We start from the raw sequence: 72089 nt of genomic DNA, 5'->3' as shown, positions 1-72089 counted from the left end.
TGCAAGTTGTTAAATTTTGAAGTGATTTGAGCAAGAGATTGAAGAGAGAGAAGGTGAAGAAATTCTGGTCTTGTTCTCCTTGTGAGGTTCGGTTGCTTGAGTGTATGTCAGGGAGGGAAATCTGATGTTATTGGCTTCTAAAGGAAGCTTAAAATATGTGGCCCAAAATTACTCCAAGTTCACTAAGAAAATAATGCGCGTGCTTTTCGTGCTCGTTTCCTCTCAGATTTGTTTTACTTGTGCCCTAAACCTTTAATGCACTTCCATTCATACTATTATTATTCACTCTTAATAGTTTAAAAATAAGGGTCTAATATCCCTCAAATAATTGCGCGCGTGAAACCGCGTATTTCCGATTTGTGCGCGATAACGCGAAATTTCTAAGGAATTCTTATAACGATGGTATAACTATCTAGTACTTGAGGACTTAAACATAAAAATAACTATTTTAAAACTAATGTATAAATTTTCAATTTCCAAGCTCGTTGTACCCTCGAATCGATTATTGCCTCCAAACGCGAATTCACTATTCTCACTAAACGAGCTTTCCAAAAATAATTTTTGTAACAAATCATTTTAAAAATACATGTAAGCCATAGTTTCATGTAATTGGGTCTAAAAGGTTGAAATAAATTATTTGGAGAAAATAGGTGAGTAAATATTTAAATAAACCAATAATATTCGATAAAAATAAGAAATTTTTTGGGTCCTCACATCCTTCCCTCCTTAAAAGAATTTCGCCCTCGAAATTCACTTACAGATCAATCCATTCATGGTTAAGCCTATCAGATCAATCACTAACTTATGTTTTCCAACTTATACTTCACAATTTCTATTCATTCAACTAGCAATCAAACCTTGATTTTTCCCAATAGGCATTTTAACTTCTGAGTCATAGGGCAACTTAATCGGCCTCATGTCTACCTCATATAGGTAATGTCTTCACTTCTTTAATGCAAATATTGTAGCCACTAACTCCCAATCATGAGTTGGCTACTTTCTCTCGTGGTATTTTAACTTCCTAGAGGCATATACAATCACCTTATCATGTATTATTAATATACATTCTAAACCATCCTTTGAAACATCTGTATAAATCACAAAGTTACCTCCTCTGCTCGGTAAGGCTAACACAGGTGTATCGGTTAAACATTTTTCACTTTCAAAATTTTTTCCTCACATTTAGAATCCCAAATAACTTGCCAAGTCTTGCATTCTTAGAAAAATCCTTAATCAAACCAACGGTAATATTCGGCTACCTCTAAGAACTCCAAATTTCGGTAGGACTTTCTAGTCGTTTCCTCTTAAACAGCTTCCACTTTAGTTGAGTCAGTAACAATTCCTTCCTTAGATATTGTACAACCTAGAAAGGCTATTTCTCCCAGTCGAACTCACAGTTATTGAACTTAACGAAAGCTGGCGCCCTCTCGAAGTTTGTGAAACTATCATCAGGTGTTTTTTCATGCTCTTCTCAAACATTAGAGTATACCGATATATCATCAATAAATGCCACAACAGATTAATCCAAATACGGTTTAAACTCCAATGCATTAGGTCCATAAATGCTACTAGTGTATTAGTCAACCCGAAGGGCGTACTGAAAAATGCAAAGTGTCCATGTCTTAAATTGAAAGCAGTCTTAACCACATCAGTTTCTAGGATCCTCATCTGATAATAGCTCTACTTTAAATCCAACTTGGATAGTATCCCGGTTCCTTACAGTTGATCGAATTCTTATCCATATAAAACAAAAGGTAGTTGTTCTTAATGGTCACATTGTTCCAGTCTCGATAGTCTATGTATAGCCTCAAACTCCCATCCCAATTATTAGATTTGGTCCCTTAATCGTTAGACTCATTAAATCTATTAAATGTTTCCTTTCACTAACCCAAATCTCAAAATTTTAATATATAAAATTGACAACCAAACATTGGATCCCAACTTCAACCCTAAGTTCTCGATTTTTGGCCCCGATCCCTGGTCACCTCCAAGGCCTCAGGGTTGCTTATATTCTCAAGTATGATCTCGATCACGTCTACTATCGTTCATGTTTCATTATAAATCTAAAAGTGTGGGGCAAGGTTTAAATATACATGTAAGTCATAAAATCAATTTTCATATGTCATAAAGATCATAATAATTACATCCAGCTGGAAGAGATTTATCAAATCATTCCAAAAGGAAAAGGGGAAACAACAAGATTATAGCAAAACGTGCCAAGTTGCCAAGATACAAAATAACAAAAGACTTTCCCTTATGCAAAAGATTGAGTCTCCAGAAGTGCCAGTCTAGTCTAAGGTAAAACTATAACCTCTATCCCTCGAGTGAAGTCAAACCATCTCGACTTGTGAAACCTCCACTACTTCGGTCCTCTTCACAGCCATTAGTATTAATTACTCTTATCTGGCATTCGATTGCTTTGAATTGAACCTAATTGGCTGCTGAGTATTTCTTCCATTTGTTAGGGGCACTGGGGCAACCTGAAATCTGATGTTCGGTGCCACCACAATACAAGCACTTTTCCGATTTCTTCCAACATTCATTCTCCGTGTGGTTGGGCTTACTACAGTATCCACTGTGACAGTCCCACCTTTCCTTAAGGCGAACCAAAGGGTTAGGCGGACCGCCTACCTAACTCTCGCCAGGACTCACTCAAACTCTTCAAATAAAATGTTGACCTTGGTCCCTATCTTTTGATGTTTACAAAATAATGGATAATACTAATATCTTTTCAAGAAATACTTTCACCTATGAAGCAAATCAGATTCAAAAATTAATCACATTTGAAAGGGACAAAATATGCTGAAACTGTCGGACGCTCAAGAAGTCATGATCGGACGTCCGACAATCATTGCGCAACTTCGGACGCAGAAAATCAGCCTACCGAACGTCCGAAAGAATTGAAGAAAAATTCCCAGTTTTACATCATACCTTCGGACGCAGAAAACCAACCTATCGGACGTCCGAAAGAATTGAAGAAAATCTCTTAAACTCACTGCCTGCTGTCGGACACAAAAAACAGGTCTATCGGACGTCCGACACTCCAACGGCTAGTTGACTCTTCAGCTACTTTCTATCCGTTGGAAGCATTATTGAGGCACTTTCTTAGTCCTATATAAATAGTGGTTGGTCAGATACATCAAACAACTTTGGTACACTGAAGATACAAAAGATTTAGAGTGAATTTAGTGAGAAAATACTCTTCAAAGAAGATTTGTAGTCTTAGTGGTGTGAGGTTCATTGTAAGCTTTTCATGTATGAGTGAATATTTCATGAGTGTAGCTCTGTGAGTGTTGTCCTGAGGGATAGTAAAACGTCCTAACTTGACCGAGTGGAGTTCGGGGTAAGGAGGAGGTGAACCTTCGTTTGTACACAAGAGTGATTGTAATTCATCAACTTAAAGAAGCTTGTTTGAATTAATCTACAAGCTCAAGAGGAGTTGGGTAGTTAATTGGTTTGTAATTCTTTCCCTTTTATTTATTTATTGTTATATTGTGATATTTTAATTGCTTATCGATTGGCTTTTCGATTGGTTGTTTTCGATCCTAACAATTGGTATCAGAGCTTGGTCTCCTAGATATTAAGCTCAATCGGCTTTGGAGTAAAAATGACAACCAATAATGCCATATTTTTTGAAGGACATTCTGTGATTAGACCACCTATGTTTAATGGATCAAATTATGTGAGTTGGGAAGAAAGAATGATTATATTTTTGTAATCAATTGATATTGAATTGTGGTTTATTATTAGTGAAGGTCCATATGATGCCTCTCTTATAGATGAAAATACTCATAGATCTAGACCAAAAATAAGAAGTGAACTGACTGTTATGGATAGAGCTCATCTCACCTTAAATGCAAAAGTCATGAATGTGTTATATTGTGCTTTAGACTCAAATGAATCTATTAGAGTCAAGGGTTGCATGTCAGCTAAAGAAATTTGGGACAAATTGAAAGAAATTCATGAAGGTAGTGAGAATGTTAGAGAACAAAAGAAATCTATTCTGGTTACCAAGTATGAATCGTTCAAGATGGAACCTCATGAAAATATTGATAAGATGTATTGTAGATTCAATGACCTCATTAAAGATTTGGAGGTGCTGGAAAAGGAATACTCTTTAGGTGAGATAAACAGAAAAATTCTGAATGCCTTATCCAATGATTGGGAAAATAAGTGACTGCTATTGAGGAGGCTAAAGATTTGAATACTATGCCTATTGAATCACTTATTAATTCTCTAACCTCTTATGAGCTGAAACTTAAGTCCAAAGTGCAAGAGGAAGAGGATGCAAAGGTAAGAAAGAGTATTGCTCTAAAAGCCTCACAAGATGAAGATGATTCAACCTCCTTAGATGAGGATGACATAGAAGGTGTGACAGTGATATTGCACTCATCACAAGAAGTTTGAAACGAATACTCAACAAGAGGAGATTCAGAAAAGGTGGACCTAGCAATTCATTCCCAAATCAGTTCAACAACTCGAGAAACAAAGGGAAGCTAGAGTTCAACAAAAAGTAAACTGATAAGTGTTTTGAATGCGGCCAATCTGGACACTACGCAAGTGAGTGCCCAATGAAGAAGAGGAAAAGTGAAAGAAAATCCAGATTCAATAACTTTCAGTTCACATGGAATGAATGCAACTCCGATGGTGAAATTGAAGAGGAAGAAAAATCTGCTCAATTGGCTTTCATGGCCATTGAAGGTGATGAGGTAACAACTTGTAACTCTCAATTTGATAGTGATGATGAAACTGATGATGATCTTGAATCTTTCATTAAAAAATTGTATGATAGTTTGAAAGAATCTTATGTTAGAAACAAGGAATTGAAACACAAAATTAGTTTTCTTCTTCAAGACAATGCAAATCTTTTTCAACAAAACAAAAGGTTGAAAGTTGAAAATGATTATTTCAAAAAGAGTGAGACTACTTTACACTTTGAACTTGATAGAAAAATAAAGTTTTGTGAATTGTTCAAAAAGGAACAAGGTGATTTGAAAAGAAGAATGGATGGTCTAAATGAGTTGCTTAAACACAAAAAATAAGTCTGTTTTCAAAAGAATAGGTTGAATTCTAATTTCAACAAATTTGCTATTTATAAGAGAAGACAAGTAAGATTTATTAAACCTGTTTATATAAATAATTCTTTGATTATGTTTAATTTCTGTTGTCAAAAAGGTCACATGAAAAGTGATTGCTATGTGAGAAAGAATATGAAAAAAGGGATGAAATGCATGTGGATAGTTAGACATGATACTAACTTTAACAAGTAGGAGATTTTGGTAAGATTGATGAGATTCTTGTTCATAATGTTCTTTTGTAATTCTCTTTTGATGTTTCTGATGCTGTGAACTAAGTTTTTCTTGATTTTTTATTGAATTTGTATGATGTCAAAAAGGGAGTAAAAAGAATAATGTCGATCTCATGATGATTTGTTGTGATATGTTGGTAATTGCTGTCATTTCTCTATTTTTATTTGGAATATTGGATTCTCTGTTATTGTTGCTGGATTTTGGTAGCTAATTTTTACTCTCATCTTATGATGACAAAAAGGGGGAGAAATAGATGCTATATGTAAGGGGGAGTTATGCTATTTGTGAGGGGGAGTTATTCTGAGATTATAAGTTTGGATGCTATGAGTGAGAGGGAGCTTATGCTCATATGCTCAATCTTTTTCCTTCTTCCATCCATTGTTTTGTCATCATCAAAAAGGGGGAGAATGTTGACCTTGTTCCTATCTTTTGATGTTTACAAAACAATAGATAATACTAATATCTTTTCAAGAAATACTTTCAGCTATGAAGCAAATCAGATTCAAAGATTAATCACATTTGAAAGGGACAAAGTATGCTGAAGCTGTCGGATCTCAAGAAGTCATGATCGGACGTCCGACAATCATTGCGCAACTTCGGACGCAGAAAATCAGCCTACCGAACGTCCGAAAGAATTGAAGAAAAATTTCCAGTTTTACATCATACCTTCGGAAGCAGAAAACCAACCACCCGGACGTCCGAAAGAATTGAAGAAAATCTCTTAAACTCACTGCCTGCTGTCGGACGCAAAAAATAGGTTTATCGGACGTTCGACACTCCAACGGCTAGTTGACTCTTCAGCTACTTTCTATCCGTTGGAAGCATTATTGAGGCACTTTCTTGGTCCTATATAAATAGTGGTTGGTCAGATACATCAAACAACTTTGGCACACTGAAGATACAAAAGATTTAGAGTGATTTTAGCAAGAAAATACTCTTCAAAGAAGATTTGTAGTCTTAGTGGTGTGAGGTTCATTGTAAGCTTTTCATTTATGAGTGAATACTTCATGAGTGTAGCTCTATGAGGGTTATCCTGAGTGATAGTAAAATGTCCTAACTTGACCGAGTGGAGTTCGGGGTAAGGAGGAGGTGAACCTCCGTTTGTACACAAGAGTGATTGTAATTCATCAACTTGAAGAAGATTGTTTGAATTAATCTACAAGCTCAAGAGGAGTTGGGTAGTTAATTGGTTTGCAATTCTTTCCCTTTTATTTATTTATTGTTATATTGTGATCTTTTAATTGCTTATCGATTGGCTTTTCGATTGGTTGTCTTCGATCCTAACACAAAATAAGATAAAACCTCGAGAATAAGTGAAATAACCAAACTCAAACTTGAAACGCATACTTACATTTATTACTATCTCAAAATAATATACAATACAATCCCAAATAAAACGAAAGTTCTCAGTTCTTAATACATCCAACTCTTCACAGCACTAGCGTGAGAAAATAAAAAAAAAACAAAATTCAAAAGAACTAGTCCAAGCTAGTCTGTACTGATCTCACGCTCTCGCTCGTATTCTCTGTAAGGAAAATAAAACTAACGGAATGAGTTAAAAACTCAGTGAGGTTCCAGACACACAATAAAAAAAATTAAGTCCAAGGCATGAATCATAGATAACAAATAATCCAAGAACATTTACAAGATAGAAGCACTTAAAAGGATATATGCTCACGTGGAGCCTCTCGTTCTTTCCTTCTCCTTTCATTTCCTTATTCGTCCAACATTTAAAATTTCATTTGTAATTGAAAATCTCCTTTCGTTCATTCCTTTCATTTCTCCCTCTTCTGGACATTGGCCAGACTCCACCCGACAACATGGTAATACTCGAGTATACCAAACTTTCACCCAGGGTCACCAAATCGCCCAACCGAGTTCGCTTCTGGCTCGAGTCGACCGGCAACGAAGGGCAAGGGCCTAGTTCAGCCAAAAAGGCTTACAGACATGCACAACTAACATTTAATCATTTAAATATTGAAAATTCACATTTCATTTAGGTCGAGTGCGATAAAGTACACACTCGCCTAGCAAAATTCATTTTAACAAATATTTATCATGTAATCAAATATTCACAACAAATCATATAGTTAATGAAAACATAACAAACAAAGAACACTCACCTATTTACGCAAAATAACGTCCAAATTGTTCTTCCAGGTATTACTCTCAATCACCAAGGAACCCTAATAATAACCAAGGAAAAATATTACGGTTAAACCATCCAAAATTTAGGTGAACCAAAGAAAATTCGAATAACTACTAGGATAAAGTATAAATATGGTTTTGGAAATGAAAAGAGTATATTTAAAGCAAAGGACATGAGTAAAATATTTGTAAAACTTATGCTCGCTCGTAAACCTTTAAAATCTCCGTTTGAATCGAAGTGACAAAGAAAATGTATTTCTATTAGTCGTAAATTTCATTTTTTCAAGGGTACAAGTTTCACTTATATACCTCGATAAAAGAAGACGCAAATATCCTACATGGTTCAAGCGGTATTCACTCTCAAGTCGCAAGTATATCTACCTAACCCTCGAGCATAAATTTGGGCAGCACGCCCTTTGTATTTACCTATTTTCTAGCCATTTATGACTTCATTCGTTTTCTCAATCTGTCCCAAAGTCACACACAAAATAATCTCATTTCAATAGCCGTTCAATAGGCTCAATGTCATACAAGTACAAAATCAAGCTAGGGACATGTCCGGAAATGAAGTTTAAGTGATAAAATAAAAGACAGATTTGACGTCGCTTAGCGTATCGGACACAACCGAAGCTACGCTTATCGGACTGGTGTGCAATTTATATACTGTTTCGAAGCTAAGATAAAAGGACTACACTTTGATGAAGGCCACTCAGTCCAGTTCGTAATGTATCCAAGTCAAAATTTCAAATTACAGAACCAGAATCTCACAATCAGGCTAGTTAACCGCACTATGCTTAAATGACAATAACTCAGGCTACCGAAGTTCGATTGAGGCGTTTTTAGGGCCGTTGGAAAGCTAAAACATAGCACTACAACTTTCATGTTTTGGTCACATGCTAATTCTGTACAGATCAGGGTGAACAGATGCAGTCAGATTGGTGAAATGTCAACACTGCCCACAGAGCTCTACCTATGGCAGTCAGTGGTATTTTTATCTTTTCACAAGTTACAGTACTCTGATTGAACTAAAATTTAACATGCAGCTATAAAACATCATTTTCTACAACTTTCATGTTTTAATCTAAAGCTGATTCAGTCTCTATCATGGTCGAACAGAACCAGGCAGAACAGGGTAAGATGAAAACCCTAAAACTGAAATTTCCATAATACTACTTCCAACTATGAAATATGCTCATAAACTCCCAAAACTATAACTTTAAACCACTAATTAGCAATTAATTGAGGTAAAGAGGAGGTTCTTGGTAAAATACCTTAAAAACTCAAGAAAAATGGTAGCTTAGTATCTTTTCTCCCACAATCACTTCACCAACTCCTTCAACATTCCTTAATAAGCACTTGTATGGTGTAGTTTCAATTTTGGTTGGCTACAACTCAAGATTCAAGCTAGCAAGTGAAGTAGAAATTGAAGTTTCTCTCCTTGTTTTTCTCCTCAAGAGGGTCGGCCAAGGGAAGCTCAAAATGAAGAAAATGTTGGTTAAATTTTGATTTTATTCAAAAGGTAAGAAAGTCCTTGGTCCAAGTCAAAAGTCCAAGGTCCACTAGTTTTGTGACAAATGGTTCTTTAGGATTTCAATCCTATCCTTTTGTCTACCAATGGTAATTTATCTAGTTAACTTCTAATTGTCTCCTAGCACCTTGTAAAATAATAATACTTAGCACAAAAATCACTTAATCACCAAAATTTTATCGCACTAGCGGGTCCCACGTCTATAATGCGTTTCAAATTTAACGTACACTAACTTATACTAGGAAAATGATTTCAAATTGTACTTGCTTATAAAAATGCATAGAAACTTTAATATTTTGAAGGCAAGTATAAAAATGTAGGCAAAAATAAAAATGCCTAGAAAATGTGCAAATTTTTCGGGTTCTCACATCCACAAGTCGCACGAGAAGTCATGGCTGACCAGCTTGAGAAGTGTCTTTGTATTTCGTTTCCAGTTCTACGTTCTTATATAGCAACTCAATTTTCTTAGTATATTTTTGTTTCCACCGTCCTTCCCAGTAGTCAGCCAATTTCTTTTGAAACTCTACCTCCTTTCGAAGAAGGTCCGCTTCCTTATGTATCTCTCCCAAATTTGTCATCTTACCGGTTGGTTCAAGTCAAATGCTAGCCTGCCAGGTAAATCAAAGGATCAAATAAGTAGCTATTCATAATGGAAGCTCGAGCCATAATACTCTTTCATTCTTTTGCTTATAGGTTATCTCGGAATACAAATCTTAACTATTCTCTACTTAATATGGGCGAGCTCTTAAGTCTCCACGAGATTACTATCAGTAATTACAAACGCAATAAGGTAAGGGTGTGACGCCCCCACCGTACCCAGAGGCATACCAAAGGGCTTAATGGGACGTCTGCCTAACTCGCGTCAGGACTCAATACTTAAAATGAGAAAATAGAGTTCACGCTAAAAGAAAGTTCTATTTACTCTATTATAGCTTCAAAAGTTGTGCAAACTATCACATCAAACCATACATACCATGAGTACCAGAAAGTAAACCCTAGAAAAGCTGATAACTATAACCACCACGACAAATATATACACCTTACTAGTCAACTTATAACAAGTACAAATTCAACTATTCTATAGCCTAAAATCTAAACACCTTCCCGACCCATCCCCGCGTCGGTCCCCTGCTAAGAAAAATAAATGGAACGGGGTAAGCTATATACTTAGTGAATAATCAGGGTAAAAATGTAAACTCACATCCAAATAAATAAGTAAATCAGGATATGTCACATCAATAACAGAAAGGTAACATCACAATGGTAGGATACGGGTGGCACCAAAACCAGTTCAATTCCCTGAGTTTGAACGCCTGTTGACACTCCGTCAACCAAAGTACTCATGGTCCGTAGACTCCACTTACTTTTCCCGTTCACCTTATCAATCCCCGCTGGCCAGTCAACAGCATACAGCAGATCGAGCGAAACAAAATCACTTAGTTTTAATCAAATCTTTAACAAAGAACGAAATCCCAAGGTTAGCATGGAACTAATTTCGACCAAGCCCCGGTTGGTCCGAATAGTTCGTCTACCCTTGGAATCGGGTTGGAACCAAGCCCTGAGATATCCAATCTCTCAATAGATGATATCTCTCAACAACGTACACAATAAAGTACTTACTCCAACAGCACACAGCAAAAAGGGCTTCAACTCAAGTCATGTAATCACCCCCATTAGCACACAGGAAAAGGGTGATATTCAACATAAAGCATGTATTCTCACATATGAAATCAAAACAAATGATGGGTTTAGGTCGAGTGAGATAAAGTACACCCTCGCCTAAGTATCCATTTAATATATACAAAGCACTTTGACAATTTCACATCAATAAACAACCCAATTACTCACTCAAAAAAATTACCTTGTAAATCAAGGCACTTTATACGGGTCCACCGACTCCGTCTGGTTCGTCACTGCCTGTGACAGAAGATTATACTCAACTATCAGTGAATCGACCATCACAAATGGAAATAAGGACTAAAACGATCAAAGCGGCAAAACGGCAAAGGAATGCATACGCGCGTGCGCGGAAATGAAAATGGTACAAAACGGGTTACACGATTTTAACCATAACTGAAACTATGGTTATCAGATCAAAATGTACTAGGTAGTGTCTCGAAACTTAGATAAAGGGTTACAACTTTCATGAAAACATCTCAACCAAGTTTTCAGTGTATCCAAGTCAAATTTACAGATTACCGAACCAGAACTCCAAAGACCGGTTTATACCTCTAGTGAAAATTTGGGCGGCATGTCCCTTGTGTTCACCTATTTTCCAACAATTTATGGCTTTATTCTTTTCCTCAATCAGTCCCAAAGTCACACACAAAATAATTTTATTTCAATAGCCGTTCAATAGGCTCAATGTCGTACAAGTACAAAATCAAGCTAGGAAAATCCGGAAATGAAGTTTCAGTCATAAAACAAAAGACAGATTTAACGTCGCTTAGCGTATCGGACACAACCGAAGCTACACTTATCATATTGGGGTACAATTTATATCGTTTCAAAGCTAAGATAAAGGGTTACAACTTTGATGAAGACCACTCAGTCCAGTTTGTAGTATATCCAGGTCAACTTTTCAAATTACAAAACCAGAATCTTACCAACAGGCTAGTTGACCGCACTATATTCAAATGACAATAACTCAGGCTACCAAAGTCCGATTGAGGCATTTTCAAGGGGGTGAGAAAGCTGAAATATAGCACTACAACATCCGTGTTTTGGTCAAATGCTAATTCAGTATGGATCTGGGTGAAAAAAAGCGGTCAGATTGGTGAAATGTCAAAACTGTCCACAGAGCTCTACCTATGGCAGTCAGGGGTATTTTTATCTTTTCATGTGCTACAGCCCTCGAATTGAGTTGAAATTTTGTAGGCAGCTATAGAACATCATTCCCTATAACTTTCATTTTTTGTGCTAAGCCTAATTCGGCCTCTATCATGGCCAAATAGAGTTGTCAGAACAGGGCAGTGAAGAGCTTCAAATCTGGAATTCAATGAATTTAAGGTGCAACTTCACATTTCTAGCTTAAAACCACTACTACTACCTCCTATACAAGCCTACCTACACCATATACCATCCAAACAACAAGAATTACAAGTGAACCATTCAAAACCCTAACTCAAAATTCATGACTACAATCATCAAGTCCATTTAGATTAGGTATCACCAAGCATGAATTCAAGTTACTATATAACTCAAACAAGAGTAAGGGAAAAGGAAAGGATGGTCAGCCATAATACCTCAATAAAAGGGCTTGCAAGAGTTATCCTTCACCTCTCCTTGTGAAATTTAGCTCCCTAAGCTTCCCAAATTCTCAATTTGCAAGTTAATCGGTTTAGTTTTCTTGTTTTCTCACTAAATCAAGCAAAACCCAAGATGAAATTGAAGTTCTCTTCTCCCTTTTTTTCTCTCCTAGGTTCGGCCAAGAGGAATGAAAAATGAAGGGAAAATGAAGTCCAAGAAGGTTATAAGGCTTAGTCCTAATTTGGGTCAAAGATGCATGGATTGATGCCACTTGCCACCACCAATTTCCATCTCAATTTTTTCTTTTGTCTTAGTTCTTGAAGTCAAAAATTTCGGCCACCTTGATCAGATTTAGGACTGATATTTAGGCTCTAATAACAATGAGATTAACTTGATAAAATGGTGGTCAAACGGTGTGTTCAATCGGTAGCCAATCGGTAGCGAATGATACCCGTCGGTTCGAGTCGATTTTCCTTAAATCGCGTATACTGAGGTTTTATTTTCTAATTCACTAACTTATTATTGTCACCTCTATTCACACACTTAATATCCTCTAAACTCACCCTTAATCACCGATTTAGTGCACTCATCTCACCAAGTGATCACACGGTCAAAATATGCAAAAAGCCCTAATTTATCCGAACTAAGAAGTTAAAGGGAAAACCCTTGATTCTATGGTTGATTGAAATTACTGAGGGTGTGAATGAGTAGTAAAGCTATTAGAAAGGAATAAATGCTAAATAAAAGGAATTTTAAAAAAATGTGAGGGATTTTACAATTCCATTGATTACAATTAGGGTTTCGATTAAAATATGAGAGATTTAAGAAAGTCGGTTAGTCACAAATAAACTAGGGTTTTTTATTAGAATTTAGGGTTTCTAGTCCCCTTAAAACAAATTAAGGTTTTAAATCAAACCCAAAGAAATAAATTTTAGTATCTTCTTTTAAAAACAATCTCCTAACATTCGGTGTATCACAAAGGGGACCTTATTCCTTAATATAAAAATTTCATGTCTTAGTCTACTCTTCAATACCTATTTACAAGGTCATTCGAGAAGAAATCATAATCTCTTGTTCTCACTAGTGCCTTATTGTATCCTCTCAAATCAATTTCACTATTTCGAGGTTAGATTTTCCGTGAGTTTAGATGGACGAACTTCAAGAATTGCTCAATTCCTTACACGTTTCTTGGTTCTTAGGTTGGTTGATTGGTATAAAGCTTTGGTGCTCAACCAACCGTGCTAGGACATCAATCGTATGATCAATAGCAGTAGCTACGCGATTGTTTTCCTTCATTTCTAGGGTTTCGGTTCGATCCAGTAGTCGCTCCCTAATCATCCCCTTGAGTTTGGGGTTGTTTAACCCCTCACGCTCAATCCTTTTTCACTTCTTCGGCCGCTCATGACTTTAACATTCACAAAGGCATGACATAAAATGAGTGTGTATAAATGAAACTTGAAAAGTGACACTTTGATCATGCAAAATGAAAATAAAAGGGAAGACATCGGAATAGTCGCAGATGTATACAACCCAATCATAGATTTGAAGTCATAAAGCAATAAAGTCAAGCATCTCATGAGTAACGTTTAATTGCTTCAAAGGGGTAGGAAACATAGCGAAACAAAATACAAAATGCAATGGCCTTTAAGCGAACACCACCCCATCTATCTTTGGTAAAACTATTAAAGTAGTTTAAATCACTAGCTTAGTGATTGGTGGAGCCAAAAGTCTCTACTACCTCCGTAGGATCAAATTTATTTCCAGCACTAGGAGTTTTAATCGCAAGTCCCTTATCGAGTATCTTGTCATTCTCCACTTGTTCAACCAAGGTAACACACCCAACCATCGACTTAGTCATCCGGTCTCTAATTTCGTATACTATCCTTGCAAGTCAGTTCTCAGCTTTTTGAAACAGCTCACTAGGAGCCTTTGTCTCTTCCTCGTTCCTTAAGTACCTCAGTTTCCACTTCAGAAATTCTAATAGTCTGGGCATCGACAATTGCTCTCGGTTCTCGATTATCCTCTTGAACTACTCTAGTTTCCTCGGATAGTGTCGCGCCCCACTTTTCGATAATGTGTGAATGTGTGTGAGTGATGTGTGTGTGAAGTGTAGTGTGAACGTGTGCAAAATGAAAAGTAAAAGGCCATGGGACTTTGGAAAGCGACGATTTGGCCAAATGAAATTTTAAAAAGGGTTTTTTAAATATGAAAACGGAGTCGCCACTTGGTATAGATTTGGGGTGTACCAAGTCACCCAAAAAGTGTTTTTTAAAGACAAAGTAGTAAAACCCTTTTTAAAACGACTCCTAGTCCACGTAAGCCAAAGAAAAAGGTTCGGGGGTCACGTTTGACAAAGGGGAAGGCAAGGATAGAATCCAAGGCACCCCTTTGACCTAGGCAAGGCTAGTTGCGCGACTTAACCAATTTTTTCTAATTTTTCTACCCAAGGTATGTATCGCGTATTGGATATGTCTATATGAATGCAAAAACCTAGACCTAGGGGGATTGGGGGAAATTTCTCTTCAAAGGTTGAGTGGTGCCAATCACATTAATTGTGAAGCCCAATAATGATCCTTTTGGAGAGGTCACACCTAAACCTAAATGACGTGAAAAATGAGTGGAATGCATGCCATGTGAAAGTGTGAGTTTGTGTGAAGTGAGAAAAATGATAAAAGTAATAAGATAAGAGTGAAGGTGTGCAAATGTAGATGAAAGTACTCGTGTGCGAGTGAAGATAAAATGCTCGTGTGCAAGTGAAGATAAAAGGGTTCGTGTGCAAGTGGAGACAAAAAAAGTGTTCGTGTGCAAGTGAAGGTGATAAAAAGGTGCATGTGTGCAAATGAGACGAAAGTGAAAGTGTAATGATAGAGTGGATTGAGAATGCATGAGCCTAGGGAATTCATGCATATTGGGTACGGGGAGACCTAAATCGTGACTTGATTTTCCCTTTGATTAGAAGGCGAAACTAGCGTGCTAAGGCTATCGAGTAGCCACACTCGCTCGTTTCCCTCATCAGAAGGGGACTCTCATGCAAATGTACACTATAACTATCATGATATGCAAAAATCCTAAAAAGAAGGGAAAGGGGGTTCAAGGAGCATGCCAAGTGATAAAAACTAAGAAAAATGCATGATATGTGGTGAACAAGCAAATGACATGCTAATGGGGGGAAATCCCTAAGGGTCTAGCGTTGGACTAGCCCATTCTATGAATTCCGACTAGCGTTGGACTAGCGGAAACGTACATTCATCCATTCCATTCATTCATGGCTATGAAAGCAAGTAGACATGCCAAAATACTCGTAAACACATAGCACATAACATTTAGCATGCTCGACTAGATGCAGGAGCCTAATAAAGCAATTAACATGTAGCAACAAAAACAAGCAAGCAAGGGGAAGGGGAAGTGGACCAGATGCTCTTCGAGCCCTATCTATTACAAGCCAAGAGGTGTACACATACCCCATAAAAGCATAAAGGGGAAGGGGAAATGGACAAGATGCTCTCCGAGCCCTATCTATTACAAGCCAAGAGGTGTACACATACCCCATAAAAGCATAAAGGGGAAGGGGAAATGGACAAGATGCTCTCCGAGCCCTATCTATTACAAGCCAAGAGGTGTACACATACCCCATAAAGCTTAAATAAACGTAAAAGCAATTAAATGCACGCAAGGAGGTAAGGAAAGCGGGGTAGGCATGCATATTCACATAACACGTAGGAGCACGTAAGGTCAAATGTAGTGCAAGTGAGGGATAGAGTGTACCTCCCTTGAATTGACGCCCCAATGAAGTGAAATTATTCAATTACCCTCCAAAATAATAAAAAGGTCAATGCACCACTTTATTTAAGAAAAATTAAAAGAAATGGGCAAAACAAGGCTCACTTAGTCATAAAGTCCCCAAGGTCATGACTTAAGTGCAATTGACAAAGCATGGTAATTAGTTGAAGCAAAGCAAGCAATGAAATTGCAAAAATTAAAACAGCCAAGGACCAAATTGAAGAAAACATTTAATTGGTTGGGTCATAGCGGCATTAGTTAGAAACCAAGGGGTCAAAGTGCAATTTTCAGAATTATTTTTGCATGCATGCAGACTAACGTAAGATAACATTCTACAACAAGAAACAAGCAATTACTGCACTTTCTGTTTGCAAATTCATGTCCCCAGGCAACTTTTGATCAAACTTTCTCAAACAAAACCAAAACTCTAAACTAAACCACCAAGTACATAACTTCAACATCTAAAAATAGACTAAAACAAAAAAACTTGGCAAGTGATTATATAAGTGCTGGAAAATTTTCATGCGCAAACCTCTTTCAATTTCGGCAAAAACAGATTCCATACAACAACTTTGAGATTGCTTCCATTTAAACATCACTTAACAAATCAATTAGATGGAAGAAATCCAAGCAAAGTGGTCATTCGAATGCTACAAAGAAAGAAAAACAAATCTGCAATTTGAAGCTATTATTATGAATTTGCAAACGAGACAAACATTCCTGGCCAGGATCCCAACGTATCTTCACCCATTCAACACAAAGTGCAGATATTTACGACAAAAGTAGATAGAAATCTAACAGACTTAAGGACAAAAATGCAATAAGATGAGCTAGAAAACATGCCAACATTTGAGAAGAGAAACTGCTGCAATTCTCTTTAGCAACTTATCGAGACAGGAAAACCAGTTTTATGGGAGTGTCTCGTGGAGATTCTGGGTTCTTACAACTTCAACAATATCTGGTGATTCACCTAGACGTGCTCGTGTGAAGTAATTCAAACAAAATCTGCTAATTCAACAATCAAAACCTGAAGCAAAGACTTCAAATTACTCTTATTAACACTACCTAACACGAATATCTATCCCAGGAGATTCAATCAAGGCAACTGGATAAAAAAAATTGCAGCAAAGAAAAAGTGGAAACTTGCTGTCAATCATGGAAAAACCATCGCAGTCAAGCAACATGAACATTTCAAGCAAGCAGAAACTTTGGCACTATAGCCTTTAGACACTTAGCTACTGAACTACATTAACATTTCTGCAGCAGATTTCTGATACTCTAAAGGTTCCAGCCATTGCACGCAACAAATTCTGGTACCAAGCCCAAGTCAAAAGCAAACATTCATCCTTACTTCCACAGCATCTAACATCGGACAAATCTTCATTAGCAAAAACCAAAGCTAACAGACTCATCAATCAATATGCAATCTGACCCAAACGAAAATGATATATTCAGTAAACATGCATCATGCAAAGACCATTAAATGCCGAACGAAGGAAAACCAGACAGCAAGGGAAAGGCTGTGGCAAAAAACAAAAAAACATCAAACGGATCTTGTTCTTCATGCAAAAGTACGTTAAATCAAACCAGGGAGGGAGACATGGTTACCTAAGGGTGTTCTAAACCCGGATGGAAGCAAAGAGTCGTGGGAAGGCTGTACAGAATCTGGGGAACGAAGCAAAGGAATATCGCCGCCGTAAAACATAGCGCTGATGAACCCGCCACTTGGAGCTTCCATTTAGCTGTCTTAGAGATGTTTTCAGTCGATTGTTGCTGAACGAAAGCTGCTCCCAGACATCCCAAGAAGGTGTAGGAAAAGAGATCTCTCAGAAATATAGACTATCTAGATCTGAAATGAGTGAGAACAGGGTGAATCGCCAGCCTGGTTCATCATCCGGGCAAATTTCTGAAAATGTTTCCTTCTTGTTTTCCTCTCACTTTCTTCTTGCTGGTCTCTTTTCTTTTCCTTTTACTCTCTGATTTCTCGAAACTCTCTCAATCCCTCGGCCCCTTTTTGTTGTTCTCTACCCCAGCCGCCAACCCAGAATCCTTCCTTTGTTTCCTTCTTTTGCCGTAAGCTTTTTCTTTTCCTCGATGCCCTCTCTCGATTTCTCTCTTTCGGCTGCTGCTCTCTCTCGTCCCCCCTTAGCTCTCCTTCCCTCTGATTTTTCCGTTCACTCCAGATTTGCAGCTATCACTTCCCTTAAACCCCAGCCGTTCACTCCTCAGATGAAGCCCTTCCCCTCAGTTTCTCTCTTTCCCTTTGCTGGTTTTCTCCCTTAGCTTTTTTTTTTGCTGTTTTCTGTCTTTCCCCCGATAAGGATCCCTTTGCGGCTGATGTTTTTTTCTTTTTGTACCATCTCCCAATCCCCTAAAACCCTTCCTTGAATGGCGAGGATGAAGGCTAGCCTCTGCCTTCATCCTGCCCCTTCATGGCACGCATGAAAATGCCCTTGGCAAGCTGCAAAAAGAATGCAGCCTGCCTGCCGCGAACCCTCTTTTTTTTTTTTTCACTTAACAACTAACCGATTTAATCAAATAATAATAATAACAAAAGTAACTTAATTAACATTGGATTGAATAAACAAAAATAAAACTAGAAATAACAAAATGCCACTTTCAATCTTCCATTTTTCATTTTTTTCCTTTTTCATTTTCCATTTTTCATTGTTTTTCCTTTTTTTCCTTTTTTTTCAAAATAACTTAACAAAAATAGGTAAGATGCTAAAAGATTGATTTTAAAAGACATAAAACACATTTTTTTTGGAACGCTTTTTCCTTTTTCCCTTTTTTCATTTTCAACAAATTCTATGATAAAACTTAAAAATAAAAATAAAACTGGAAACTAAAAACTAAAAATGAACACGACAAATAAAAACTAGAAAATGAAATTACACCAAAAATTTGGTGTCTACAGTTTGCCCCTCTTTGTCTGAGTTTTGAAAAAACTTGAGACAAAAAAGTAGACACCAAATACTTACCAGTGTTATTCGGTTGCAAAAATGATCTGAACGGACAGGAATTCTAAAATGGGACTGACCCGAACATGAATTTAAAATTGGGGATAGACCCACGGGATAGACCCGGACAGAAATGTAAAATTGGGATAGACCCACGGGATAGACCCGGACAGAAATTTAAAATTGGGATAGACCCACGGGATAGACCCGGACAGAAATGTAAAATTGGGATAGACCCACGGGATAGACCCGGACTGACCCACGGGATAGACCCGGACAGGAATTTAAATGGGATAGACCCACGGGATAGACCCGAACAGAAATTTAAAATTGGACTGACCCGAACAGAATTTAAAACGGGACTGACCCGAACAGAATTTAAACGGGACTGACCCGAACAGAAATTTAAACGGGACTGACCCGGAAATGCTTTTGATCGTGGGACTGACCCGGAAATGCTTTTGATCTTGGGACTGACCCGGAAATGCTTTTGATCGTGGGACTGACCCGAAAATGCTTTTGATCGTGGGACTGACCCGGAAATGCTTTTGATCGTGGGACTGACCCGAAAATGCTATTGATCTTGGGACTGACCCGGAAATGCTTTTGATCGTGGGACTGACCCGGAAATGCTTTTGATCTTGGGACTGACCCGAAAATGCTTTTGATCGTGGGACTGACCCGGAAATGCTTTTGATCGTGGGACTGACCCGGAAATGCTTTTGATCGTGGGACTGACCCGGAAATGCTGTTGATCGTGGGACTGACCCGGAAATGCTTTTGATCTTGGGACTGACCCGGAAATGCTTTTGATCTTGGGACTGACCCGAAAATGCTTTTGATCGTGGGACTGACCCGGAAATGCTTTAAAATTGGGATAGACCCACAGGATCTTTGGAATGTTGGCGGCACAAAACTCAGGCCCAACGTGACATTTGAACTGTTGGCGGCACGAAACTCAGGCCCAACATGACATTTGAACTGTTGGCGGCATGAAACTCAGGCCCAACTTGATATTTGGAATGTTGGCGGCACGAAACTCAGGCCCAACGTGATTTTGTGAAGTTGGCGGCACAAAGTCCAGGCCCAACGTGACATTTGAACTGTTGGCGGCACGAAACTCAGGCCCAACGTGACATTTGAACTGTTGGCGGCACGAAACTCAGGCCCAACGTGACATTTGAACTGTTGGCGGCACGAAACTCAGGCCCAACTTGATATCTGGAATGTTGGCGGCACGAAATCCAGGCCCAACGTGACATTTGAACTGTTGGCGGCACGAAACTCAGGCCCAACGTGGCATTTGAACTGTTGGCGGCACGAAACTCAGGCCCAACGTGACATTTGAACTGTTGGCGGCACGAAACTCAGGCCCAACTTGATATCTGGAATGTTGGCGGCACGAAACTCAGGCCCAACGTGATTTGAACTGTTGGCGGCACGAAACTCAGGCCCAACGTGGCATTTGAACTGTTGGCGGCACGAAACTCAGGCCCAACTTGATATCTGGAATGTTGGCGGCACGAAATCCAGGCCCAACGTGATTTGAACTGTTGGCGGCACGAAACTCAGGCCCAACGTGGCATTTGAACTGTTGGCGGCACGAAACTCAGGCCCAACGTGACATTTGAACTGTTGGCGGCACGAAACTCAGGCCCAACTTGATATCTGGAATGTTGGCGGCACGAAACTCAGGCCCAACGTGATTTGAACTGTTGGCGGCACGAAACTCAGGCCCAACTTGATATCTGGAATGTTGGCGGCACGAAACTCAGGCCCAACGTGATTTTTGTGATGTTGGTGGCACTAAATCCAAGCCCAACGTGATTTTTGGAATGGTCAGTGGGATAAGACCCAATCCTGCCATCCAATTGGTGAAGAATTTGATTCGTCAAAATTTTGAACTTGTTTTTTTTTTTTTTTTTTTTTTTGATTTTTTGAATTTTTCTGATTTTTCGAGAGAATCTTTTCCCAAAAATAATTTGCCCCAGTGTAGGGCCCTTTTCCCTTCTTTCTTCTCTTTCTTCGGCATCGGCCTTCCACATCGCCAGATGCTTTTCGTCGACTTCAGCTGTGAATACCTGCACAGGGCTTACGTGCACTCAAATGAGCGTGACTGATTTGAAAAATGCATTATTTTGATTCTTGGACGAAATCCTCAATTGGACTACAAAAATATTTGCCCCTGTGTGGGCTTATTTTACGAAATTTTGCAAATAAAAATTTTGCCCCAGTTTGGGCCCATTTGATTGCAAAAATTGGTTTAGATGATTTCCCATTTACTTGAACAAAGAAAAACCGCACTTTCTAAAATTTAGAAAAGAGTGCACATATACAACAATGTGAAGAAACTTAATCGTCAAGTTTGAACTCATGCAGAAATTTCATGATGAATTCCTCGAAATAACACCAAATTTAAGAAGACTTCTTCCTTACTTTTAGCATTGGTGCTTAGGGTAACGGGTCGCCACTTCTGGTTGACTCATCTTTTCAGGACCAATCAAGTGACTTTATTTTTTTGAAATGGCTAAGGAAATGGGAGATAAGAATCTGTCTTATTTTTGTGCCCCAGTTGTATGTAATCCATTCAATGTCACATCTTAGTGAAAGCAAAGAGTTTGTTACCCTTATTTTCAAGAAAACTTAGTCAACATACAAGCTTTCTAGGCTTGTAACGTATGGACAGAAGTGATAGCTAAACATGTGGAAACGGGTTGTGCCCTTATGATCACAAATGATTTGATAAATTTCTTATGAGCATGATCCTCACTTTGGATTGTCATGAATGAATAAGTCAACAATGGACTTTATTAGCTTGTAATTTGGCTTGAAAACGATAGTTAAAAGAAATAATTTTCAAAGGACATTGCACCGAAGATCGCATTTTTCAACATCGCCCTCATCTGGACTCCAGATTCTTGGACTTGGTTTGACTTTTTATCATCAGCCAACAGGGTCTTTCAACATCAAATCTTTTGCATCTTTCTTTTGCATTCATTTCGCTCATTTTTCTTTTTCCCTCTTTTCCAAAAAGACCCTCGCGGGATTTCACATGAAGAGCAGCGTCAACCTCACACCCAATCAATTCAGAAATACAACTAAAATTTCCGACATCAGAAATTTTCTTGACAGGGCCATTGCAAAGAACAGAAGTCAGGGCTTTCGGCTTTTGTACTGGGGTCAGGTGGGGTGCTAGGAAAGGTTAAGGCTTGAAAACGGATTTCAAAAGTGGTTTGAAGAATCTGAGATCGCATTGTTGCGCCAACCCTATTTTAGGGTAAAATCAGAATTTGCCTCAGTTTTTGATCAATTGAGGCTTTTTCTCCTTCATTTTCTTTCCCCTTTTGATTTTTCGGCCTTTTGCCGTTCTTTCGAACTTTTACAAAATTTGCCCCAGTTTATTTTTGAACTGAGGTTCTCTTTTCTTCCTTTGTTTTTGATCTTGTTGCTTTTCACTTTTCACTTCTTGAAATTTTCTTTTCAACTCAAACTCGCCCCCAGTGTGGGGTTTGCGATCCTCAGGGGTTGCCAAACGAAATAATTTATTCTGATGGCTCAAAAGGGATAACTAGGGATAAAATGTTCGATTGGAAAAGAAGATGGCCTGACTTGTATTCCGTTCCTTATAATAACTCTGAAAGGAAATTTTCGCTAATGCGAAATTTTTTGCGTGTATCTGAATTAACTGACTGAGGAAGACCCTTGTTCGTCCATATTTGGGAAACGTAGGCGATCCGTAAAAACCCTTCCTTTTCTTTTTTCAAACTTGGAACCCAAGTGGAATCAAATTTCCCCAATTTGCAGTTCCCTCCTTATTCTAGCATTTTGCTTTTTCCCTTTTTTCTCTTTTTTTGTTTTTTTGAAAATTCTCCAATCTTCCTCCCCAATGTGGGGTACGACCATGAGTGCATTGGAAAAGAATCACCAATTTTAGCTCAAAATGGGGATGCAAGGGGTGATCAGTGTTTAGGTTGTAGAAACGACGGCCAAAGCATCATTCTTACACCTCATGACAAACAAAGTAACGAAACGGTTATTGAAAATCCATTCCCCTATTTGATATTTGAAAATTTTCCAATATAGGGTAGTGATCATTAGGGCTCTTATTTGAAACGAAATTATTCTTTCATAGGCTCAAATGGGAGAGCAAATGATAAAAATCTGTATAGATAATGAAACGAATGCTTGAAGTATCATTCCAAATTTCCCAAACAAATAAGAACAATGCACATTTTTGCTTTCACTTAGATGTGATTGAACCAGATTAGACGCCTTGAACATTTTCAAGCAAAAGTTGCCCCAATTTACAATTTATCAATCAATGTGACTGATTTTATTTTAGAATTAAGTGAAGGAGAAAGGTATCTCATAGGGCCTTTTGAGTGACCGTTCACTCTCTTTCTTTCTGAGCACTCTTATTGTACAGGTTGGAACACCAATCGAGTGTAAGGATTTTAGGAAGCATACACTTGTGAAATTCAGGCTATAGGTTGAAAAATCTCAAATTGGGTCTTATTTCTCAAAAATCATCATGAAATCTCCAATGAATAAGAATAAAGAATGAAACGTACATAAATATACACAAAACAATGATTGTCCAAAAATTTTATTGCTGAAAAAGTTTGAAACAAAATTTCTCATTCAATTACGATACAAATGAGAAGTGAGAAACTTGTAAAGAGCTCCACATATACACTTTTTGTCTCCTTTTTCAAATATACAAAATTTTCCTTTGGAGAACAATTACAACATCTCTCAGAGGGTTTTTATCGTAGGATCCGCCCAAGAATCAAATAACACTTGTAATCTTCAAACTTTATTGGATTAAAATTATCATCAGATATAGAAGAATATTTTCGTCTTATTGAAACATTTTTATGAATGCAGGGGAGGGGGAAACAAAAGAAAAATACCCCGAGTTAGTAGGCAAAACTGCAAAATCGGTATGCATGTCCTATGGGGGGAACCCTTTTTATGCCAAGGGTAGGCCTAGCATGAAAATGCAATCCGTTAGAATAGGCACTATACAATACCTGATGGATCCGATCAACTCATGGAGTGAAAAATAATTTGAAAAATTTGGCCCATTGGAATGAAAAGAGACATTTGTCCTAAAATAAGGGAAAAGTCCGAATGGATTGCTACTTTGGTCGATGCATGAAATAATGTGTAAAAGAGATTGCAATGTCTCAATTAATTTATTCGGTGACCCTTAGACTTAAACCCTAAAAAAGGGAAAAAACGGGTCAAATGGATTGGATAACATTGATGATTTATTTAAAAATGACCAAATTACCCTAAAAATAGGTAAACTGGTCAAATGAATTAAATGAAATTTGATTTATTCAAAAATTGATCGAATCGCCCTAAAAAGGGTAGATTGGTCAAATGAATGAAACTTGATTTATTCAAAATCGATTCGATTGCCCTAAAAATGGGTGAACTGGCCAAATGAATGAAAGACAGATTGATGATTTATGCAAAAATCGACCAAGTCACCCTAAAAGGGTAAATTAGTCAAATGAATTGACGATTTATTCAAAATTGACCGGATGACCCAAAAAAGGGTAAATTGGTCAAATGACCCTAAAAAGGGTAAATTGGTCAAATGACCCTAAAAAAGGGTAAATTGATCAAATGACTTGACGATTTATTCAAAAACGACCGGATGACCCTAAAAAGGGTAAATTGATCAAATGACTTGACGATTTATTCAAAATCGACCGAATGACCCTAAAAAGGGTAAATTGGTCAAATGAATTGGATGAAATGAATTTATTCAAAAATGATTAAATTGTACTAAAAGTGAATGAATTGAAAAAAAATGGATTGGATAAGATGGATGATTTGTTCAAAAATCGATTGAATTATTCGCCCACTGGGTGGTTTCAAGAAATCATTACAATGCCTTGGTCTATGAGCCTCTAAAATCAAAATTTAGCCTCTATATTTATCGTCTCAACAATGAGGAATCATTTGTGAATATTCTTCGAATATGTCCTTTTACGCAAGGGAATTTTACCAATTTTGAGAAAATGGCCAAAAAGTGATTATTAGATGCTCATATTCCAAAAATTGCTTCATGAAAATGATCGGATCTTTACCTTACCTTGTGCACTACCCCTTCGGATGATACGAGAAAGGTAAACGTGCAAGTCTCATTTGGATTATACATCCGAGACATGGGGTGGCTTATTCCTAACACGGGATCCCCTAAATGGCATTCCCTTTCTAGGGTTTATGCGTGATGCCAGTTTATTAAAGCAATGTAAATATGCAACAAATATGGCCTAGAGGACAAAATAATGCAACGGGGGGAAAGGGTCTAAACATGAAATGTATTTACTGAAAGATAAATGCAAAGACTGAAATTTAGACATGTGAGCTATCTAGTGGGTGAGTCACTAAAAGAGTGCCAAAGAGGCCCCTTATTGCTAAGGCACATGAATGCAATCCAAGAAAACAAAAGAATGGTTAGTGCAATTGATAGTACACATAACACATTGGGAGCAATTAAGAAAAAAGAAATACAATAAAGCAAGTAAAAGGGGTGGAACCCCCTCCCTCGTGCCTAATGTGCTTAAGAAAAGGTGAGGCCGACTCTACCCTAGGTTATTCTAATATGGATGCATGCGGTTTGGTTCACTAATGCCTAGACTCGATAAAGCTTCGGCTCCCAAGCCTTCAGACCTAAAGGCAAAGGGTCATCACTCCCAAGGCCTTTGATCGGTGGCTCGAGTGATCCCTTAGGTAGCGCTATGGGCGCAGAGCACACCAGCCGCCTACCCAAGGCGATCGATCCTAATCCTACAAGGCGGTGTGGGAAACGCCCACGAAAAACAAAATAAAATGGGATAAAAGCAAGTAAACGTGCACGTATGAAGTGTTCCCCTATTTTGAGGGAAGGGGTGAGAACCACACGAGGCTCTAAAGGCGACACACCCCCCCAAATGCAATGCAAGCGCGAGATAAATAAGTAAACATACATCCAATCAACCAATCACACGTACGTGAGTGAGGGAATAGTTGGATACGCGCACGAGGCAAAAGGCCCTAAAAATGGAAAGTGCAACCCTAATATCCAAATGCAATGCATAAAAAAGGGTAGAAAAAGGAAAAGAATGGCCAAGTCAAATGCTCGGACCCACTTAGGAAGTCCCCAGTGGAGTCGCCAACTGTCGCGCCCCACTTTTCGATAATGTGTGAATGTGTGTGAGTGATGTGTGTGTGAAGTGTGGTGTGAACGTGTGCAAAATGAAAAGTAAAAGGCCATGGGACTTTGGAAAGCGACGATTTGGCCAAATGAAATTTTAAAAAGGGTTTTTTAAATATGAAAACGGAGTCGCCACTTGGTATAGATTTGGGGTGTACCAAGTCACCCAAAAAGTGTTTTTTAAAGACAAAGTAGTAAAACCCTTTTTAAAACGACTCCTAGTCCACGTAAGCCAAAGAAAAAGGTTCGGGGGTCACGTTTGACAAAGGGGAAGGCAAGGATAGAATCCAAGGCACCCCTTTGACCTAGCCAAGGCTAGTTGCGCGACTTAACCAATTTTTTCTAATTTTTCTACCCAAGGTATGTATCGCGTATTGGATATGTCTATATGAATGCAAAAACCTAGACCTAGGGGGATTGGGGGAAATTTCTCTTCAAAGGTTGAGTGGTGCCAATCACATTAATTGTGAAGCCCAATAATGATCCTTTTGGAGAGGTCACACCTAAACCTAAATGACGTGAAAAATGAGTGGAATGCATGCCATGTGAAAGTGTGAGTTTGTGTGAAGTGAGAAAAATGATAAAAGTAATAAGATAAGAGTGAAGGTGTGCAAATGTAGATGAAAGTACTCGTGTGCGAGTGAAGATAAAATGCTCGTGTGCAAGTGAAGATAAAAGGGTTCGTGTGCAAGTGGAGACAAAAAAAGTGTTCGTGTGCAAGTGAAGGTGATAAAAAGGTGCATGTGTGCAAATGAGACGAAAGTGAAAGTGTAATGATAGAGTGGATTGAGAATGCATGAGCCTAGGGAATTCATGCATATTGGGTACGGGGAGACCTAAATCGTGACTTGATTTTCCCTTTGATTAGAAGGCGAAACTAGCGTGCTAAGGCTATCGAGTAGCCACACTCGCTCGTTTCCCTCATCAGAAGGGGACTCTCATGCAAATGTACACTATAACTATCATGATATGCAAAAATCCTAAAAAGAAGGGAAAGGGGGTTCAAGGAGCATGCCAAGTGATAAAAACTAAGAAAAATGCATGATATGTGGTGAACAAGCAAATGACATGCTAATGGGGGGAAATCCCTAAGGGTCTAGCGTTGGACTAGCCCATTCTATGAATTCCGACTAGCGTTGGACTAGCGGAAACGTACATTCATCCATTCCATTCATTCATGGCTATGAAAGCAAGTAGACATGCCAAAATACTCGTAAACACATAGCACATAACATTTAGCATGCTCGACTAGATGCAGGAGCCTAATAAAGCAATTAACATGTAGCAACAAAAACAAGCAAGCAAGGGGAAGGGGAAGTGGACCAGATGCTCTTCGAGCCCTATCTATTACAAGCCAAGAGGTGTACACATACCCCATAAAAGCATAAAGGGGAAGGGGAAATGGACAAGATGCTCTCCGAGCCCTATCTATTACAAGCCAAGAGGTGTACACATACCCCATAAAAGCATAAAGGGGAAGGGGAAATGGACAAGATGCTCTCCGAGCCCTATCTATTACAAGCCAAGAGGTGTACACATACCCCATAAAGCTTAAATAAACGTAAAAGCAATTAAATGCACGCAAGGAGGTAAGGAAAGCGGGGTAGGCATGCATATTCACATAACACGTAGGAGCACGTAAGGTCAAATGTAGTGCAAGTGAGGGATAGAGTGTACCTCCCTTGAATTGACGCCCCAATGAAGTGAAATTATTCAATTACCCTCCAAAATAATAAAAAGGTCAATGCACCACTTTATTTAAGAAAAATTAAAAGAAATGGGCAAAACAAGGCTCACTTAGTCATAAAGTCCCCAAGGTCATGACTTAAGTGCAATTGACAAAGCATGGTAATTAGTTGAAGCAAAGCAAGCAATGAAATTGCAAAAATTAAAACAGCCAAGGACCAAATTGAAGAAAACATTTAATTGGTTGGGTCATAGCGGCATTAGTTAGAAACCAAGGGGTCAAAGTGCAATTTTCAGAATTATTTTTGCATGCATGCAGACTAACGTAAGATAACATTCTACAACAAGAAACAAGCAATTACTGCACTTTCTGTTTGCAAATTCATGTCCCCAGGCAACTTTTGATCAAACTTTCTCAAACAAAACCAAAACTCTAAACTAAACCACCAAGTACATAACTTCAACATCTAAAAATAGACTAAAACAAAAAAACTTGGCAAGTGATTATATAAGTGCTGGAAAATTTTCATGCGCAAACCTCTTTCAATTTCGGCAAAAACAGATTCCATACAACAACTTTGAGATTGCTTCCATTTAAACATCACTTAACAAATCAATTAGATGGAAGAAATCCAAGCAAAGTGGTCATTCGAATGCTACAAAGAAAGAAAAACAAATCTGCAATTTGAAGCTATTATTATGAATTTGCAAACGAGACAAACATTCCTGCCCAGGATCCCAACGTATCTTCACCCATTCAACACAAAGTGCAGATATTTACGACAAAAGTAGATAGAAATCTAACAGACTTAAGGACAAAAATGCAATAAGATGAGCTAGAAAACATGCCAACATTTGAGAAGAGAAACTGCTGCAATTCTCTTTAGCAACTTATCGAGACAGGAAAACCAGTTTTATGGGAGTGTCTCGTGGAGATTCTGGGTTCTTACAACTTCAACAATATCTGGTGATTCACCTAGACGTGCTCGTGTGAAGTAATTCAAACAAAATCTGCTAATTCAACAATCAAAACCTGAAGCAAAGACTTCAAATTACTCTTATTAACACTACCTAACACGAATATCTATCCCAGGAGATTCAATCAAGGCAACTGGATAAAAAAAATTGCAGCAAAGAAAAAGTGGAAACTTGCTGTCAATCATGGAAAAACCATCGCAGTCAAGCAACATGAACATTTCAAGCAAGCAGAAACTTTGGCACTATAGCCTTTAGACACTTAGCTACTGAACTACATTAACATTTCTGCAGCAGATTTCTGATACTCTAAAGGTTCCAGCCATTGCACGCAACAAATTCTGGTACCAAGCCCAAGTCAAAAGCAAACATTCATCCTTACTTCCACAGCATCTAACATCGGACAAATCTTCATTAGCAAAAACCAAAGCTAACAGACTCATCAATCAATATGCAATCTGACCCAAACGAAAATGATATATTCAGTAAACATGCATCATGCAAAGACCATTAAATGCCGAACGAAGGAAAACCAGACAGCAAGGGAAAGGCTGTGGCAAAAAACAAAAAAACATCAAACGGATCTTGTTCTTCATGCAAAAGTACGTTAAATCAAACCAGGGAGGGAGACATGGTTACCTAAGGGTGTTCTAAACCCGGATGGAAGCAAAGAGTCGTGGGAAGGCTGTACAGAATCTGGGGAACGAAGCAAAGGAATATCGCCGCCGTAAAACATAGCGCTGATGAACCCGCCACTTGGAGCTTCCATTTAGCTGTCTTAGAGATGTTTTCAGTCGATTGTTGCTGAACGAAAGCTGCTCCCAGACATCCCAAGAAGGTGTAGGAAAAGAGATCTCTCAGAAATATAGACTATCTAGATCTGAAATGAGTGAGAACAGGGTGAATCGCCAGCCTGGTTCATCATCCGGGCAAATTTCTGAAAATGTTTCCTTCTTGTTTTCCTCTCACTTTCTTCTTGCTGGTCTCTTTTCTTTTCCTTTTACTCTCTGATTTCTCGAAACTCTCTCAATCCCTCGGCCCCTTTTTGTTGTTCTCTACCCCAGCCGCCAACCCAGAATCCTTCCTTTGTTTCCTTCTTTTGCCGTAAGCTTTTTCTTTTCCTCGATGCCCTCTCTCGATTTCTCTCTTTCGGCTGCTGCTCTCTCTCGTCCCCCCTTAGCTCTCCTTCCCTCTGATTTTTCCGTTCACTCCAGATTTGCAGCTATCACTTCCCTTAAACCCCAGCCGTTCACTCCTCAGATGAAGCCCTTCCCCTCAGTTTCTCTCTTTCCCTTTGCTGGTTTTCTCCCTTAGCTTTTTTTTTTGCTGTTTTCTGTCTTTCCCCCGATAAGGATCCCTTTGCGGCTGATGTTTTTTTCTTTTTGTACCATCTCCCAATCCCCTAAAACCCTTCCTTGAATGGCGAGGATGAAGGCTAGCCTCTGCCTTCATCCTGCCCCTTCATGGCACGCATGAAAATGCCCTTGGCAAGCTGCAAAAAGAATGCAGCCTGCCTGCCGCGAACCCTCTTTTTTTTTTTTTTTTCACTTAACAACTAACCGATTTAATCAAATAATAATAATAACAAAAGTAACTTAATTAACATTGGATTGAATAAACAAAAATAAAACTAGAAATAACAAAATGCCACTTTCAATCTTCCATTTTTCATTTTTTTCCTTTTTCATTTTCCATTTTTCATTGTTTTTCCTTTTTTTCCTTTTTTTTCAAAATAACTTAACAAAAATAAGTAAGATGCTAAAAGATTGATTTTAAAAGACATAAAACACATTTTTTTTGGAACGCTTTTTCCTTTTTCCCTTTTTTCATTTTCAACAAATTCTATGATAAAACTTAAAAATAAAAATAAAACTGGAAACTAAAAACTAAAAATGAACACGACAAATAAAAACTAGAAAATGAAATTACACCAAAAATTTGGTGTCTACAGATAGCCACTTCCGATGATCGGCCACTATTAACACCCCATTATTTGGGCACGAGTAACTCCTTTGAAAATCACATAAAGTTCTAGTTCGGCGAGTTGGGTTATACCTCCAACGAGCCCTCCCAAGGCCCTTCACGGCCATGGTCACCGTAATACGTCCCCGAGACGGTTCAATGCCACTGTTACCTTCCATAAGTTACAATGTAACTCCTTTGAAAATCACATAAAGTTCTAGTTCGGCGAGTTGGGTTATACCTCCAACGAGCCCTCCCTAGGCCCTTCACGGCCATGGTCACCGTAATATGTCCCCGAGACGGTTCAATGCCACTGTTACCTTCCATAAGTTACAATTAAAATTAAAAGCTTAAATGGGACCAAATATACTAAATAAACTGGATTTGATCATTTCATACTATCCCACATATCCCTTACAAGATCGAGAACCCCAATCATCTATTAATTTAAACCTAGGTTCTAATTTCCATTCCCACAAGCAGTCACTTAACTTTCCAACCAGTTCTACAGTCCGGCATCCTAAACTTTTAAATCTAGGATACACTACAAAGATCTGAATCCTAAGCTCTGATACCAACTGTGACTGTGACGCCCCGAAAGAATGAGTGTGAGAACCCGACAATTGTATATATTTTCTAGACATTATTTTATTTCCTTGTCTATAATTTTATGCCTTTCTCCAATATATTAACTTTCTATACATTTTTATAAGGAAATATAGTTTTCAAATCATTTTCTTGATACAAGTTAGTCCACGTTAAGTTTGATGTGTATTATGGACGTGGGACTCGCTAGTGCGGTAAATGCAATATATTTTTTATAACTTGTTGGAGTTTTGTATTAAATGATATAATTTTACAAGGTGCTAAGAGATAATTAGAAGTTACCTATATGGATTAGTATTAGATAGACAAAAAGATAAGTTTTAAGCTAAAAGGTGACAAGTGTCACCATTCAATTTACCCTTGGACTTTTGACCAAGATATTTTTACCATCTTAAAGCTAATTTTGGCCAATTTATTTCTTCATTTTAAGTTCTCTTGGCCGAACTCCTTAGGGAGAAAAAAGAAAGAAACCTCCAACTTCTTTCTTCAATTTCTTGCCTTGATCTCACACAATCCAACAGCTAAAATTTTGATTTGCTCCATAAAAATCGTTCTTTTGGTAGGATTAAGGTGAGTGGTGAAGTGGTTTGAGAAGCAAAGGTGCTAAGTTGCTTGTTGTCTTGAGGTTACAAGGTGAGTTGTTAAGAATCTTTCCCTTTAGCTTTGATAATGTTCAATTGGTGGCTTTAGTGGTTTAATATGATGACATATGGTGTGATTATGGTTGGTTTATGGTTGGAAGTGAAGGTTTGATGAATTTTGATTTATTCTTGTTATTTTTCTGTTTTGTATGAGGATTATGGTTTGATCATGGTATGATGGCTGGTAATGGTGTAAAATGATGCTTGTATATATTAGTTGAAGTTGGTTGCGGAAATTTCTGGTTTGATACGAAATTCCAGGTTTAGGGTTTCAAATTGCCCTGTTCTGACCGGATTTATTTGGGCATATTAGAGGCAGAATCAAGATTAGGGTAAAACATGAAAGTTGTAGAAACTGGTGTTAACTAGCTGTCTACAAAATTTCACCTCGATCCGAGCGCTGTAACATATGAAATGACCAAAATACCCTTGACTGCCCATGAACCCTGTTCCGCGCCCAGATTTCCGTTTTCGTGGAATTTTCCATTTTTAACCATGAAAATGCATGATTTGGCTTTTGAGATCTGCATAAGAATTGTAGGTTTATGTCTTGACTTCGAAACGCCATAAGATTCGTTTCAATCCGATAAGGGTAGCTTCAGTTATGGATATTGTGCCAAAAGATGTTAAACGGAACTTTTATACGTTAATTGCGATCGTTGTGGAAAATTTACGCTTGAGGGAATGAATTCCTGTTTCTAGGGTTTAATTTGGGGTTTTTCTAATGGTGGCTCTTAAGTTTCTAATTAGCTTTGATTGAAGGGTTTTGTGGCCTAATTGGATGTGTTTTATTGTTTATGAGTTATATGTATGATTGTGGTTAAATTGCTATGAGAATGGGCTTTTATTTGTAGGTTGGAAATGAAGCATTTATGGGGAAATGCTATCCAAACTTTGAGAATGTATGATTGCTTTGAGTTTGTGATTTAGGGCTTGGATTCGAGCAAGGTAATAATATATGATGGATGGTTTCTGAGCCGTGGAGGTGAGTGACCTTAAACTATTTCCAAAGTACTTGTGAAATATTTCTTGCATTATGTACTCGATTGCATATCATGTGTGCTTGCATGTGGGTTCATGACATGATTTGGCTTCAATGAGTTCTTGGGGAGTTTTGAGCTGAACACCAACATCTCCACCCTGTTTATTGTTCATGACATGATCTGGAGCACCAACGTTGCTCCCCCTTATTGTTTAACATTAAGTGATCTATTTGAGCGTTGGGTGTTTAAGTGCAATGATTTCACTGGCTCACGAGAGCAAAAATACGTACATTTGATCTTGGAATCATGACATCATCGAAATGCATTATTGTGAAATATATTTGATTACTGATTTTATTGGTTACTCACTGAGCTTCTAGCTCACCCCAAAAATATTTTATTCCCCTCCACAGGGCTCGTGGCGAAGGAAGGCTTGTAGTACTTATTCACGTGACTGGATGGTATATATCTTGTACAGTTTGGATTTGGAATCATTTTATGTAAAGTTTGGAGAATTGTTTCCGCTTCGCTTATGACATGTAATTATTGGAAAATTTGATGTAATATTTGAGATTTATATTGTAATTTATTTGAGGACTGTAGTTTGACAGAGTCCCGGCGAGAGTTGGGCAGGCGGTCCGCCGAACCCTCTGGTTCGCCTTAGGGGGAGGTGGGGCTGTTACAGTTGGTATCAGAGCTTAGGTTTCAGATCTCTGTAGTGTATCCTAGGCTTGAAGTTTAGGATGCCGGACTGTGGGTTTGGTTTGAAATATCAGTGATTCTTGTAGGACTGAAAGGCGGACATGTAGATGTTGTTTGACTCTTAGTGTTTGCTTGGAATGCTTGAGTGATTCTTGCGGGATGTCTGACTTGATTGGTACAAGATGGAATGTCGAGGACGACATTCTTTTTAGGAGAGGAGTTTGTGACGCCCCGAAAGAATGAGTGTGAGAACCCGACAATTGTATATATTTTCTAGACATTATTTTGTTTCCTTGTCTATAATTTTATGTCTTTCTCCAATATATTAATTTCCTATACATTTTTATAAGGGAATATAATTTTTAAATCATTTTCTTGATACAAGTTAATCCACGTTAAGTTTGAAGTGTATTATGGACGTGGGACCCGCTAGTGCGGTAAATGCAATATATTTTTGACAACTTGTTGGAGTTTTGCATTAAGTGATATTATTTTACATGGTGCTGAGAGATAATTAGAAGTTACCTATATGGATTAGTATTAGAGAGACAAAGAGATAAGTTTTAAGCTAAAAGGTGACAAGTGTCATGTGAGAACCCGTAACTTTTCCATTTTCTAGATTTTATTATCTTTAATGGCATGTTTTCTGCATTTTCTTGATTAGGAAAATTTCTAGATAATTTGTATGAGTAAATAGAGGTTTTAGGTGATTTTTTCTAGTATCGGGTAGGTTTTGAGAAATTAAGAGCGTATACCGGACGTGGGACCCACTAGGGCGAAAAGTTCGGAAAAATTCGGCCAACTAGGTTAAGTTTTGGATACTGGAATTAATTTATCGGGTGTTAAGAGATAATTAGAGAGTGCTATTTGGATTGGTGTGAGAGGAAACAAAAAGATAGGGATGCATTAAATAAAGTGACAAGTGTCACTTAGTGATTGGTTGGACTTGAAGACCACTATTCACCTTTTTCCATTTGATCAAATAAATCACAAAAATTACCAAAATTTCACCATTTTCTTCTTCTCTTTGGCCAGCCACTTCAAGAAAAAAAAGAAAGGGAAAATCTCTCCAAGGTTTGCTTCAATCTTGCTCCAATCTACCAAATCAACCATTGAATCTTGGTTTTGCTCCATAGAAACCCTTAAGGGAGTGATAGTGAGGTGTATTGTGGAGTTGTTTGGAAGGTTAAAGTGACTAGTTGCTCTCTCTCTTGTGTTGCTAAGGTAAGTTGTGAAGGACCCCTCTCCTCCCTCTAGTGATGTTTAATTCATGTTTGGTGGTAGTATAAGATGCACTTTTATGGATTATATCTTGATTTTTGGTTGAATTGGTGAAGTTTTGTAATTATTGAGGATTTTTTTGTTTGCATATGAATATGATTATGTGGTCATGTATGATGATTGGAAATGATATTTAAGGAAGCTAGAAGGTGGAAAAAGTGGTTAATTGCAAGTAATTTCTGTTTTGGAAAGAAAATTGGAAAGTTAGGGTTTCTTTGATTTACATTCTGCCTGGCACTGTAGCTCATAGTTAGAGGCCGAATTGGCCTTGGGTTAAAACATAAAAGTTGTAGGGACTGATATTTTAGAAATGCCTGAAAAATTTCAGGTCAATCGGAGCAACGTAGCTTGTAAAAAGAGGGAATTACCCTTGCTGCCCTGTTTCTACCCGAATTTGAGAATTGCTTCTGTACTGGGTTATTTTGGTTGGGAATGCTTTGGAATTAGTTGTTGAGGCCTTCTGATAAATTGTAGCACTGTTTCTTAGCTTTCGGATGGCTTTGGAATTACTGAATTTAGACTTAGGTAGCCTGATTTATGATGTTTGTACCAGAATGCGATTTGTGAATCTATTTTTGTGGTTCTGGTGTAGTATATTGCATTTTTGACCTGGTTACACTCGAAACTGGGCTGAGTGACCTTATGTAACATTGTAGCCCTATCTCTTAGCTTCGAAATGGTGTCTCTTTCACCTCCATCTGATAATCGTAGTACCATTGGTACCAAAACCGCAAAATGATGTCAAAAACTATTTTTTTTGGGTTAACACTTAACTCCATTTCCGAATTTTTCTGGTTTCCTCTAATGCTTATGTATGCTTATGGAACCCTATTTCGGTAGTATTTGGCATTGGTTTATGACTTGTAATCGAGTCTTATTGTGCTTATTGGAATATTTTAGGGCTTGACTTTCCTTTCCGGTCATTTGCCTAGCTAAATTTTGTACTTGAATGACTTTAATCCTAGTGAACGGCTTTTGGAAATGAGATTATTTTTGTACGAGATGTTGGGACTGATTTGAGGAAATAATGAAGCCATGACGGCTGGAAAAGTAAGCAAATTTAGGGAACATGCTGTCCAATTTTCTAGGTCGTTTGGTTCCTTTAAGTTTGAATTGTCTTTTGGTAGAAATGAAGGGCTTTTGGGTTGTTTGAGCCTAGGTCTTCATGTTACCTTTTCGTTTCCAACAATCATGTTTTGCACCCTTGCATTAGTAATTATTTGGCGAGGCATACGACTGGTAGTCGAGCCTCACATGTGCATTCTGTATACTCGATTTTTGACAGTGGAACCTTCAATTGTTTTACTTTGATTATTTTAGGGTTTCTTGGTGATTAAAGCTCTCTTGTGGGCAAAAACTTTTGAGGTATGTCTACTGACTCCGGTGAGTGTACCACTCCTCTCACTTGTTGTTGTTTAACTCGATTTCTGTACATGCAATCTGTGATATGAACGACTGAACTATCTGTTTATTCTGTTTGAGACGAGGGTGTACTTTATCACACTCGTTCTCTTGTCTGTTCATATGCCAATTTTGAGTGCGTATCTGAATCTGCTATCTGTATCTGGTATCTGTATCTGTATCTGTTCTGACGTCGTTTGGAAGCTTATATCCAACGGCCTTTCTGGGACCTCTGAACTCAACCCCTGTGGCTAGTTACTCGAGTCGGACCGGCAAGGGCCTGGTCGATTAGATAACGAACCGCGGTAGTCTGTTTTGAGATCTTTGGATATTGAGACTCTTGATTCCGGTATACTCGAGTATTACCATTTCTGATTTGATTGGATTTCGGGCCCGATGCCGGTATGTGAGGTGGAAGGAATCGAAGAAAGTGGAGTCTACGGTATTGGTTACTTCTGTAACGTTGACGGAGTGTCAACTGTTATTTCGATCAAGTTTCGGTGAAGCAAATGGGAATTTGGCTCCTGAGAGCCACCCGTATCCTTTCTGTCTATGGTGTTTGTTCACTTCTTTATTTGATGCACATATGTGATTAATTGAATAAGAAGTTCCATGTTTCTTATTTGCTATTATTTTGGTACCTCATTGAGCGTAAGCTCACCCCTTCCCGTCATCTTTGTTTTTCTTACAGGGAACCACTTTTGGGGCTTAGATGTTTTGACGCACGAGTCAAGCTAGTTTTATTATAGTTTTGTAAAGCTCCTCGATAGTTGGAAAATCCTAAATGTATTTTGATCTCATTATCTTCTTTTGTTCCGTAAATTACAAACGTATATGTATAAAACTATTTACCATGTTCATGTATACTATTTGGATTGGAAATGTTTTCCCGAGTCATAGGGCGATATCTGTATTCGTTGGGCTCCTGGCTGGGTGGTGATGTGGCAACCACTATTCATTGTGGTGTTGATTTTCGTTTTGCCATTTGGCGACTCTGAATCATTTGAGCGCGCTATTACCTTCCTGAACGTTTTCGATTTCTTTTAACGACTCGACTGAGTCCTGACGAGAGCTGGGCAGTTGGCCCACCGAACCCTTTGGTTCGCCTTAGGGGGAGGTGGGGCTGTCACAGTTGGTATCAGAGCTAATTCGCGTGGTCTCTACGCGGAGTGAGCTTGGGGCCAAGTGGTGTTATGGTCCTGCTTTTGGTGAAGGTGTCTAAAAGGGTTAAGTGCTCTTTGAGCGTAAGTTATGAACCGGGCATGTTATAAGTGTAAAAATCTTTATTATGAAATTTGAGGAAGATAGATATGTATGTCGGGTAGGAATCTATAATATGGATGATTTACTCTTGGGACCGGCCGGCTCGAGTTGTGAATTATCTTCTTTAGGATTCTTGTGCCCGGCTACTTAATCAATGAGAGCCTTGGTTAGAAAGGACTTAGGCGAACGAGAAAGACGATTCTATGGAACTTCGTGTGGTTTGTTCGGGTGTGGTTAAGCGTGATCAACCTTGATTAAGATATAGATGGTGTTGTTGTCGTAGATTATGGACGGAGCCCTAGAGGGGGAAAATCTCTTAGTGAGTTCTTTTTGTACTCTTGACCTAGTCTGTCTATAGTACTTTCGGATGATTCCGCTATTTTCATGGATCTCTCATATTTGTATCTAATTGACTGCTACTGTCTGACTGGTTCGGTCCAGTTGTATGTATATATGCTATTGCTCTGTGTGTACCTCTTGTTAATTGCTTATGCTTATAATTATCTTTAATATTATCTTTGCACATCGACCCTAGATTTACTTAGATTAATGGAGGGCACACGTAGTGGCCGGGGACGTGGGCACGGGCGTAGGCAACCCACGCCGGACAGAGGTGCTGGAAAAACCTCATATGGACCAAACCCTGAACCTAGGATTCACTCCAACGTCCAAATAGCTGCTGCCATGCAGCAAATGACTGATTTGCTAGCCCAAGTGGTACACCAACAGGGTCAAAACCCTAACCCCAACCCTGGGAACTCTGGTAATCACATAGAGGGCGAGGATAGAGCCCTTGAGAGATTTCAGAAATTCACCCCACCCAAATTTCTTGGAGGCCCTGATCCTGATGTGGTGGAGAAGTGGCTGGAGAAGATGATCGATATTTTTACTGCATTACACTATACCGAAGAGAGACAGGTGACATTTGCTGTCTTTCAACTAGAAGGAGCCGCCCGTTCCTGGTGAAATATCATTCGAATGAAATGGGAAAGAGAACAAACCCCGAGGACGTGGGCGAACTTTACGAGAGAATTTAACGCCAAGTTTTTCCCTCCTCTAATCCAAGAAAAGAAGAAAGATGAATTCATTCGGTTTCGCCAGAGAACTCAGACCGTAGCCGAGTATGAGAGTCAATTCACTCGGTTGTCTAGGTTTGCGCCCGAACTGATCGTAACCGAACAAAGACGGATAAGGCGTTTTATTCAGGGACTAAATGTTGAGATTCAAAAGGATTTGGCGGTAGCTCAACTTAATACCTTTAGTGATGCTGTGGAGAAAGCCTAACAGGTTGAAAATGCGAGGCTACAAGTTAGAAATTTCCAAACCAAGAAAAAGGGCTTTCCTGGGAGCAGTTCAGAACAAGCGGATAATAGTACAACCCCTAAAGTTTGAAAGGGAAACGGGGAAGTACGGCTACCGGGGGTGACCGGTGGTGTTCCACAGGGGGAATCAGTCTCTGCTACTCGTGGTCCCTGTGAATATTGCGGAGGGCCAAATCATACGGAAGCAAATTGCTGGAAGAAAGAAGGGAAATGCTTGCGCTGTGGAAGCGCCGAACATCGGATTGCTAACTGTCCAGCTCGCCTGCGTGAGCGGAGAGGGACTCTGCCACCAACCAAGACCAATTCTCAGCAACCAGCCAAGATCAACCCGGGACAGACGAAAAGAGAAGGGACTGGGTCGAAGGCACCAGCTCGGGTATATTCTCTGGAGCAGCATCAGATCCCTGACTCGTCTGAGGACGTAGAATGTACGATCCGTTGGGTACCTTTGGTTTTGATAGATTCCGTTGATAAGAAAAATTTCGAGGGCAAAATTCTTTTAAGGGGGAGAGAGTGTGAGAACCCGTAACTTTTCCATTTTCTAGGTTTTATTATCTTTAATGGCATGTTTTCTGCATTTTCTTGATTAGAAAAATTTCTAGATAATTTTTATGAGTAAATAGAGGTTTTAGGTGATTTTTTCTAGTATCGGATAGTTTTGAGAAATTAAGAGCGTATACCGGACGTGGGACCCACTAGGGCGAAAAGTTTGAAAAAATTCGGTCAACTAGGTTAAGTTTTGGATACTGGAATTAATTTATCGGGTGTTAAGAGATAATTAGAGAGTGCTATTTGGATTGGTGTGAGAGAAAACAAAAGGATAGGGATGCATTAAATAAAATGACAAGTGTCACTTAGTGGTTGGTTGGACTTGAAGACCACTATTCACCTTTTTCCATTTGACCAAATAAATCACAAAAATTACCAAAATTTCACCATTTTCTTCTTCTCTTTGGCCGGCCACTTCAAGAAAAAAAAAGAAAGGGAAAAGCTCTCCAAGGTTTGCTTCAATCTTGCTCCAATCTACCAAATCAACCATTGAATCTTGGTTTTGCTCCATAGAAACCCTTAAGGGAGTGATAGTGAGGTGTTTTGTGGAGTTCTTTGGAAGGTTAAAGTGACTAGTTGCTCTCTCTCTTGTGTTGCTAAGGTAGGTTGTGAAGGACCCCTCTCCTCCCTCTAGTGATGCTTAATTCATGTTTGGTGGTAGTATAAGATGCACTTTTATGGATTATATCTTGATTTTTGGTTGAATTGGTGAAATTTTGTAATTATTAGGGATTTTTCTGTTTACATATGAATATGATTATGTGGTCATGTATGATGATTGGAAATGATATTTAAGGAAGCTAGAAGGTGGAAAAAGTGGTTAATTGCAAGCAATTTCTGTTTTGGAAAGAAAATTGGAAAGTTAGGGTTTCTTTGATTTACATTCTGCCCGGTACTGTAGCTCATAGTTAGATGCCAAATTGGCCTTGGATTAAAACATGAAAGTTGTAGGGAATGATATTTTAGAGATACCTGCAAAATTTCAGGTCAATCGGAGCAACGTAACTTATGAAAAGAGGGAATTACCCTTGCTGCCCTGTTTCTACCCGAATTTGAGAATTGCTTCTGTACTGGGTTATTTTGGTTGGGAATGCTTTGGAATTAGTTGTTGAGGCCTTCTGATAAATTGTAGAACTGTTTCTTAGCTTTCGGATGGCTTTGGAATTACTGAATTTGGACTTAGGTAGCCAGATTTATGATGTTTGTACCAAAATGCGATTTGTGAATCTGTTTTTGCGGTTCTGGTGTAGTATATTGCATTTTTGACCTGGTTACACTCGAAACTGGGCTGAGTGACCTTCTGTAACATTGTAACCCTATCTCTTAGCTTCGAAATGGTGTCTCTTGTACCTCCATCCAATAATCGTAGTGCCATTGGTACCAAAACTGCAAAATGATGTCAAAAACTATTTTTTTTGGGTTAACACTTAACTCCATTTTTGGATTTTTCTGGTTTTCTCTAATGCTTATGTATGCTTATGGAACCCTATTTTGGTAGTATTTGGCATTGGTTTATGACTTGTAATCGAGTCTTATTGTGCTTATTGGAATATTTTAGGGCTTGACTTTCCTTTCCGGTCATTTTCCTAGCTAAATTTTGTACTTGAATGACTTTAAGCCTAGTGAACGGCTTTTGGAAATGAGATTATTTTTGTACGAGATGTTGGGACTGATTTGAGGAAATAATGAAGCCATGACGGCTGGAAAAGTAAGCAAATTTAGGGGAAATGCTATCTAATTTTCTAGGCCGTTTAGTTCCTTTAAGTTTGAATTGCCTTTTGGTAAAAATGAAGGGCTTTTGGGTTGTTTGAGCCTAGGTCTTCATGTTACCTTTTCGTTTCCAAAAATCATGTTTTGCACCCTTGCATTAGTAATTATTTGGCGAGGCATACGACTGGTAGTCGAGGCTCACGTGTGCATTCTGTATACTCGATTTTTGACAGTGGAACCTTCAATTGTTTTATTTTGATTATTTTAGGGTTTCTTGGTGATTAAAGCTCTCTTGTGGGCAAAAACTTTTGAGGTATCTGTACTGACACCGGTGAGTGTACCACTCCTCTCACTTGTTGTTGTTTAACTCGGTTTCTGACATGCAATTTGTGATATGAACGGCTGAACTATCTGTTTATTCTGTTTGAGACGAGGGTGTACTTTATCACATTCGTTCTCTTGTCTGTTCATATGCCAATTTTGAGTGCGTATCTGAATCTACTATCTGTATCTGGTATCTGTATCTGTATCTGTTCTGACATCGTTTGGAAGCTTGTATCCAATGGCCTTTCTGGGACCTCTGAGCTCAACCCCTGTGGCTAGTTACTCGAGTCGGGCCGGCTAGGGCCTGGTCGATTAGATAACGAACCACGGTAGTCTGTTTTGGGATCTTTGGGTATTGAGACCCTTGATTCCGGTATACTCGAGTATTATCATTTCTGATCTGATTGGATTTCTGGCCCGGTGGGGGTATGTGAGGTGGAAGGAGTCGAAGAAAGTGGAGTCTACGGTATTGGTTACTTCTGTAACGTTGACGGAGTGTCAACTGTTATTTCGATCAAGTTTCGGTGAAGCAAATGGGAATTTGGCTCCTGAGAGCCACCCGTATCCTTTCTGTCTATGGTGTTTGTTCACTTCTTTATTTGATGCACATATGTGATTAATCAAATAAAAAGTTCCATGTTTCTTATTTGCTATTATTTTGGTACCTCATTGAGCGTAAACTCACCCCTTCCCGTCATCTTTGTTTTCCTTACAGGGAACCACTTTTGGGGCTAAGATGTTTTGACGCACGAGTCAAGCTAGTTTTATTATAGTTTTGTAAAGCTCCTCGATAGTTGGAAAATCCTAAATGTATTTTGATCTAATTATCTTCTTTTGTTTCGTAAATTACAAACGTATATGTATAAAACTATTTACCCTGTTCATGTATACTATTTGGATTGGAAATGTTTTCCCGAGTCATAAGGCGATATCTGTATTCGTTGGGCTCCTGGCTGGGTGGTGATGTGGCAACCACTATTCATTGTGGTGTTGATTTTCGTTTTGCCATTTGGCAACTCTGAATCATTTGAGCGCGCTATTACCTTCCTGAACGTTTTCGATTTCTTTTAACGACTCGACTGAGTCCTGACGAGAGTTGGGCAGGCGGCCCACAGAACCCTTTGGTTCGCCTTAGGGGGAGGTGGGGCTGTCACATGTCACCATTCAATTTACCCTTGGACTTTTGACCAAGATATTTTTACCATCTTAAAGCTAATTTTGGCCAATTTATTTATTCATTTTAAGTTCTCTTGGCCGAACTGCTTAGGGAGAAAAAAGAAAGAAACCTCCAACTTCTTTCTTCAATTTCTTGCCTTGATCTCACACAATCCAACCGCTAAAACTTTGATTTGCTCCATAAAAACCGTTCTCTTGGTAGGATTGAGGTGAGTGGTGAAGTGGTTTGAGAAGCAAAGGTGCTAAGTTGCTTGTTGTCTTGAGGTTACAAGGTGAGTTGTTAAGAATCTTTCCCTTTAGCTTTGATAATGTTCAATTGGTGGCTTTAGTGGTTTAATATGATGACATATGGTGTGATTATGGTTTGTTTATGGTTGGAAGTGAAGGTTTGATGAATTTTGATTTATTCTTATTATTTTTCTATTTTGTATGAGGATTATGGTTTGATCATGGTATGATGGCTAGTAATGGTGTAAAATGATGCTTGTATATGTTAGTTGAAATTGGTTGCGGAAATTTCTGGTTTTATACGAAATTCCAGGTTTAGGGTTTCAAATTGCCCTGTTCTGACCGGATTTAGTTGGGCATGTTAGAGGCCGAATCAGGCTTAGGGTAAAACATGAAAGTTGTAGCAACTGGTGTTAACTAGCTGTCTACAAAATTTCAGCTCGATCTGAGTACTGTAGCATGTGAAATGATCAAAATACCCTTGACTGCCCATGAACCCTGTTCTCGCCCAGATTTCCGTTTTCATGGAGTTTTCTGTTTTTAACCCTGAAAATGCATGATTTGGCTTTTGAGATCTTCATAAGAATTGTAGGTTTATGTCGTGGCTTTGAAACGCCATAAGATTCGTTTCAATCCGATAAGGGTAACTTCAGTTATGGATATTGTGCTGAAAGGTGTTAAACGAAACTTTTATACGTTAATTGCGATCGTTGCGGAAAATTTATGCTTGAGGGAATGAATTCCGGTTTCTAGGGTTTAATTGGGGGTTTTTTTAATGGTGACTCTTAAGCTTCTAATTAGCTTTGATTGAAGGGTTTTTTGTTCTAATTGGATATGTTTTATTGTTTATGAGTTATATGTATGATTGTGGTTAAATTGCTATGAGAATGGGCTTTTATTTGTAGGTTAGAAATGAAGCATTTATGGGAAAATGCTGTCCGAACTTTGAGAATGTATGATTGCTTTGAGTTTGTGATTTAGGGCTTGGACTCGAGCAAGGTAATGATATATGATGGATGGTTTCTGAGCCGTGGAGGTGAGTGACCCTAAACTATTTTCAAAGTACTTGTGAAATGTTTCTTGCATTATGTACTCGATTGCATATCATGCGTGCTTGCATGTGGGTTCATGACATGATTTGACTTCAATGAGTTCTTGGGGAGTCTTGAGCTGAACACCAACGTCTCCACCCTGTTTATTGTTCATGACATGATCTGGAGCACCAACGTTGCTCCCCCTTATTGTTTAACGTTAAGTGATCTATTTGAGCGTTGGGTGTTTAAGTGCAATGATTTCACTGGCTCACGAGAGCAAAAATACGTACATTTGATCTTGGAATCATGACATCATCGAAATGCATTATTGTGAAATATATTTGATTACTGATTTTATTGGTTACTCACTTAGCTTCTAACTCACCCCAAAAATATTTTATTCCCCTCCACAGGGCTCGTGGCAAAGGAAGGCTTGTAGTACTTATTCACGTGACTGGATGGCATATATCTTGTACAGTTTGGATTTGAAATCATTTTATGTATAGTTTGGGGAATTGTTTCCGCTTCGCTTATGACATGTAATTATTGGAGAATTTGATGTAATATTTGAGATTTATATTGTAATTTATTTGAGAACTGTAGTTCGACTGAGTCCCGGCGAGAGCTGGGAAGGCGGTCCGCCGAACCCTCTGGTTCGCCTTAGGGGGAGGTGGGGCTGTCACAGTGACGCCCCCACTTTTCCCTAAGGCGAACCAAAGGGTATCCGTGGAACGCCTACCCAACTCTCGCCAGGATTCAAGACAATTCGATTCAATCTTAATACCATACTAGCCATCACGACAAGATAAAGTAAGAAAGTGCGGAAACTTTTAAGCATAACAATATATAACAATTAATACAAGCCTACTAAAGAGAAGGCGCTTCCATAACCGACTGTCCAAGTCTTACACCACCAGTTCAAAATACAGCGATTATCCAATTTTTACATCGGATTTTCCAAAATACACATCAAATCTCAAAATATACAATAGCCAAAATATCTAGTCAATTGCATTCGAAACCCTAATACACAAGTACATCCAGAGGGTTTCTCCGAGATTCACTCCAAGTCCTTTCCTGTTAAGGAAAACAAATCTACGGGGTGAGCGATTGCTCGTGAGGCCAAGAACACACATGCAAGCACATTGTCCAAGTAACAATCCCAATTAATGAGTAAAACAATAATATTCAAATAAATGACAATTTGAGTAAGAAAAGTAAATAGAAACAATTCAAGGATATAGGAGCTCTCAAAAGCTATTTTTCATTTGCATTATCAAGAACCTCCACGAGTTGACACTCCGTCAATCGGGTAGGTTATAGTCCGTAGAACCTCACTTATCATGTCCCCGTTCACCATTACATACCCCTGCACCGAGCCCGTTTTTCATTTGTTTGAGGCGATACTGCTCGAGTATGCCTGGCAAGACCTCTCGCTAGGTCAAACTTACATTTTCTCATGGTTCACCAAGGAACCCGACCAAACCTATGCCGACTCGAGTCCAAGGTTGGCCAGTGAGAATTGGGCGTTCCCCATGTACATTTGTGAGTCGAGGAGATTCACTCCAACGACGTATGCAGCCATAGCATAACATTTCATTCATTCAATCATTCAATATCATTCAATCATTCATTTCATTCATTTCATTTCAATTAATTCAATCATGATTCATTCGAATGAGAACGAGTGCGGTAAAATTCACACTCGACTCCATTTTCAAAATCTCCAATCATTTATAACAGTTAAACATGTATCAAGTACTCATACACTTGACACTCACCAAGTAATCAAGAAGCAAGTACAAGCGTTTGTTTTAGGCGTCTCCCGTGAGATCCTCTTGAAGGTTCTCTTGAGTGCCTGAACAATTAATAATGAACTATAACTTATAAACCCCAATTATCAAGGAAGATTGCACACTTGTACTGTTCATCTCAGTTCGTATCTTTTGATGATTACAAAATAAATGGATGTTACTAATATTCCCTAAATAGATGTTTTCAGATTTGGAGCAAAACAGGCTAACATATGCTGAAGCATGAGTCGGACGCACAAAGAGTCTGTATCGGCCGTCCGATAACCTTCGAGTAACTTTGGACATAACCTTCGAGTAACTTCAGACGCATAAGGAACTCACTCTCGGACGTCCAAAGATAATAAGCCGAGTTCTCTAAACTCACTGACTTCATTCAGACGTACAACATTGAGTACCGGACGTCCGACAACGTTACGACACTTCGGACGCAAAGCATTGAAGCACCGGACGTCTTAAACATTTCAAAAAAACCAGCCTATCGGACGTCCGACACCACCAACGGCTAGTTGACTCTTCAGCTGCCTTCTATCCGTTAACAGCATTAATTGAAATACTTTTTGGTCTCTTATAAATAGAACAAAGTCAACCACTTCAAAAACACTTTGCACATTGAGACTACATCAGATCTTGAGTGATTCAAGTGTGTGAATACTCCAAAAAGAAGATTTGTACTCTTAGGTGTGTAATTTTCGATAAGCTTTTCAAGTGTGTCTCAATTTCTTCAATAGTGTAGGTTTGTGAGGGTTATCCGAGTGATAGTAAAACTTTCTTGCTTGACCAAGTGCTGCTTGGGGCGAGAAGGAAGTGATCCTTTCTTTGTATACAAGAAATTGGTTGTAAGTTGATCAATTTGAAGAAGTTTCCTATATAAAGTGAAATTCAAACTCAAGTAGAGTTTGAAACTTGGTTTGCTATTCTATCCTTTTTACTTACTGTCTTGCAATATAAATTTTCTATCTCTTCTACTCCCAAGCACTTGTGCTTAATCATCAATTGCTCCATTGAGTGGTCCTTTAGAAAAATAGGGCAAGTTCTCAAAAAGTGACTCATATCTTGGCCAATTTTTAAACCACCTAATTCACCCCCTCTTAGGTTGTCTTCGATCCTTACAATTGGTATCAGAGATTGGTCTCCTACAGATTAAGCTCAATCGGCTTTGGAGTAAAAATGACAACCAATAATGTCATGTTCTTTGAGGGACAATCAGTCGCTGGACCTCCAATGTTCAATGGATCAAATTATGTGAGTTGCAAGGAGAGGATGATTATTTTCTTACAATCTATTGATATTGAGCTGTGGTTTATTGTCAATGAAGATCCATATGATGCCTCTATCATTGATGAAGATACTAATAAATCGAAACCAAAAATAAGAAGTGAGCTGACTGCTGAAAATAGAACTCATCTCACTTTAAATGCCAAGGCGATGAATGTACTATACAGTACTTTAGATTCAAATGAGTCTATTAGAGTTAAGGGTTGCAAATCTGCAAAAGAGATTTGGGATAAATTTAGAGAAATCCACGAAAGAAGTGAGAATGTGAGAGAACAGAAGAAGTCCATTCTGGTCACTAAGTATGAATCTTTTAAGATGGAACCTCATGAAAATATTGATAAAATGTATTGTAGATTCAATGATCTTATTAAGAATTTAGAAGTGCTTGAGAAGGATTACTCGCTAGATGAGAAAAATAGAAAAATTCTGAATGCCTTATCAAAGGATTGGAAGAGCAAAGTGACTGCCATTGAGGAAGGCAAATATCTAAATACCTTACCTATTGAATCTCTTATTAATTCACTGACATCTTATAAGCTAAAACTCAAGTCCAAGGTGCAGGAAGAAAAAGACACAAAGGTGAGAAAGAATATTGCTCTGAAGGCTTCACAAGATGAAGATGATACAGCCTCCCTGGAAGGAGATGACATGGAAGGTGATGATAGTGATATTCCACTCATCACACGAGACTTCAAAAGAATACTCAACAAGAGAAGATTCAGAAAAGATGGACCTAGCAATTTCTTCCCGAATCAGTTCAACAACTTGAAAAATAAAGGGAAGCTAGAGTTCAATAAAAAGTAAACTGATAAGTGCTTTGAATGCGGCCAACCTGGACACTATGCAAATGAGTGTCTAATGAAGAAAAAGAAGGAGAGTAAAGTTGAACAAAAATCAAAGTTCAATAATTTTCAGATCACTTGGAATGACTGCAATTCAGAAGATGAAGTCGAAGAAGAAGAGGAATCTGCCCAAGTGGCTTTCATGACCATTGGTGATGAAGAGATAATCACGTGTAACTCTCAAACTGATAGTGATAGTGAATCTGATGATGATGTTAATTTGTTTTTGAAAAAAATGTACAACAGTTTGAAAGAATCCTATGTTAGAAACAAGAAATTAAAACAGAAAATTAACTTTCTGATACAAGACAATGCAACTCTTTTTCGACAAAACAAATGTCTGAGAAATGAAAATGAGAACCTGAAAAGAATTGAAAATGATTTGCATGCTGAACTTGATAAAAAAACAAACTTCTGTAACATGCTCAAAAATGAACAAAATAACTTGAAAAGAAGAATGGATGATCTTAGTCAGATACTTCAACATAAGAAACAAAACTGTTTTCAAAGAAATGACGCAAAACCTCATTTTGGTACTCATCAGATAAGGCTAAATCACAATGCAAATGAGTTTGCTATTCATAGGAAAAGGCAAGTCAGATTTATTAAACCTATTCATTTGAATAATTCTTTAACTGAGTGTAGCTTCTGTTGTCAATTTGGCCACATAAAAAGCAATTGTTATGTTAAGAAAAATATGAGAAATGGCATGAGATGCATGTGGATGGTTAGATATAATGCTAACTCTCAAGGACCCAAAAAATAAATGGTACCAAATAATATCTTGTGGATCTCTGTGTAGGTGAACCTAGTGAACATTGTTAGGGAATCAAAGTGGTTCATAGATAGTGAATACTCAAGACATATGACTGGTGATACACCACAGTTCATCAAACTCAAACCAAAAGCAAGCGGAAGGGTAACTTTTGGAGATGACAACAAAGCCAAAACTGTTGGAATTGGTGATGTTGGTAAGAATGGTCAAATCTTTATTCACAATGTTCTTTTAGTTGACAATTTGAGCTACAACTTATTAAGTGTTAGTCAATTGTGTGATAGGAATCTGTTTGTGTTATTTAAAAAGCATGAATGCCTTGTTCTTGACTCAAAATTCAACATCATTTTCACAGGAAAAAGAGTAAATGACATTTATGTAGTTATCCTTGAAAAAGTTGATTCCTCTAGCCTTAGTTGTCTCAAAGCAGCAAATGAGGACCCCTGGTTGTGGCATAGAAAGCTCTGTTATTTCAATATGGATTTGTTAAACGAAATTTCCAAAAAGGAACTTGTTAGAGGGCTTCCAAAAATTAAATTTGCAAAAGACCGAATCTGTGATGCTTGCCAATTTGAAAAACAAGTCAAGGTATCTTTTAAACCCAGAAAATGTGTTTCTACTACAAAGTCTCTAGAACTTTTACATCTTGATTTATTTGGTCCTACTCAAACTACAAGTCTAGGTGATTTTATTGTTGTTGATGATTATTTTAAATACACTTGAGTGATGTTTCTTACACACAAAGTTGATGCTTTCAAAAGCTTTGTTTCACTATTTGCAAAAGTTCAGAATCTGATTGGTTTGAAAATCATCAAAATAAGGAGTGACAACGGCTCAGAATTTAGTTTCTGCGGTTTTCCAGAATTTTGTGATAACAATGGTATTACACATGAATTTTTCATTGCAAGAGTCCCCCAACTAAATGGGGTTGTTAAAAGAAAAAATAGAACTTTTCAAGAGGCTGCTAGAACCATGCTTAGTGAATGTAATTTACTAAAGTATTTCTGGGATGAAACTATAAACACAGCCTGCTATACCATGAACAGAGTACTTCTAAGACCAATTTTGAACAAAACTTCCTATGAGCTAATGTTTGATAAAAAGTCTGTTGTTGGATATTTTAAAGTTTTTGGTTGCAAATGTTTCATTCTAAATATCAAGGAACATCTTGAAAAGTTTGATAAAAAATCTGATGAGGGAATTTTCTTGGGATATTGTGATAATAAAAGAGGTTTTAGAGTCTATAATCGTAGGACTCTGGTCATAGAGGAAACTATACATATTACTTTTGATGAATCTAATGGTGACATTTCCATAAGTTGTGGTGAAGATGATGATACAGGTGTTCAAGAAGAACTAAAGAAGCTAACAATCAGTGACCAAGGCACTGTTTCACCAGAAAATGATTCAAAGGAAGATGAAACTCAAGATAGTCCAGCGAGGGAAAACAACGACAGATACACTACCACTCCTAATGATCTTCCAAGAGTTTGGAAATTTGTCCAAAACCATCCTAAGGAATTCATCATTGGTGATCCATCCGAAAAGGTCAAAACACGTTCCTCCTCCAGACAACTAATAGATAATTTTGCATTGGTCTCACACTTTGAACCCAAAAATATTGTTGATGCATTGAAAGATGAGAACTGAATTTTAGCTATGAAAGAGAAGTTAAATCAATTTGAAAGAAACAAGGTTTGGACATAAGTTGTTAGACCACAAGATCATCCTATCATTGGCACCAAGTGGGTTTTTAGAAACAAAATGAATGACAAAGGTGAGATAGTAAGAAATAAGGCCAGACTGGTAGCCAAGGGATACACTCAAGAAAAAGGAATAGATTTTGATGAATCATTTGCATCCGTAGCTAAGTTAGAATCAATTAGAATGTTTTTGGCCTTCGCATGTTTTAAGAACTTTAAATTATTTCAAATGGATGTTAAAAGTGCTTTCTTAAATGGATTTATAGATCAAGAAGTTTATGTTGATCAACCTCCTGATTTTGAAAATGAAATTTATCCAAATCATGTTTTTAAACTCTCAAAAGCCTTGTATGGATTAAAACAAGGTTCAAGAGCATGGTATGAACGTTTAAGTGATTTTTTGATTGAAAATGGTTTTAAAAGAGGCATTGTGGATACTACTCTTTTCACTAAATAAAGTTCACGTGATCTTTTAATTGTGCAAATATATGTGGATGATATTATATTTGGTGCTACTAATGAGAGCCTGTGCAAGGATTTTTCCAATATCATGCAAAAAGAGTTTGAAATGAGCATGATGGGAGAATTAAATTTCTTCCTTGGACTCCAGGTGGTTCAAACCCGAGATGGAACATTCATCAATCAAACCAAATACACCAAGGAGCTGCTAAAAAGATTTGGAATGGAGGATTCAAAGCAAGTTGGAACACCTATGTGCATATCTACCAAGTTTGACAAGGATGAAAAAAGTACAAAAGTTGATGAAAAGAAGTATAGATGTATGATTAGTAGTTTGCTTTACTTAATTGCTAGTAGACCTGATATTATGTTTGCTGTGTGCCATGTGCTCGTTTTCAGTCTTGTCCAAAGGAATCACATTTGAATGCGGTAAAAAGAATCCTTAGATATCTAAAACGAACCTTGAATTTTGGCATTTGGTATCCTAAGTGTCATGAACTTCCTCTGTGTGAATTCTCTGATGCTGATTTTGGTGGTTGTAGGGTAGATAGAAAAAGTACAACAGGTATATGTAACTTTCTTGGAAATTGCTTAGTGTCTTGATTTAGCAAAAAAGAAAATGCTATTTCACTGTCTACAACTGAAGCTGAATATGTTACTGCTGGTGCTTGTTGTACTCAATTGTTGTGGATGAAAAACACATTGAATTATTTTGGTTTAGTGTATGATTGTGTGCCTATGTATTGTGATAATACTAGTGCTATCAATTTGACAAAAAATCCGATTCAACATTCTAGGACTAAGCACATAGACATAAAGCATCATTTCATTCGCGATCTTGTCCACAAGGGTAAAATTTGTGTTCAATATGTTTGTTCTAAAGATCAAATTGCTGATATCCTCACAAAAGTCCTTCCACTGGATCAATTTGTGTATCTGAGAACAAAACTGGGCGTTTCAGAAAAAATATTCTAAGATTTTTTTTCTGGTCATTCTTTATCGGTGTCCAATGGGTTAGAACGGACGTCCGATAGTGTTCTTCATCCCTTTTCCAAAAAAGTTTGGTTTGGACGGTTGTGTCGGACGCTTCACTTCTTTCGGCCGTCCAATACTCAAAAATTGCATTTTATAAAGAAATTCTCTACGTCATTCAGTTCATTCTTACCCTTTTATCTCGGACGCAACTCTTCACATTCTCTCAAAGTTTAAAATTTAAATTCGTCTCTCCCTAGAACAAGTACCAAGAAATAACTCTGACCGTCACCTTCTCACACCTATTACGGGTTTATTGCACTTCGTAACTTCCTCCAACCGTCAACTACACTATAAATCCCAATTACTACCCGAAACCCTAATCACAAAAACTCACTCTCTGTGGACTGCTTGTGCATCCATTGTAGTTCATACTGAATTTTTCACCGTTTGATACTTATTTGCATCACATCACGCAACACAAATCACACTGCACTTCAATCATGGTGAGGATTAAAGGGGGATCCGTGAGTGTCGGACGCACTTTCAAGCTGCGTGACGAAGAGGATGAAGATGTTCAAGTTGTTGAACCCTCCATCAACTCACCCAAGAGGAAAACTGAAAACCGAGGTGGAAAAACAAAATAATCTGCAAGAAAAAAACAGAATGTGCAAACTAGAGAGCCATCTGCTGAACCATCTGATGAGCAGATGGAGGAACAGCAATCTGAAAGGCATCCAGTGAGTGAGTGACAATGAAAAGGAACCAGTGTAGCCCACCAATGCGGATGTAACAGTAACCAAATCACCCAGAAAGGAAAAAGGACTGCCGAAAGAAAGAGCATTGCTCAACCCAAGGAAAAGCAAACTGTTGATCCTTCCGGGGATCAACAGAATGCAGAAAAAACTGCTGAGGAACAGCAAACTGAGGAACCATCTATCAGGAGATCACCAAGGACAAGGTCTGGTGTCTAGAGTGCTGCGCAAACTGCTCAGCGTAGTGGAAAAAGAAAGCGTCCTGAGCAGCCTGAGACCCACACTGCTACTGAACCCACTCCTCTACCCAAGTTCATCGATGATGAAGCCAGAGAAAGGTTTGAATGGTTCTCGCAGAAGGGCTTCATCACCCAGATGACCATTATCCCCTACGAATTTCGTAAGCTTGATCTTGAACCTGTTCTCAACCTGTTTGAATTCCAAAAATGGACCCATCTTTTAACCATTCCAAACACATTCTATCCTGACATGTTCCATCAGTTTTTTGCTAATCTTAGGAAAGGCAAATCACATACTGATCTCATTTCTCGTGTCAACTCTGTTAATATTGAACTGAACCCTAACATTGTTAACTCTGTTTTGGAAACCAAAATTGAAAGTAGTTTTAAAGGCAAAATTGTAAATTTCTTTTCTTACGAAGAATTTTCCTCTACATACCATCACTTTCATGTTGCAAAATTGATGACCTATTTTCAGTCTCACTTTAATACTCCTGCTGAGGCAAGATTGAAAGATCTTAGTCCTCAAAACCTGATCATTTTTACCATCATTTCAAATTTGTTGGTGCCCACTGATGGTCACAGAACTGATGCAAACAAAATGAAACTTTATCTGTTCTACTGTTTTCTTGAAAAAATCCGAATTCATTTTGGTTTTGTCATGTGCAAACTTTTGCTAAAAATCAGCACTGACAGTCATAGAAAACTGTCCTATGAAAAATTTCTGACTCCTATTTTTAATCATTTTGAAATTCCTTTCACTGGCAAATGTCCAAAAGAGAGTCCATCAACTGTGTTTTCAAATGCTTATTTTGAAAGGAAAAATCTGAAATTTTTTGAGGGTCATTGGTGTTACAAAGAAATTGTCTCTGAGTCTAGGAGGAAAAATCTTCATGAAACCCCTGTCACCCCTAGAACTCCTCGTGACCAGTCAATGTATGTGACACCCTTCACCATTCATCCCAAAAAATCAACCTCTAAATTTCCTTCATCCAACTTTGAGGTCATCACTCTGCTTGAGGACCTCAAACAACATATCCTGCTTCTTGAAGATGGCTTGATGATGACCATGACTTTTGATCAACAAGCCACCTTCGTTGCCAAAAGGAATCTGCTCGTACCTCCCATTCCTCCAGAAAATGAAAATGCACACCGAAAGGAGCCTAAAACTGAGCCAACCATTGAGGTTACCCCAGAGTACCGTGCCTCCAGTTCTCAACCACAGGACAAGGGAAAAGCTCCGACAACTGAAGAAGAAACTGAAGAGGAGGATGATGATGAGGATGAGGATGAGGACACTGAAGAAGAAGACCCTGCTCAGTTTCGTCTGGCTAGAAGAAGGCCTGGATTCTCCAATATCACATTTTAGGCATCCCTAGGCACATACACCTCATGATAGTTCATAATAGGCTCTTGGCATCCCTTGCGTTTCAAATTTTATGTGTTTTGTATTAAGACTTCTACTTTCCCTTTCACTGCTGGTCTGTAAGAATATTTGGATATTTTGTGTGTTTTGAATTCTTGGTTTGTTATTCCTTTGGTTTTTTGGATGAATGTTTGGCACTTAATGTCTGATATTGTTTGTTGCTGGCCGATATTGTTGGTATATGGCCATGGTTGATTTAATGATGACGGTTGATTTAATGATGACAAAAAGGAGGAGAAATGGTTTGGATATGAATTCTCTATGTGAGGGGGAGTCATTTTTATTCTGAAGGGAAGTTGTACTTAAATTTTGTACTTAAGCAAAGAGGGGAGATGCATTAAGTAAAGGGGAGTTGTACTTAAATTTTTTACTCTATCCATTATTTTGTCATCATCAAAAAGGGGGAGATTGTTCATCTCAGTCCGTATCTTTTGATGATTACAAAACAAATGGATGTTACTAATATTCCCTAAATAGATGTTTTCAGATTTGGAGCAAAACAGGCTAACATATGCTGAAGCATGAGTCGGACGCACAAAAAGTCTGCATCGGCCGTCTGATAACCTTCGAGTAACTTCGGACGTAACTTTCGAGTAACTTCGGATGCATAAGGAACTCACTCTCGGACGTCCGAAGATAATAAGCCGAGTTCTCTAAACTCACTGACTTTGTTTGGACATACAACACCTGAGTACCGGACGTCTGACAAACGTTGCGATACTTCAGACGCAAAGCATTGAAGCACCGGACGTCCTAAACATTTCAAGAAAACTTCTTGAACTCACTGCCTGCGATCGGACGTGGAAAATCAGCCTATCAGACGTCCAACACCACCAACGGCTAGTTGACTTTTCAGCTGCCTTCTATCCGTTGACAGCATTAATTGAAATACTTTTTGGTCTCTTATAAATAGAGCAAAGTCAACCATTTCAAAAACACTTTGCACATTGAGACTACATTAGATCTTGAGTGATTCAAGTGTGTGAATACTCCAAAAAGAAGATTTGTACTCTTAGATGTGTAATTTTCGATAAGCTTTTCAAGTGTGTTTCAATTTCTTCAATAGTGTAGCTTTGTGAGGGTTATCCGAGTGATAGTAAAACTTTCTTGCTTGACCAAGTGCTGCTTGGGGCGAGGAGAAAGTGATCCTTCCTTTGTACACAAGAAATTGGTTGTAAGTTGATCAACTTGAAGAAGCTTGCTATATAAAGTGAAATTCAAACTCAAGTGGAGTTTGAAACTTGGTTTGCTATTCTATCCTTTTTACTTACTGTCTTGCAATATAAATTGTCTATCTCTTCTACTCCCAAGCTCTTGTGCTTATTCATCAATTGCTCCATTGAGTGGTCTTTTAGAAAAAGAGGGAAAGTTCTCAAAAAGTGACTTATATCTTGGCCAGTTTTTAAACCACCTAATTCATTCCCCCTCTTAGGTTGTCTTCGATCCTTACATGTACAATCTAAGGAAATTTTATGAAAATGAGCCTTAATTACTCGTAAATCGAGACTCAAAAATGGGGTTTTAAAACACAAGTGAAATCTGTTTTTCATCTTTGAAATCAAGTGTAAAATGGTCTAGCAATATCCAAGGAAAATAGAAAGTTCGCAACCTTCAATTTCCTTTAAGTTCGAAAATTTCAGATTTGTCGAGCGATCTTTGAAAAATCGTATCTCACTCTCTGTAAGTCCAAAATTGGAAAACTTGGTACCGTTGGAAACTGTTTCCAAAGTACTAAAAGTTCCTAGAAAACACTTTTCCTTGATTTCAAATAAAAGACATTCAAATTTTGGGTTCCAGATGCTGTTTTGAATACTAAGGCAGTTTTTGGGGTTGATTTTTGGCCAACTTTGGAAATTCGGCAAAATTCATACAATGCGAACTAGCCTCTGAAATTTGGAACTCAATTAGAGTTACAATCAAAGTTTAAAACAAAATAAGTAGAACAAGAATTGGAGTTTTGAGCACCAAAATATAGCGGCTCAAAGTTACTGAAATTTCCTCATTGAACAGGGATTTTCCAGATTTGAAGCATGAACTTTGAGCCTTTAGTTGGGTATCGAAATGGACTCGGAATGGCACCAAATTTGGCAGTATTATACTACCATATAAGGGCTATTCCTATGTCAAATTTGGTATAAAAATTCATACGAAAAGTCAGTTAACAAAGCCACTAAAGTTTCAAGAATTTCTAAGGCAAATCTGCCTTGTACTTCAATTTTCCTTTTCTCAAACATTTGGCCAACGAAAATTCCTCGAACATGATTCATTTATGAAGACAAAGTCTAGGAAACATCCCAAAATATGTTTGGTAGGTGATTAACACCAGGGATTTCGAATAACAAGTTCCAAATCAAGATTAGCTATAAATCAATCCAGAATTAGGGTTTTCTTTCACAAAGACAGCTCTGAAATCTGGCCACAACTCACTCAATTGAACTCAGAATTGAGCGTGGTTAGTGGCATTGAAAACTACATTCATAAGACTACAATTTCTCAAAAGGAATTATTTTAAAATTCTTTCCACAAGTAGCTCATATTTGAGCATCAAATCGCAACTCAAAACAGGGCTTCCAGTACAGACGAGAAACAGAACAGGCAACTTTCCAAGGTCGGTATGGCTCACTCAGGTGGAATCAAAGCATGTATTTTATACCGTTGGAAAACTAGAAATGTCTAGTTTCTAATGCCAGAAACGGCACTCAATTTTGACATCGGACCAAAGACGTATGTCCGAAACAAAATCACTGCCAGAGAGGCTCTGGTTACTTTTCCAGTTTTGCTACATTTTCGAAATCTTAACTTTTGGCCAACCAAATTGGATGATTTTTGGTGAAAAATTTCCACACAGCCTATACAACATATCTATATCAAAATCAAGTTAATTTAACTACAAAAAATTGCACCAACAGGTGCGGCAAAGCAGGGGCAGAACCGGCACCTCAACATGCAACCCCTCATTTGATTTCCTTTTCACTTTTAACAATTAACTCTACTAAATTAACACTCAATCAACACAATTAACATCCAATCTCATCAAATCAGATCATCAAAGCCATTGTGGGATTTCATAGAGCCCACTCACAAGATTTCCAAGAATATAAAGCTACCCATATGAATTTGTGAGCTCACAAGTGCAATACAACTTATATAAACCAAGATTCAAGAGGTTGATCATCATTTACCTCCTTAGATGGCTAGAGCAAAAATTTTCGGTCACCTTAAGCCCAAGAAAACTGTGAAAATGTAGCTCTTCTCCTAGCTTAAGATGATCACCAAGTAATTTGCAAGTTGTGGTTAAATTTTGAAGTGATTTGAGCAAGAGATTGAAGAAAGAGAAGGTGAAGAAATTCTGGTCTTATTCTCCTTGTGAGGTTCGGCTGCTTGAGTGTATGTGAGGGAGGGAAATCTGATGTTATTGGCTTCTAAAGGAAGCTTAAAATATGTGGCCCAAAATTACTCCAAGTCCACTAAGAAAATAATGCCCGTGCGCGCGCGTTTCGTGCTCGTTTCCTCTCGGATTTGTTTCACTTGTGCCCTAAACCTTTAATGCACTTCCATTCATATTATTATTATTCACTCTTAATAGTCTAAAAATAAGGGTCTAATATCCCTCAAATAATTGCGCTCGCGAAACTGCGTATTTCCGATTTGTGCGCGATAACGCGAAATTTCTAAGGAATTCTTATAACGATGGTATAACTATCTAGTACTTGAGGAGTTAAACATAAAAATAACTATTTTAAGACTAATGTATAAGTCTTCAATTTCCAAGCTCGTTGTACCCTCGAATCGATTATTGCCTCCAAATGCGAATTCACTATTCTCACTAAACGAACTTTCCAAAAATAATTTTTGTAACAAATCGTTTTAAAAATACATGTAAGCCATAGTTTCATGTAATTGGGTCTAAAAGGTTGAAATAAATTATTTGGAGAAAACAGGTGAATAAATATTTAAATAAACCAATAATATTCGATAAAAATAAGAAATTTTCCGGGTCCTCACACACTCATAATGTGGGAAATAATGTATTGGGCAATTAAGTCTGCACTCAACCCCCGGTAGTCATTGGTATTGCACACACGGACACACGTATGCTTATCCGCAACTGTAACAATCATCCATATTTTATAAAAGCTACGTAGGGTTGCACGAAACTGCCAATTACACGGAGGTATAGAGTTCTGAGCTTACAGCGCATGTACCAAGTTGTAGGTGTACTCACTTGAATTTTAAATTCCCTATTTTCCTTTATGGACCACAACTTAATCGCTCGTTTTATATGCTCCTTCATCTCGAATAGTTGGCCCAATTCCAAATCCTTTGTCCGCTCATTCCAAAACTTCAGTTTTTCTACCTTTTGAGTATTGAGAAGATTAAACTGTAATACAACATCCACACCACCTTTCTAACGCAATGTAGGACCCTCACTTCCTAGTCAGGATTCGCTAAATGTCATGGGATATTGTATCTGGATCGAGTCATTCAGATATGCATCATCTTGGTTGTCATCACTACCGAAATCATCAACATCTGGCTCTGGTTCCAAATCAAGTTCGACATCAACTAAATCAACATCAGTATATGGAAGAGGCTCTAACACTGAGGAAATAGGAATGTTCGTACCATGAACTTCAACAGTTAACTTATGCATAGTCGGGCAGCTACTGGAACTTGAACGGTCAATATCTCTGTAGCGGATATTGCCTGTTTTTCGCCCTCTTCAGGGTGGGAGATCATTGACCGTCTCTAATTGGGTAAACTGATTTTGAAGGAGTTGGGCAGTATCAAACAAAGTAACGGGATTTTCACTTCTAATTTCAAGGGTTTGGCTATGATTATGACCACAATCAAATATGTCCTCCACTTCCACATAAATCTCAGTGGCTTGTCAACTATCAGATTTTTGGCAATACATACCAGTAACTCCGTTATCATCCACCAAAAGTATCACACCAAACACACCATGTTGAAGGCAATTTCGAAATATCAAACTAATCTTCTACCTATTTTAATCTAGACCCATTATGTTGTATATTCTATCTACCAACTGATTATATCCCACCATTTCTGTCAAGAAGTGAACTTTTTTTGGTATAGGTGGGTCGTAAAAAATTGAACCTCCAGTGTATACAATTTTTCCGCCCTAATATAGGTGAAGTACCAAACAGTTATCGCTCGACATATTATCCCTAGTTTAGGCGTAATAGACGGCATGTTACAACCTTTTTAATCATTAAAATATATTTAAATACTTAGTTACAACATGTTCTGGATGATAAAATTATTATTACGCATTAAATGCTGTTAATTACACAATTTTAATAAATTTAAATAAGCACATACCAAATAACATAAATCAATACCATATAAAAAACATGTAGGCTTTTCATACGGAGCTCTTACACCTTACTAATTACACTAATTATACATAATTTAATTTTTAAGTCCATTAACCATTTCAGTTATTTATATTGCTTGTGCAATTGGCTCTCATTATCATAAGTAATGAGTACATTAATTACATCTATATTAATTTAATCATAATCCTAAATTTAATCCATTGAATTATTATTTAAAATAATCTAACTAAACTAACTAACCTTACTAACAAATCGCTCAACAAACGACATAAATTATTATTAATTAATTTACCCTTTTTGTATTGTATTCTTAAACAGTTTTATAAATTACACCTTGTTATATTATTAACCCCTTGTTAAATGCATAACTTCAACTAAATTAACAACAATAGTTGTTAGTTAAATATACATTTAGGTATTCAAATAATTTGAATTAATTATTATAGTAATTATACATATTTTATTTAGTCCACAAGACTATATATGCTAGGTATACATATGTGAATTATTAATCATATTAACTACTTCACTTGCTTATATCACTCCAATAACTGTCTATTTTAATCACAAGTATATATTATATTATTAACACCTTTATTCATGTAATCATAATCTTACATCTAACCCATTGAATGACTATCTGACAAGATTCTAAGTAAATTAATCTAACTAATCATATAGTAAATAACATAAATCATTATTACACATCAATATCATAAAATTATAAATAAATTTTTTTTTTTTTTTTTTTTTGGCAAACCCCGTGAACGGGGAAGGGATGCCAGCCCCAAATATAAATAAATTTATTGTTAACAGCTACATTTACAACAAATAAAGTATACAATAGTTTAGTAATATAATATAACAACAACATACACATACATATAATATACATGTCTAATTAATATAATATAACTAATATAATTACATAACTAATAACTTAAATCACTAACCTCTATGAAGATGGCCGTACTAATAATAAAATGATACCTTTATTAGCACCGCAATTGATAAGCACAGAAGGCTTATGGAAACAGCGATACCAAGGGTCTCTCACCGATGTGGCCTCGACTTTGACTTCAATTATAAATCAACTGTAGTGGACCAATTTAGTTCATAATCCACCAATCAACCGCGCTTCTTCTTTTTTGCCTAGCAAAAACGTTGTATTCCAGCTGCTACAACTCCTCAAGACCTTGTTGATAATGCTACCAAGTGCTGCTTGACGGAATTGTTTCTATTGGCTATTGACTTGCTCTCCCAAGAGCTTGGCAGTATACAGAGAGCGAGAATTGAAGAAGGAATGAAACGAGAAACAAGGGAGGGGGGAGGTGTGACAGCCCCACCTTCCCCTAAGGCGAACCAAAGGGTTTGGTGGATCGCCTACCCAACTCTCACCAGGACTCACTCACTCGCTTCAAACAAAAAAAGATATAACCTCAAGAACAAGTGAAATAACAGTTCCCGAACTTAGAACGTATTCTTACATACATTTCTATCTCAACCAGTAATACAGTCCCAAATATAACAAAAGTGCTTCGTGCCCAATACCTTCAATCCTATTCAAGCGCTAGCGCGAGTACAATCGCAAAAATTTTCACAAACTAGACTATGCTAGTCTATACAAGTCTCACATCCTCGCTCGCACCTACTGTAAGGAAAACAAACTAACGGAATGAGTTAAAAGCCCAATGAGGTTCCAAATACATAACCAAACAATTAAGTCCAAGACATTTAAGCATTAAATAGCAAGTAATCCAGAAAACATTTACAATATAAAAGTAATGATAATACATTCATTAAAAGGATACATGCTCACATGGAGCCATTCGTTCATTCATTCACCGACCATTTTCCTTATTCCTCCAACATTAGAAAACATTTTTCATTTGAAAACTTCTTCAATGTTCTTCATTCATTCATTAATTTCTTTCCCCGCTACTAGCCATTTCATTGGTCAGTCTCCACCAGACTTCGTGGTCATATTCGAGTATATCAAACATTAACCCAGGGTCACCAATCGCCCGACCGAGTCCGCTTCTGGCTCGAGTCGACCGGCAACAAATGGCAAGAGCCCAGTTCAGCCACAAGGCTTACCTTCATGCACAAGTAGTATTTAAACATTTAATCATTGTAAATTTCACATTCATTTAGGTCGAGTGCGATAAAGTACACACTCGCCTAACAAAATTCATTTTCAGAAATCATTGAAAACATTTAACATTTAATCAAGCATTCACAAATAGTCACAACAATCTACATAGTCATTGGAAACATAACGTACAAAGAACACTCACCTATTTAAGCAAAATAACGTCCAAAGTTTCCTTCTGGATAATACCCTCAATCACCAAGGAACCCTAAGAGTAACCAAGAAAACACATTACGATTCCACCATCAAAATTTTTGGTGAATTAAAGAAAATCCGAATACCCACTAGTACAATATATACATATGATTTTGGAAGTGAAAAGAGTATATTTAGACCAAAGAATATGAGTAACTAAGAGTTTCCCAAACCAAACATAAAACTAAACTCAAAAGGTTTTAGAAAATTCCATCGAAAACAAATGAATCGGATGCCACGTCAGAATCCGGCCAGAACTTGGCCGGATATTCAGCCGGATTCAAGGCAATGAGCATTCCAATTTTTTTTTCATCTTCCCCTGTCAATCTGGCCAACAATCCAGCCAAAACTTGGCCGGATATACGGCCGGATATGAAAAAGCATTTTTTTTCTTTTTCGTAAAACTCTTTGTTTGACTCAAAACTAACACATATGCAAGGAAAGAATCTGTAACAAGTGTCTTGGGTAAAATTATATGCAAGAGAAAGACAAAATCCCTTAAATTCACACCTAAAACCTCGCTTGTTAAAATAGATTTTTGTGGCCGGGAAACCTATACAACTCCTTTTTGTTCCGGAAGAAAATGAGCAAATATTTGAAGTTCAAAACTTGAAATTTGTAACTAAGTATCATGTTTTAAAACGGTCGTCACATTCACCATGGGAAAATGTACAAGTTCAAATGAAATTTAGCTCATCTAACACCACTAGAGTGGACCTAAGTATGTCCAAGCAAAGTAAGTCCAACGCATTACAACATCACATTTCAAATCTCATTTTCAGTCACTCAAACTTCAAGAAAATAAACGGACAGCATTTCCCTTGAATTCCTTTACTTTTCCATGTTACATCCAACCACCAAATCTCATAACAATCAACCAAAATTTCAACCAAAATTTCACCTATACATCATAGACTATTAAACACCCTTAAAATACAACCAATTGGTAGCTTCACAACCAACCACAATAAAGCCCTAATTAGAAACACTAATCATGCTCAAATTAGGAACCCTAAAACTGAAATTGATGCACCCCAAGCTGGAATTTCTTTTAGGCAAATTAAACTAACACCAAAACACTAGATATTTCACATATCAAAACTAGTAAATCATGGCCAACCATTAGTCATCACATGAGGGCAGAAATTTATTATAAAAACTGAAAATTTCTCAATCACTACTTCAAATCACAATATTTCTCATAAAACTACGTCTTTAACATCTCTAAACTACTAATCTACACATACATGATGGAAAAGAAAGTTTCTAGACAAGGTCACCTTATACCCTCAAGAAAGATGGTAGCTTAGTCTTTTCTCCTCCAAAATAACTCCACCAAAGCCTTTAAACTTCCTTAGTGAGTACTTGTATGGAGTAGTTTCCAATTTGGTTGGCTAAAACTCAAGATTCAAGTAAGTATGGAAGCTAGAACATGAAGAACTCTCCTTGTTTTTCTCCTCAAGAGGGCCGGCCAAGAAGGTGGGAAAATGAGGAAATTTGGGTCAAAATCTGATTTTTAGGAAAGTTAATATCCTTGGTCAAAAATCCAACTTCCAATGAAGACATGACACTTAGTTCCTTGAATGTTTAAGCTTATCTTCTTTCTCCCAATGATTCATCTATCTAACTAACCTCTAATCATCTCCTGGTACCTTGTAAAATAAGATCCCTTTACACAAAAATCACTTAGTCACCAAAATTTTATCGCACTTACCGCACTAGCGGGTCCCACGTCTATAATGCACTTCAAATTTAACGTACCCTAACTTATACCAGAAAAATGATTGAAAATTGTACTTACTTATAAAAATGTATAGAAAATTTAATATTTTAAAGGTCAGTAGAAAAATGTAGGCAAAGAAATAAAATAATACTTAGAAAATGTGAAAATTTTTCAGGTTCTTACAGGAGGTCTTCTGATGCTTCGGCCCTTTTTATAGTCATGAAAGCGATTTTTCCATCAAAATGAATGGCTAGAATCAAACTTTATTTTTTTTAATATAAAAACCCCCAACCATGCTTACTAATCATGGCAGGGGACAGGTTTTTTTTTTTTTTTTTTTTTGGAAAAAATGGTGAAAGGCTGTCACAATGTGATAGACTTTGCCAGATAGAATCTTCATGTGAACCACTTTTTTTTTGACTTGATCGAATGACTACCGTGCACAGTTAGCACGGTAGCATCAGTTTTTTTTTTTTTTAAACTAAACTGCCATGGCACATTAGCACGCTAGGTATAGATTAGTACATGCCCTCTGTTAGAGCTGTATTTGGCTAATTTTTTTTACCTATAATCTGAGCAATTAGCTAGAAGATACATGGCTGAATGTATTTTTTCTTGTTTGTTTCTCTGAGTTTTTTTTTTCTAATTACTTTGTATTAATAAATATGGTGTAATAAAAAAAGTTCAGGATAAATTTGCTCCAAATTTCTCTATATTACTGAAAAATTATTAGAAGATTCCTTGACTTGACACTCATTTAATGCTCTTTGGATGCATTCACTTCTACTATTTTTACGCATTATTTATTTATTTCTTGATTGCACAAAAATAATAATGGTAATATCTTTTCTATTGAGTGTAATGAGCTCCAATTACTTTAATGACTTTTAAATAATAAATGAATAATATAATAGCCAAAAATGGCTAGACAAAGAAGATACAAGGCAATATGGGTATTTCTTGGAATCTTGTTAAAGTAATATGTTGGGTAAATGGTTTTGTAAAAAAGGTATTTTCTGTGGATTTTTCTGGGGATTTTGGTATTTGTTGGATTGGTCTAATTTGAGAGGAAATTGGAGTACAAGCAGCCTGACTGTAGGTCAGTGCTGGAAAGTCTGATAGTAATTGGAATCTATTTTGAGTTACAGGAGTAAGACTCATCTCATAATCTTGAGGAGTCTTGGGTCTAGAACTTCCTGCTTTTGAATCCATTTTCCTGCAAAATCAATAAAAAACATCTTTAAGTTGGTTAGATAATTGTTTATTTTGGTCTTTGTAATGTTGAAGAAATTCTTCATTTCTTCCTGCTCTTCGCAGAACTTGAATTCGAATAGTGTTTCTCTGAATCTCTCTTTGAAGAAGGAAAGCTCTCTCTTTTGGTGTAAGGGTTGCCAAAGGGCTTCTCTGAATGTAAACTGTATCATGTTTGGAAATTTGATAGGCTGGAATACTTTGTCTTCCATTGCTGGTTGGAATAAAATATTGATATCCTCTGGATTGGAGAACTGCTTCTTTGTTTAGAAATTTAGGAGAATCTCGTTGGGTTCTTAAATAATTTGTATATTCTCGATCAGCTTACTCAAAGAATCTTTCCTCAAAAATGTTATTTGCAACCCGATGATCCTTCAAAAAATTTGGATTATTACGAACTAATTCTTACAGATACTCAATCTGTAGAAATATTCCCTATTCCAGACAAAAAGAATCCAAATATAATTAGCCATTCTAAGTGTATAATAAAGAAAGTTTGTTCCCCAAATGAATGGACTTCTCTTTATTCTAAAAAATCATTCTCAGTCAGATTCATTCCAGATGGATTCACATATCAAGAGATATAATTGCATCCCCTTTCAAAAAAGGCAGAGAAGTTGAGGCAAGTAGTAGTAGTAATAATATAAATTTAGACGACATTAAAAAATTATATCAGTAAAATAATTATACGAATCAAATTCTTCATACTATATCACAACATATAGAAGTAATAAGTACAAAGATAGATAGTATTCAGAAACCAGTAACAAAATTCCCTAATGATATTTCAGCACCTCATTTTCAACCTAGAAGTTTAACTAGAGAAAGGGAGCAAGAATTAATTCAAAGTGTCAATACTCAAAGAATAAATAATACTGATAATATATTAAATAGAATATCTCAAACATTGCAAAGTTTAACAACAGAAGCCCAAACTCAAACTTCTAGGTTTTCTTCTTCTTATTTTATTTATTTGATTATTTCCTTCTTCTTTAAATTGATCTTCTATTGGTGAAATTACATCTTTATCACTTTCTGATTCACTTGATTCTTCTGATGATATTTCTTTATTTTTTACACTATCTAAAGTATTTACTCTAGAAGTTTTAGTTTGGGCTTCTGTTGTTAAACTTTGCAATGTTTGAGATATTCTATTTAATATATTATCAGTATTATTTATTCTTTGAGTATTGACACTTTGAATTAATTCTTGCTCCCTTTCTCTAGTTAAACTTCTAGGTTGAAAATGAGGTGTTGAAATATCATTAGGGAATTTTGTTACTGGTTTCTGAATACTATCTATCTTTGTACTTATTACTTCTATATGTTGTGATATAGTATGAAGATTTGATTCGTATAATTATGTTGCTGATATAATTTTTTAATGTCGTCTAAATTTATATTATTACTACTACTACTTGCCTCAACTTCTCTGCCTTTTTTGAAAGGGGATGCAATTATATCTCCTTGTCCTATATTAATCTTTACTTCTGGTAATGGAGGATGTATTGACGTTATTACTTGATCGTCTTTTAATTTCCATTTTTTATATAAATTAGTTTGAACATTTATTTGAGGAGTATTATATACATCATCTATTCCTATTTTTGAAATATAGAATGATAACCAGGTAAAGAAAGGAAAATCAAACTTTCTTGTTTCTAATTCCTTTTTCCATTCTAATATTAATTTTTCTTTACATTCAGAGGATAATTGTGAAAACCAAATTCTTTTTTCTATATTTTCTTCATCATCAAAATCTTCTTGTAAATATTTATGATTTATTTTGTATTCTTTAATTATTACATTTATTTCTCCTTTCATCTGGGAGTGTGTTGGAGAATAATCTGATTGATTTTGATTAATTACCTCTGGAACAGGAGTTTTAAATTTGAATGTTGAAGTACCTTCTACAGGAAAATTTGTATCCGTGGATTCATAACTAGATCTTCTAGCTGGTATCCAAGAATGGCTTGAAGTGGAAGGTCTTTCCCTAAATGAAGAAAATCTTAGCAAAACTTTTCCATCAGGTTCTTCTATAATATCTTCTGGATTTGTTTGCTCTATACTTCTTGGTGCTTGCGGATTCTGAATTATAAATTCACTAGGTATTGTAATTTCATTCCATTTTAATCTTTTTGGAGTATATGTAGTAGGTCTGTCAGCATCAACTTGTAATAGTGTTGTTTCATCTTTTAAAGTTGGAGTCATAATAAATTTAGGATTCAGTTGTGAGGATAATGGTCTATAATACATTCTATAAATTACAGTAAAATTTTTTGTATGTTTTTCAAATTCATCACCTTGTAAATGAATATCTAATATGACTGAATTCAAAACATGTGGATCTGTTAAATCTATTGAGAAATTTGGAGCACAATTAAAATGAATGGGTCCATTGCATACATTTGTTTGAATCATAGATAAAAGTGATGTTTTATATCTTTTGAGTCTAGTGTCTCTTAAAGCTAAATATATAGGTGCATCTACTCCTAAATGGAATAATGGTTTAACCGCAACTTGAATTAAGCCTATATGAATATATCTATATCCTTTACTAAGATACTTTTGAATTGTATTATGATTCAGTAATGGAATTGATTGGTATTCTTCTTGAATAGATATTGTTTCCTCATGGGTTTTAACTGATAAAGCTGTTTTAAAATCTAAGGGTCCTATTCTATAAATATGTTCTATTTTTTCTTCGGGAATGGTCCAATCTGAATTATTTACGGGCATATGATATTCATGACTTTGAACTATACTTGGTTGTTTTAAACTAGATCCTATCTTTAATTGTCTAAGAAATGCGGCCATGTTTAATATCTTATTTAATCTTTTTATCTTATCAGGAACAACCGATCCTATGCGTGGAACATCCTATCCTGGACTTACCAACCGGCTTACAAGGGTTTTTAGGTCTTACCAATGCTAAGATAAATTCATAAATGAGATATTTAATATGGATGCATATATTAGAAATTTAAGACAAGATATAATTCTAAACAATCAGTAGTATTTATATAACATCGGTATGGCTCGGATACCAGAACCATTTACATTTATTTGCTTTATGTCCTACTTTTCCACATTTATAACAAACTATTTTCTTTTTATAGAATTTTCTACTTTTCTTTTCTTCATAATTTTTATCTTTATTAGATTTTTTATATCTTAGATATTTTTTATCCCTTTTACTTTTCTTTTTATATGCTGATGGTGATTTAATTCTTTTTATACCAAATGCTTCACAAAATGATCCTACTTCTTTTGTTTTTGATCCATACTTAATTTGAAGTTTTAATTCTGAACATAATATTAATCCTTCTTTTTTCACAAAAGCAAATAATTGTCCAAAAGTAATATTTTCGAATGAAATAACATCTGTTCCCATTTCCTTTTGTAAATTATCCATTATTCTTTGTGAAAATAAACTTGGTAATCCTGTAATAAATCTTTCTTTCCAAAATGAAGCATTACAATCTGGTCTTCTTAATACATTGGTTAAAAACATATCTTTATACCACCTAAAATCTGACAATGTTGGGCATCTTAAATTTGTTAAAAATGTTTTATTAGCATTTAATTCTTCTTTTGGATTTCCTACAAAATACATTACTATTGTTACAATTAAAAATTCTGCAGCATCTGATTGAATTTGAATGTTACCTTGATCATCTTCAATTTCTTGAGTATGGTCTAATATTGATAATTTATCTTGAAGTGTTAGAGCATTATCCCACCACTTTTTTAATTGTCCTGTGAATCCTGATACTAATAAGGTTGCTACATTTCTTTCTTGAATATTTTTAAGCTTATAAGCTAGTCTAGCCATTCCCATTTCTTGTAAAGTATTTAATACTTCATATTCTGCTCTTCCATCTATATTCCATTCAAAAATTGAATCTCCATCATATTTAGTAGTGTGAAATTTTGATCTTTCTTCATATTGAATGTCAGGAGGACTTGGTCTTGGATAATAATTTCTAGTACTTACCATTTGCCAATCTTTTTTAATACTCCAAAAAGATTAAAATGGAATGAAATTACAATACCTAGTGAATTTATAATTCAGAATCCGCAAGCACCAAGAAGTATAGAGCAAACAAATCCAGAAGATATTATAGAAGAACCTGATGGAAAAGTTTTGCTAAGATTTTCTTCATTTAGGGAAAGACCTTCCACTTCAAGCCATTCTTGGATACCAGCTAGAAGATCTAGCTATGAATCCACGGATACAAATTTTCCTGTAGAAGGTACTTCAACATTCAAATTTAAAACTCCTGTTCCAGAGGTAATTAATCAAAATCAATCAGATTATTCTCCAACACACTCCCAGATGAAAGGATAAATAAATGTAATAATTAAAGAATACAAAATAAATCATAAATATTTACAAGAAGATTTTGATGATGAAGAAAATATAGAAAAAAGAATTTGGTTTTCACAATTATCCTCTGAATGTAAAGAAAAATTAATATTAGAATGGAAAAAGGAATTAGAAACAAGAAAGTTTGATTTTCCTTTCTTTACCTGGTTATCATTCTATATTTCAAAAATAGGAATAGATGATGTATATAATACTCCTCAAATAAATGTTCAAACTAATTTATATAAAAAATGGAAATTAAAAGACGATCAAGTAATAACGTCAATACATCCTCCATTACCAGAAGTAAAGATTAATATAGGACAAGGAGATATAATTGCATCCCCTTTCAAAAAAGGCAGAGAAGTTGAGGCAAGTAGTAGTAGTAATAATATAAATTTAGACGACATTAAAAAATTATATCAGCAAAATAATTATACGAATCAAATTCTTCATACTGTATCACAACATATAGAAGTAATAAGTACAAAGATAGATAGTATTCAAAAACCAGTAACAAAATTCCCTAATGATATTTCAGCACCTCATTTTCAACCTAGAAGTTTAACTAGAGAAAGGGAGCAAGAATTAATTCAAAGTGTCAATACTCAAAGAATAAATAATACTGATAATATATTAAATAGAATATCTCAAACATTGCAAAGTTTAACAACAGAAGCCCAAACTCAAACTTCTAGAGTAAATACTTTAGATAGTGTAAAAAATAAAGAAATATCATCAGAAGAATCAAGTGAATCAGAAAGCGATGAAGATGTAATTTCACCAATAGAAGATCAATTTAAAGAAGAAGGAAATAATCAAATAAATAAAATAAGAAGAAGAAAACCTTTTAGGAGTAATAAAAAAGATTGGCAAATGGTAAGTACTAGAAATTATTATCCAAGACCAAGTCCTCCTGACATTCAATATGAAGAAAGATCAAAATTTCACACTACTAAATATGAGAGATTCAATTTTTGAATGGAATATAGATGGAAGAGCAGAATATGAAGTATTAAATACTTTACAAGAAATGGGAATGGCTAGACTAGCTTATAAGCTTAAATATATTCAAGAAAGAAATGTAGCAACCTTATTAGTATCAGGATTCACAGGACAATTAAAAAATTGGTGGGATAATGTTCTAACACTTCAAGATAAATTATCAATATTCGACCATACTCAAGAAATTGAAGATGATCAAGGTAACATTCAAATTCAATCAGATGCTGCAGAATTTTTAATTGTAACAATAGTAATGTATTTTGTAGGAAATCCAAAAGAAGAATTAAATGCTAATAAAACATTTTTAACAAATTTAAGATGCCCAACATTGTCAGATTTTAGGTGGTATAAAGATATGTTTTTAACCAATGTATTAAGAAGACCAGATTGTAATGCTTCATTTTGGAAAGAAAGATTTATTACAGGATTACCAAGTTTATTTTCACAAAGAATAATGGATAATTTACAAAAGGAAATGGGAACAGATGTTATTTCATTCGAAAATATTACTTTTGGACAATTATTTGCTTTTGTGAAAAAAGAAGGATTAATATTATGTTCAGAATTAAAACTTCAAATTAAGTATGGATCAAAAACAAAAGAAGTAGGATCATTTTGTGAAGCATTTGGTATAAAAAGAATTAAATCACCATCAGCATATAAAAAGAAAAGTAAAAGGGATAAAAAATATCTAAGATATAAAAAATCTAATAAAGATAAAAATTATGAAGAAAAGAAAAGTAGAAAATTCTATAAAAAGAAAATAGTTTGTTATAAATGTGGGAAAGTAGGACATAAAGCAAATAAATGTAAATTAAAAGAAAAATTAAATGAAATCTGTGCAGAAGATGAAGAAATAAAGAATAAATTAATAAATCTATTAATAAATGAAAAGGAACAAAGTACAGAAGATGATTATTACAATGATGTAAGTAGTTCGGAAAGTGAAAAAGATTGTAATTGTAATCCAAAATATATAAATGTAATCATAAAAAAGGAAGATAAAGAATTTTTATTAGACATGATAGAAAAGATTGAAGACCCTTTAGCTAAAAAGGAATATTTAGAAAGATTAAAAAGTTTAATTATACAAGAAGAAAAGATGCCGAAAATAATAGAACCATTTAGCATTTCAAAATTACTAGACAAATATCCTAATATAAACAATATGAAAAAAGAAACTACTAAAGATCTTCAAACAGAGATTAATACTTTAAAAAGTCAAGTAAAACAATTACAAAAAGAAATTATAGAATTAAAAACTAAAGATCTAGAAATAGAAGCAAAAATAACTTTAATAGAAAATCAACCTTCTACTTCAAAGACATTAAATACAGAAGAAATAGTTATTTCAGAAAAACCAACAGATGAGAAACAATATTTAAATACAATAGAAAGAATAACATTTCAAAAATGGTATGCCTTAGTCACAATAATGGTAGAAGACTTTAAAGAAACCTATGTAGCCTTGTTAGATAGTGGGGCAGATTCAAGTTGTATTAAAGAATGAATTATTCCTACTAAGTATTGCGAAAGAACAAATGAAACTTTGATGGCAGCAAATGGAGAAAATTTAGATGTAAAATATAAATTTACAAAAGGTTCAATATGTAATAATAACTATTGTATTAGACATAATTTTATAATTGTAAAAAATATAAGTAATGATATAATCTTAGGAACACCTTTTTTAATTCAAATATATCCTTTCTCAGTAGGACACGAAGGTATTTCTACCAAT

Source organism: Coffea arabica, chromosome 6e, assembly GCF_036785885.1.
Source record: "Coffea arabica cultivar ET-39 chromosome 6e, Coffea Arabica ET-39 HiFi, whole genome shotgun sequence".
Lineage (NCBI taxonomy): Eukaryota > Viridiplantae > Streptophyta > Magnoliopsida > Gentianales > Rubiaceae > Coffea > Coffea arabica.
This window is presented reverse-complemented; position numbering follows the sequence as displayed.